The following is a 72,089-nucleotide window of genomic DNA, read 5'->3' on the forward strand; positions in this document are numbered from 1 at the left end:
AAGGACACTATGACCTGAAAAAAGTCAGCCAGGAAGGTTATGTATAGAAGGGGAAGATAAACGGCATGGTAACATACAATCGTGAAATGATATAACCTGTGATGTGAGCAAAAGTAAAACACAAAGCTTTAGAGAAATAAGCCAAACGAAGAAAGTTCAAAATAATCACTTTCAAGTAAGCTACAGAATAATAGAAGAATCTAACCAGAAACCAAAAGAAGCACCGTTTCCAGTAATGGCACAAGCAAATAGTGCAATTGCATTCAAGATGAACATGATAGTAACATACTTGTAGTATGCAGGCCTCGCTGCAAAAGGAAGAATAGAAATTATGCTTTCATAAAACTAATTCAAGACATAATATAACAATCCAGGCAAGTAACTTACCAGGTAACCTTTCTCTCCACCTAGAATGATAAATGGCCAATATGAAACCATAAACAAGGGTAAGCAACAGCTTGTGCATGACCCACAAGTTCCACTTCACGTGAGGAGTAGGGTAACCACTGTTGACGAAAATTGGAATCCCAAATGCAAACAGATATATAGCCTAAAAAGGAAAAGGTGAAACTGCAACAGTTAATACATTAAAACCCATACAAGGACAAGCAGCAAGCTTGCAAAAAAAACCACAGAATTACCTTCAACAAGATATCAAAACCGACAATAATCCCCGATATACCAAAAGTTCGAGTCAACGCTTCTAAGCCACTGGTACTATTTCCTTGAAACAAAAACGCAAGCAAACTCACTTCTAGAAACAACATTCCAGAAGTAGTAAAGAGGGACAACAAGTTCCACGCAAACTCTTTCCCGGGAGAGCACTCCCACGTCTGCATCAATCAAAGAATTAAACATTCACCATCGCCAGCAGATAACAAAAATAATTAACACCATTTACAAAAAATAAGGTTTACTTAACTTAATAATAATAATAATATTCAATTTGATCAAAAAATGTGACTGCTGGCTCTGTTTAGTTCCCATAATCAACATCTCTAGAGTATACAAATTACTAACATTCTATCCTACTAAGTATGTGATTTAGTAGACATTTGCAAATTGATTTTGTTTCAAATTGATCTTAAAGTGGTATGATTTATGTTTAGATGTTTTTATTTTAAAGCGATATGATATAAAATTAATGCAAAAAAACAACCTAACTTCATCTCAAAAGCAATTTTGTACCTAGAATCAATTCATTCTTCAAGCTGAAGCAGAAAGCAAACACGATAACATTCATTCAAAATCTAACTAGCTAGTATTTCAACCTGTCTTCGAATATTCTAAATCATCCAACAAAAAATCCAAACGCAACTAACTTAACAAGCTGTAAGCAATTCGAGGTACAAAACTACACAAGTTGAAAACATTTGGGAACCATACTGTAAATTTACTAAGTTTATTTTTTCCTTCGCTGGATTAAAGAAATTGCGGGAAAACATAAGTTGACCTGGGAAAAGCACCACACGAGATTGAGAATGCTGACAAGCCAGAGAGAAGCGTAATAGGATATAATGATATAAGAACGGCCATTTGAGAGTTTGAGGAAGCTTTGTCTAGCTTGCAGTGCTAAGTACAAGACAAAGAGAAAGGAAGCGATGATCAAAACCGCATTGTGCAAAAACCCATGGCACTCAAACACCCAATCGTGGATTCCTTCAGATACCACTGAATTTGGCCCTTGCTTCTCGAGTGTCAGCAACGATTGGTCTACCATATCTCCCAAAACTCTTTAATTTATATATTTCGTCTGAAAGAATGAAAACCCTAAACCTAATTTTGAGAACTGAAAGGGATAAGAGGATTTTGGAGAGTGGATATGTATTTTGGAGTTGAAGAGTTTGAGATGAATTGAAGAACACTAACAGTATCGTGAGAATTGTGGCTCCGACTGATAAAAAAAATACCTAAAGATGATCCAATTTCTGTAATTGTTTATCCCTATTTATTATTTACTATTTACCTCGATTATTATTATTTATTATCTATTTTTTTAAAATACCGAGACAAGAAGTGAATTTTGTTTTCCTAATAATAATAATGATTAGTCCATAATAATAACAGTAATATGATATTTTTTTAGTAGCACATGTTTTATTTTTTTAACACATGATTAATTGTGGGTACGTGTATTGAAGCATATTAATTAAACAGGTTATACATGGATATAAATACTATATACGTACATTTATTATAAAAGTGAGATTTGTTGGGTTTACTGCATTTATTATTATCAGATTATTTATAGATTATTTATAAATATATAGTAGCACATATAAGATATTAATGTTTTAATATGATTATAGTATGTTAGAGGTTATATATTAACTAAAAAATTAAATTATAATATATAAGTGTAGATATCTTTTTTTTAAATTGATTTTGTGATGATCATAATAACTTAAATATATTTTTTTAATAAATTTTTAAACTTTAATTTATCATTTGACTTTCATACTAACACTTTAACAATATTTAACAGTGCATAAAATGATAATAATTTGCCGCTTGGACTTTATTTAGTATTCTACGGCTTAAGCTATATGATATGAGCCCATAAAATATATTTAATAAATAATATATCATCTCATTTGTTAATCCAAGAATTAAATTATATATTCACAACATTTTCTCTTAACAAAACACTTAAAGAGAAGAAGAAAAATTTAAATTCTTTATTTAAAAAAAAAAACCTAATTATCCCTTAATTTTAAAAAGAGTTTAAAAATAATTGAGTTTAAAGAGATAAAACTTATACTAAAATAAATAATTTATGCCTATAACTTATTTATAAATTTTTTATTATTTATTCTTTTAAAATTTATCTCTAGTAAAATATTTAAGTAGTAAATGTATATCATAAGAAAATTTAAGAGGATAATATTTTAGAAGAAGAAAAATTAAGAATCAAATAAAAAAATTATTAAAAATCAATTTGAGAGGATTTTGAGTTATCCTGCATTAGGCGTTGGCTAAATGATCATAAATAGGAATAATCTTCTCCGCTTTCATGAAAATATTATTTTATGCCCCAAAATGATTTATTTTGTCGAGATTTATAAAAATAATAAAAATAATTAATTAATATATATATTAGTTTATAACAGAATTTAAATTTAGAATTTAAATTTAGAATTTAAATTTATTATATCTATCAAATCAAAATCGCTCACAAATTTTAATAAATATTCCAATCAATTTCCACGCATTTACCTTTAAACATTACCTTTTTTCATTTTTTCTCTTTATTTTCTCTTAAATTCATCTGTAATCCAAGCGAAGGATTAAAGATATAACAAACAAAAGAAGCTTAATCGTTAGTATTTTTAGAAATAAAAAATAAAATAATAAACAAATGTATTTTTTAATTAAAATTAAATTGTGTAAAATTCTTATTTTTTAACTTGTCCTAAGCTAAATTTAATTTATAATTTTTTTCTCTTATAGTATTATGGAGAAAATCTAAACTCAACCTTATTTTTGCTATAATAATACAGGTGAGACTCGGGGAGAAAAATGGTTAAAAAAATAAAATAAAAATAGGAGCCTTTGGAAGCTCTTTAATCAGAAAAAAAAATAGCCTATTCTGCAAAGCAATATAAAATTATGTGTCCTGTAAAACACCTAAATTATGTGAAAGGTTTGTTGGTAATCAGGTGCACTAAAAAATAGTTTTTCAAAGGCAGAAGCTGCAAACAATAAAAAAACTTGACAAATATTTAGATTTAGCTATTCAAACTTTAAATACAATACAATGATACAATGGTCAACGAATTCTAATAATCAAATATTACACTTTACGGAAGACACTGAGATGAGTTGAGATGACATATGCTGCACCTGCACCTGCACTGCATAGCCTTCTTAGTTCTCACTTCTCACTTCCACTACCCAAAGAGCTAACAAAATCTCAGTACGGGATTCTTATACACGCATTGCTTGACCTCCACAAAAATTTATGTAGTTTTACAACACAAATTACATATTTCTTGCCTTTTTCCTCAACGCCATTGTTGGCCATTACGTTCAGTTGGAGAGCCAGGTTCTACAGGAACAAAACCCCTTCCACCGAAAACAGGACGCATGAATGCATCATCGAACTTACGCCACAAACGATGAACAGTGTGTGTTGGAGTTCTAAGCAATGCGCGGATGCTGCTTGGACGATGGATTGAATCAATATCGACTTCTGAGTCCTGGGCACTCCCAAGAAGTGGGACAGTGGCTGATTTTGGAGTAGATGGATCGGTGGCTATCACGATGTTTAATTCTTTAGGATGTGGAGTATGAGGCAGTAAAAGCCTTATGAGTGGCTTAGTCATCAAACCAAACACCTGAGAATTGTAATTAACTGGTGTCAATACCATCTTAAAGAAATTTTATATAATACTTAACCATGTCAAATTTGATTAATTATGAGCATTACAAGGGACAGGTACAGTTAGCTATGCAGACTGGTAAAGCAGGCAAATGGAAAAATCAATTTTTTATTATCATAGAAAGCAAGTCGAATGGTTAATCTAATGGAATGAATAGCAGTGATACAGCAAAGGCAAAATAGTCTCTAATAAAAAGAAACCAATAACACTGGCTCTGGATGTCAGCAACTACAAAACAAATATCTTACCACTGTGCTGACGAGTACCACAGTGATGGTGCTGGTGATCATGATTGCATTGCTTTGCAGTGAAGTATGCCCCGACATGGTGAACTGCATTTGTTAAGAGTATTAGACTTGAAAGCATCAGGTTATAAGATCCTATCTTCAGAATCAGTGGCCAATAATTCAATTTTCCAAAAGCAAAACAAAACCACTAATAATAAGCATTGTTGCTCCTACCTGATTATATGCAAGTGCCATTGAAACAGCACCCCTCATAAGACCAGCCCACCAAATAATCACCTAGAATTGAGAAACAAGGAGAAACTTGTCAACAAAACTTAGTAGCACAAGAAATCTGGGAAAGAGCACTCAGTGACAGAAATTTAGCCATACTTGCTGTCTGAAGCTAATTTTCTCATTTGGTGATTTTTTAGCCAAGTTGGATATGAAGGATAAGGGGAAAACAAAAGCTGCTCTTCCAAGAAGAATTAGACCCAACAATACTGAACTAGCTGCTATAGATGTTCCAGGGCTGCAGAAAGAACCAAGTATAGAAAATTAACTGTTTTTCTAATATAATAAAAGGAAGTGTAGAGAAGATTGATGAATGCAGAATAAAAATTCGCTAAAGAAAAATAAAAGATAAAAACACCATAAAAGAACTCTCCAGTCACATCAAGTAATACAAGGACTGTTTCAGTAAAGAAGCAGACCATTTGTGGACATGAAAGAATGCCATTCAGCAATTTTTCATGAGTACAAAAAAGGTTAATGAATAAATTATTATTAATGAGTCTAAAAAATACCTATCACTGACGAATTTCCATTTTTCAATGTCCAAGGCATCCATACCAACATAAAGGAAGATAAAGATCTCAGCAACAAATGACAAGGTTGCAAAAGAATGCCTGCAAGAGTTAGATGAAAAATATGTCTTAGAATGCATAGACTTGAACAGTGTATATAAACATGAAGAAATAATATGTTTAGAAGACATACTTGGTAGTGATTCTTGAACTCTCAGTCACATTATGCCAGGTATAATGAGACATAACAATTCCACAAAAAAATACAGTGAGGATGCCACTTAGATAGAATAACTGCAGAAGATGTAGAAACATCAGCATCGTGTTAATGGAAAATGTTGACAGCACCCATAAAATGTTACTAAAATTTTTTAAAACTTACTTCAGCTAGCATGTAGGATAGGTACGCCATTAACATCACAAGTGCAACCTCACGATCTGTAGAGTGCCTGAAATTAAGGAGAAATGTGTTCAACATTAATAAAGAACTTTTTCAAACCATCCTGTGTCATGTCTCATAGTTACCAAAAAAGGGGTCTAAAACCTTGTACTCAAGATAGAAAGAACAAGCTAACAGATGCACAGAGACTGAGAGATATCAAGTTACTGACAGTCAACTGAACTAATGTGAATTTTTTTCCTAAAAAATAAAAATGAACACAATTTAAAATGACATATATTCACACCAAACAATAATTCAGGGATGCACAACGCTTTATAACTTGTAATAGAAATCAATGCCTAACAACAAGTCTTACATTTTTATTGATTTCTATTATTATTTTAGTGGTATGAAATAACTTATAATGGGCAACATAACATTTAGAATAAAAAAAACTCAAATGAACCAGTTAACATAGATGGCTACTTCAAAGTTCAAACAATCAAAATTAGTTCAGTGTAGTCTTCTTAAACTGTAAACTTTTGTTCAGTTAACAAACAATACAAAAAAAAAATTAGATTGGATGAAGCGGGAAATTCATTAATTATCATAGAACTGTCCGCAACTTTACTTCACTATGAATTAACTGCATACATACAATATAACAATGTAATACCATCAGAGTTACTGCTGAACAGACAATGGAAATGGGAAAATGTCAAGAAAATACCTTCCAATATACAGCTTTTTGATAATATAAGCACTGAGTAGACCTGTCTACAAGGTGATGAAGATACATTAGACCATAGCCACAAGTCCACATCAATATTTATGTGCACGTTCAGTGTTGATATAGATCTTGTCTATGATTCAATGTGATGCATGCATGAGAGAATTAGAGGGAGAGAAAAAATTACCAACACTCCAAGCATTGTGCTTGCAATAAATAAATACAAGAAATTGCCTAAAAAGTGCAAAGCTATTGAAGAGTCTATTTGGTTGAGGTCAAAGCTTTGGATCGCATTGAAAAGCACCACTGATGTAGCATCATTCACAACACCCTCCCCAAATACAAGACTGTACAGCAAAGGTGTCTCATCCTGATTTAGCACCTGCATAATCATTCATAAGTTCAGTAACTATAAGTGATACCTAAGTTGCAGGAAAAATGTAAGGAATATATTCTTCAAACCTGCAATGTGCAAACAGAATCTGTCGCAGCAAATATTGCACCAATTGCTGGAAATGATCATAAATTAGTAAGTCAAAAACCAAATGAGAGGTTGCCAAGTAGATGATATTGACAAGTAAAATACCTAGGTAATCCCCTAAATCCAGTGGACCGATATCCAACTTCTTAAAAATTTGTGTCGCACCTGAAATAATGTCTCAAATTTAAGTTAGAGGAACTAGGCACCTTTATTTTCTTACTGCTTCAAATCTTAAATAACAATCTAATAAATACATGTAAAGCAATAATGCATACCCAAAGTTATGACAGCACAAGATATTAATGTACCAATAGCACCAAACAACATGATGGTCATGAAGTTAACAAAAAACTGTTTCTTTTTCACCTGAAACCTGAAATGATTTACAGAGAAAAAAATCATAAGAAAACAATAATGGCAATGTATCATACACGCAAAGTTAAAAATAAAACATGGATTTCAGGACACGGAATAGGGATTTTAGGAGGGGAAAACACTATGATTCTGGAGTTTTTCATATGTCATTAATATAATTCATGATCATATCATGGATACATAAAATTGATGTTTTTAACTACATCATCATGTAAGCAATTATCACATACAAAACCATCAATAGTGTCTACAAGTAGAACTTGTTCAAGTCATAATTTTCAAATAATTGATGTAATGAATGAAATAGGAAACATAAACTTAGGAATCAGTTCTATATGTCCCTCGTATAAGTGCAAGTGCACAAGCAAGTGAACTGAGTACTAGTATCAGGTATATTTCAAACAGCCAGACTCTAGAGATTCAATAAGCTCCTAAAAGTTATCCACCACTATATAACGCTAATGTGACTAGTTTTTAAGTATACCAACCAGAATACTTTTCAGATTATCACATTGGGAAGTTCCGATGTCTGCAAGGAAATATTAATTTGTAAAGGGGCAAAACAAAACAACTTCCCTTTTTCTCTAACAAAAGAATGATAAATAGAGTCAAGCATCAATTTCTCGCTAAATAAGATAATGGTGCTGAAGACGGAAAATTACCCAGCATTGAATATTATAGGTGGCAGAAGGTATATGAAGAAAAGATCTTCACTGAAAACAAGAATATGTGAGCTTTTACCACCACTAAACAGCAAAATGACTACGCCAGTGGTAACACCCTGAGAAAAATCAATATGAAATTTAATCATTATCCAATAAAAACAAGAAAAAGAAAAGCTGCACACACCATTGTTCAAACTAAGCATCAATACACAGATATAATTGCCTCCTAAAGCATGGCAAAATATTTGGAGGAGTTGGACTCTTCAGGTTAAATTAAATGATCCTTTACACTTTGACACTATTTTCCAGTTAAGCTTCTACATGAAAAAATCCTACGTATTGATCTCTGAATGAATTTATTTTAGCAAATTATTCCCTAGCATCTGTTAACAATATAAAGGTGGTAGAATATTTTCCCTACAGGAACCAAATATAAGAAAATGTGTTTGATGCATGGACCATTCTCACGTTGGAACCCAATCCAAATGTAAATATTTTTCATAAGCAGACAAAAAAGCAAAAAAATTATAAGTACAGAGACTAAATCTATTGTTGTTGTAACATTCACAAACAACAAAGACCATTTTGTAGACATTTTTACACGTAGAGACCGAAATATATAATTTTCCACAAAGGGACTAAAAGGAAAAGCAATGTTTATGATAGGACTAACAAATTTAACAGATACTTTTAAATAACGTGGGGGCAAATAAGCTCCAGGATAGTGAAGACTTACAATCAAAAGGGCAGTGATAGACTCATTCATCCACCGATTCTCCTCGAGAAGATGGCCAAGGACAATACAACCACAAAGAAGGGCAACAAATAAGTTCATGGAGACAACGGAGGAATGATCCGAAGTGGATAACATTTGCAATTTTGAAACAACAGAACTGATTTCAAACACCATTTTGTCCACCCTCCACAATAAATAATTGCACAAGCAGATTTTACACAAATTCAGATTCCTGCTGAGTCGCCAAGTTCACACCCAATTTACAGTGCAAATCTATTTCTCCGAGGTGCCCATTTTAAGAACTTCACGATCTCGCCATGGAAAAAATCACTGCAATACAGCAACAAACACGCTTATAAGATTTTCCACAACAATAGAAAAAAAGAACTCACCCGTCACCTAACCTGATTTTATTTCATAAGCAAACACTTAAAAAGCAAAAAAAAATAAAAATTGGGCGAAAATTAATGCAACAAAATTAATCATTAATCCCAAAGCAAAAGCATAAAAAAAAGATTCCCATGACAGAATTAAAGTACACAATTCAAGAAGGAATATAGAAACATGCAGTAATGATCATCCCGTTTCTTCTTTCCCCGGTCTTCAACAACAGAAGATAAAACCCAGTTATAAAAAAAAAATCACTTAGCAGCTAAGTAAACACGGCAAAATGCTCACCAGAAAGCAAGATTGCAGCATTGCGGAGAGGGCACGATTTGGTGAGTGTTGCCGAAACCAAGGAATTCAACTTCGAAAGAACTCAAACAGAGAAAGAATTCAACTTCCAAAGAACTCGAACAGAGAAAGCCACGAACTAATCTCGTGTTCGAATTCCGGCGCAACTGAAACACGTGTTCGAATTCTGGCGTAACTGAAACACGTTTCAGAGCTCTTAAAGAGGCGATCAAGTTAGAATCCAAAGGAAAACTAAAAACTTAAAACTAAACAAAAAAAAAAACAGAATAAAGAATAAACTTACAGAAGAAGTAGGAGATTATAAGCGAAGTTGAAGGGACGTGGTTGCAGAATCGAAGAAGGAATTTTTATGGTATTGAAATCAAAGTGCGCAAAAAAAGAGGGGATTGCGAAGGCTCTAGAAATTACACACGATCGAAGGCGTGTGAAGTGTGGAGAGAGAGAGAGAGAGAGAGAGAGAGAGAGAGAGAGAGACAGGGACAAGAAAGAAAGAAGAGAAGCAGAATAATGAGTTTGATTTATAATTTGTTAACGTGTGTGGGGCTAAATAGAAGATTGCTGGGAGCTGCTGCTGTAGCTGTTGATGCTATGAGTAACAATCAGATTTGAGATTTTTAATCATGTGACCTTGTTCTTTTGCACTTCTGTGTTTTGTATTGTGCTGTGTCAAAACTTTTGTTCCAGGGGCATTAATTAATACTGTAAACCTAATCTCTGATGTAATCTATGCCCCTTTTTATCATAATTCCAATTAGATTATTATGTCAAAGAAAAGTTATAATCACAGTAGATATTAAATATTTAACAAAGGGTTCCTGATATAATTCAATTCAAATATCTTATCTCAAGATTATTTAAGTAATTTGAATTTCAAACTTACTCAAAATAATTTAGGTTGAATGCAAACATGTTAATAACTTGTTGATTTCTCAAAACAGAAAACTAAACTTACAATCAAGTATATTTAAAAATACTTTTCTTAATAAAGTTAAAGAACATTAGTTAATCCGTTAGTATTATTATAATATATTATGATAGATATCTTTTAACTTATTTTATCAAATTGTTATTTAATAAAAAACAACTCTCAGAGTATATATCTATATATAGAAAATTCTCCATTATATCTGTTTTTATTTTATTTTATTATTTCATATAAATTATTTAAAAAATAAAACTATTTTTAATTCAATATTAATGTACAATTTTTAAAGACAAACTGACTTCTTCACTTTTTTTTAATTTTTTATTTAAGAGAACAACAAGAAAAAATAAAGAAAACATACTCTCAGACGTATCAAATCTTGCATATCAAATAAAATAACATTCTTTTACAATCAGTCTCTTCATTTCATTTCAAGCAACTATATTCTTTGGTAAAAGTATTATTCTTTTGTATTTACCAGCAAGTTAATCCTAACTAACGTGAACATCATCACATTCTCTAATTTCAAAACTACCCATGGAAGAAAAGAAAAAACTTGAAAAAGAAAAGAAGAAGAGAGACTCTACCGAAGAAGAAAAAAAAAGTTGTTTAATCAATATATCATTTTTCTTTTACATGTTATTTTTTGTTTTTCATTTTGACTCATCTAAAATTATTTCTGCATGTATGTTAAATTTTTATCATCATGAAGTTTAGTAAAAGAGGAAATGCGGATACACAGGCGCAAGAGTTTATGTGTTTCCGCTAGTATGTATAATATAATAATAATAATAATTTAAAAAAACTTATTTAATTTTTTTATAATTATAACAAGCATAATAGTATAAATACAATATATTTGTGTATAACTTTTGAATACATTTGTAATTATTGATACAAAGTAGATGTAAATTGTATTAGTTGTTAAAATTAGATAACTATTATTTACATATTTTTATCATATAAATTATAATTTTAAAATCGCGTATATATGCTTTTATAATATAAAAAGTAGTTATATAAATAAAATATAATTTTATGTAGTTGAGTTAAAGTTATATATTTTTTTTTATAAAAACCGTAATTTGTTAAAATATAAATTAAAAGTCTATTTTCAGCTAATTACTTGTGATTTCAAGTAAAATTAACATAATTTACATTGAATTTTTTTATTTTTAGTTTATTAACCTAATTAGTTTTATTATATCTTATTATTTCTTTATCCAAGGTTGTAATGTTGATGGTTCATTATAAAAAAATTAATTAGTCAAATTAAAAAATTGTTTTTAATTTAACAATAAATTAAAAGGACACATGAAGCAAATAAGATGCAAGTTTCAATCTCTAAAATGAATTATGAACTTTTCTATAAAAAAAAATATGAAATAAAAACTAAAATAATAATTTTTTAATAAATTAAAATTAATTATATATAATTTGAAAGAAAATCATATAACTTTTCAAATTTTTTAAGATTATATATATTTTTTATGTACCTGAATTGGGAATTAAATTCGGAAGCAGAACCTTTTAAATTTATGCGCACATTCTTAGTGAGAGGATTAATATGACTAAGGAGGAGAAAAGACGTGTCGCCTTTATTAGTTTGGTGGGAACACATGAATCCTATTTAATACTATATGATAGTATCACATCAGAGAATAAACTTAATTGTACATGTTACATTTAAATAAAATATGAAATAATTTACCATACTAAGATATTTTGAAGGTATATTGTTTACAAATTATTCATAAGGATCTAAAATACTATAAATAATTTATTTAAAAAAATATTTCTATTATTATAGTGTTGTGTTTGAAAATATTATCCTTTATAATTATAAATTTTATTTATAATAATTGAAAACAAGAATAAATTTTATGTGTGTCTTTTCTCCTAATTTCCATGTAAAAATATATACCAATCTTACTGTATAATTTTAGGATAACTATTTACCTAATAACTTATAGAAAAAAATATCAAATTCTTATTAAGTTAAAACTAATTTATTCATGATTTAATTTAAATATATATATATATATTAAAAAAATTATTCTCAATTTGTACATAAGTTAATTTTAAAAATTTATGAAAGATTTTACTAATAGGTACGCTACTTGTGATGGAGGGATTGATGAGAGAGGAATATATGAAAGTTGATATGTATAGCTTTGAATATAATTATTGGAGTAATGTAAAATATGTATTTTTATCAATAAGAAAATAATGTAAAATATATATGATATTAGTGGTTAATGTAAAATTCTTAAGTATGTATTGGTTATCTTTAAATGATTTTTAACCATAAAATTTGTGTTAAATTTAAGAATGTATTGTTAATGGTAAATAAATTGTGTTCTCTAAGTTAATACGAGTAAAGTGGATGCTTATCACCTCATGTGATGTCCAAATGATGTTTAATGATTATAGATTCACAATTCATTATCGATCATACTCGCTTTAGTGTTAAGTATTACGAAGTGGACTTTAAGTCTAACTCAACCCCATAAAACCGGCTCATAGGGTTGCACCCACTTATATAGAATGAAAGGCTTTCATCTCTAGTCGATGTGGGATCTCCAACATTAAGGTATATATATATATATATATATATATATATATATATATATATATATATATATATATATATATATATATATATATATATATATATATATCAAGTGAAATCTTGTAGTTTGAGCAAGAGAGATGTAGACAATTTTCTCTCATTATGGAATAATTGTTACCTATTAAGGTCGCTGAAGCGTTGAGTCTTGATAATAATACATAAAATTATGGAACATGTGAAATCATGCTATTGTATGTCAGCACTCATGTACACGGTTACTCAAGTACTAGTAAAACAATGTATCTTGTATCTTATGCTTTTAGAACTTGTTGTACGTGACATGAGAAGTTCATCACTCAACAATTACAAAAATGTTAAGTAATGAATGTTCATGTGTGGAGTTTGCATTTGAATAAAGAATATACAAAAAAATATCTCTTTGGAGTTCTCGTAATCAAAGAGTGTGAGGCTACTCAAGTGCATGTAATTGGTTTATAAGATATATGTATACACTCATGTCCCTCATAAGTGTGTTACCCTTAAAATAGTATTGTGATTCTAAAAATTGTAATATTAAACACAAAACTCGTTAAAGATGGGATGTGTTCTATACTCAACCGATTGTTTGATTAAGTAGATTAAGACATAAGTGATGAGAAACTGAAAAAAAAATTTGTACATGTTGTTTACAAAGTATATACATGATTTGTCTTGAAAAAGAAAGTTAAGGATTTATTTTACTGAATTTTTATGAGACATACATTAATTTACGATAGATCACGGTTAGCTTCTAGTAGAACATGTTTAGTACGAGTTTCTTTAAAATATAATAATCAAACTGTTTGACGATAATATAGTTAAAGATTTCTATATTTTGATTGAAAATAATTTAATTGTAATTTATGATGTATATAGTATATTAACAATGCAATAAAATTGACATATACATCTTCTTATTATATGATAAATATTGTTTTTAATTAGTTTGTCTTTTATGTTTTTTACACTTTATTATCAATGAATATGATAAGAAAACAAATAATATTATAAATTGTAACAATACTTATAATACTATTATATTATCTTTATTTTGTTAAACTTGTAAATTTGTTTCGGTAACTTTGTGTTTAAAAATTGTCTAATGTATGATATAGAAGTGTAGTTAAATGTAATGTCTTTTATTTTCTACATGGAGGAAAAATCTGTTAAAAGTTGTTTGGGTGAGTTAATGAGTGTACTATGAGAAGGTATTCTGATTTATTAAGAAAAAAAAGTATAAAGTAACATTCATTATCATTGATAATAAAAAAGTTAGTAATATTTATCATATATAAAAAGGATATCTTCTCAAACAATTTTGTAAAAATATTTTTGGTGTTTATAATTTTTGTTCAATTTTATCAATATTATTATATCTTATTTTATTATTTTATCTTTTAAATTCTAAGATTATGAAAATAAGCACTTTCTCATTTATTGTAAAAGAGAAAAACAGATTATCACATATAATCACTTCAAAATAAAATTATTTTTAATTTTTTTTAAACTAATGTTACTATTATACGCAAACTTGTCAACATTTATTAATTCTAAGTCAAAAAAATATATATTTTTCATCTTCTTTCTCTTTTCTCTCTACGATTATAATACTAAATCACACTGTTAGGGTTTTATTTTCATAAGATGTCTCTTCTTTTTCGTTGTCAATCTAGATTCAATTTATTTACTTTCCTTTTTTTTTCAAGTTGATTTTTTTTCTTGCAACAAAGATTTGAATTTTCGTAGTTTTGTTCCAATTCTTCCATTTTCTAATATTATGTATAGTGTTTTTTTAAATAAGATTTTTGTTTATGTTATTATTACGTTATTTGTTTGAAAGATATTAAATAATATTGGAGTTTTTCAAAAGTCACATATAAAACATACAAGTCAAATTAAACTATTTATTACATTAAAGTATAATATTATATATTTACAGTTAGTTAACAAGTAAAACACGAGGATTTTTCATGAGGTCACTAATGCTAATACTATTCTTGCCCAAACATAACTAGGATTTTTTTATAAAAGTTAATTTTTAATAAAATTAGATTCACACAAATAAAAAAAAAGTCGAGTTTCAGCTTAATTTTAAATTTTTTTATCTATATATAGATTGATATCTTAACAAATTAATTCAGTCAAAATATATGTCTAAATATTTAATTTTATATTTTATATGATCAAATTTTGTTAAAATTTAAAAATAAAATACATAAAATTATAATTTATTAGAAAAATAGTTATTAAATAACACATAACTTTTTACTAAAAATATAATATATTAATTTATTTATTCAAAACTAAAATAAAATTTTATTTTAGAAAAAATAAATTAATATGAATTAAATCTAAACAATTTATTATATTAAACTAACAATCTAAACAATTCATATTTAAATAACTTGAAGACTTAACGGCTAAATATAAATTTTAAAATTATATTAAATTGAATGAATATTGTAAAAGATAACAAAGAGGATAAAAGTTTTGAAAAGGTAAGTATAATTATTATTAATTTTTATTTTGTGAATAATGTTTGGATGAACGTCTATCTATATAATAAAACTAACAAAAAGTACAATGTTAATTTGTTTCAATCATTTTTTAGAAATATTATTTTAATATATATTAATTTTTTAAAAATACGACTTATAGATATGTTCTTATATTAAAATTATCCACGGAGCCTAGTGTTTGTTTTCATTTTCAATACGAAACTTCAAATTCATTTCATCAAAATGAAACACCTCAATCAACTTATATAAGTGGGGCTATGTATCATTTGATCGTTAGCGTAGTACAATTGTTCTCTTCTATTGACTTTATTCATCATTATGACTTTGAAAACAAAGCACATATCACACCTTTCATTAGTTGAATTCTAAGTCCCACATGGATCTTTCTCACTTAATTCCCATTATTGTTTTTAAATTTTGTTTTGGTAAAAAGAAGGCAAAACTTTTGTTTTATAAGATTTGAGATTGTGACATTATTTTTTTTAGATTTACTTGATTCACATTTATGAAGTTATTTTTATTCATATTCCATTATGGATAAAAGTCTACCCATATAATAATGGTTAGAGATAATAAGTGTTTTGGCAAAAAAAAATTTGCACCTTCATATCTTTTCAATTTACTTTCATATTTTTTTTCCCTATGTTTCTATGTTTTTTTTTTAATTCCAACAATATCTTTTTGAGTATGATAGAAAGTATAGTGATTTCTTCTTCATTTTTAAGAGGTGGTGGTTGATGGTTAACGTTTGTGCTTGAGATAAGTTTTGTGGTGTTTTTAATGGTAGTGATTGTGTTTTCATTTGCTTATTTTTTTTTTGGAAGCCACAAAAAAATGTGTTAAAATGGCATACAAAAACTAAAAAAAAAATATATCTTTGCACTGAAAAATGTCAAATATAATGAATATTCTCGTCAACCATCTCACATACGCTTAAATGATGAAATTGTTCCTTCAAATACTACGGATAGAGGATAATGAAAGTATTCTAACTAGAAGAGAGATATCGAGGTGTGAGGGTATCGTTAATGTATTAAAAAAGGTGATGTTATGTTTTATTTAAGACTATTTAAAAAAATTAAAACTGATTTTTCAAAATATGAAGGTAAGGAGAAGGTATGGAAGTAGAGGAATAATTTACTTAAGTGTTTTTGTTTTCATGTAAATCCAATTGATTCCAATTTATTTAATTGATTCTTGATCTAAACATAAAACTTTTAAATAGTCTCTCATATAGCACTACAAGAAAATCATCAAATAGAAACCAATTTTTAGAAACCAAAATAATTAGTTGCAATAGTAACTAAATTAGAGACCATTTTAGAAACTAAAACAAAAATTGGTTTCTAAATTAGTTTCTATTATTTTCTATTATGGTTAAATAGTTTCTAAATTGGTATCTAATTAGCAACCAAGGTTTTATCTACCAATTATTTAGTTTCTAAATTTAGTCTCTAAAACCTTGGTTGCTAATTAGAGACCAATTTAGAAACTATTTAACATTAATAGAAAATAATAGAAACTAATTTAAAAACTAATTTTTGTTTTAGTTTCCAAAATGATCTCTAATTTAGTTACTATTACAACTAATTATTTTGATCTCTAAAAATTGGTTTCTATTTCATAATTTTCTTGTAGTGTAGTGCTTCCTTCACTTTCTTATTAACATGATTTTGATGACTTTTCAAATATCCAAATATGGTAGAGATGATAAAAGTTATGGAGCAACAAAAAATTTGGTATCAGAAAATTCTTTTATCTTTTACTTTTTCATTCTTACACAACGATGCTTTGATATTCTTTTTCTCTTTTTAAATGAGAGTCATCATGATATTATTATTCACTTGAAAGTAAAGCCTAGATTCCTAATATTAATTAAACCATTACATTAAATATAAATATAAAACATTAACAATTCAGTTTTATACTATTATGTAATTTAAAGATAATATATTATTATGTTGTTAAAATATTTTTTGAAAAAGTAGTAAGGTGAGGATCAAATGTTTATCACTTTTTTTTTTTTTTTATCTTGGATTTGATTTTGAAATCTTAACAAAAGGTTAAGTGGACATTAACTAAAATATCTTAAAAAATTAACTTAAGTTGTCATGTATTGGTTTGATTTTACATTCATGCATATTTAAAAAGCCTATAAATATAACCTTGAATAGTACTTATTTTGACTAAATATATTTTTACTCACTCTATCTTTTGTATATCTCGAAAAATCTTTTGTAGGTGAATTATCATTCGATTCTCACTATCAAAGCTCGACACCTTTTAAGGAAGAGGTCAATCAACTTGTACAACTCAGACATTCACCTCAGATGATAGTTATTATTGACAATAATAATAGTTTATTTAATTAGATATATATAAGATATCCTAAATGATATAGATATGCTAATGTTATATACAAATATGAGTGCATATAATATATTTTGTGTGTGTGTTGGTTATGTAAGTTAATGTAGTGATTAAGAGTGTATGTTATTGGATTTCATTATCAATTTGGAAGTATTAAGAGTTAATGTTAACATAAGGTGTGAAAACATAAGATTGTATGATTTGATATTAAATTTGTCAATGAACTATGTTCTCTTACGTGATATTTCTCAAGTGGTAACATATCGCTCAAACGGTGAGTCATGATTAGTTGCATTACTCATTAGCTTGAGTGAGAGAGACCATGATAACTCTCTCTCCTCAAGAACAATTGATGCTCAACTATGTGTTGACATCTAAGCAATAACACAATTGTTTAAGAGTTGGTGAAGTAGTGTATTTTATATACTTTTGGAACTTATTATCAGTGACATAACAAATGCATTGTTTAAGTGATGGACGCTCAAGCGCAGAGGGATAACTCTAAGCAAAGGAAAGACAAAACCTTCTCTATGGAGTTGTCTCGTTCAAGCGGTATAAGACCACTTAAGCAAGAAAGTCTTCCTCAATTATAGGAAGCAAGATCACTCAAATGAGAGAAAACCACTTAAATGACACTTAATTAATAGTGATGATGATGTTGATGACTTGTATATTAAATTAATTGTATATATTTATGAACATATTATTAATATATGTGATGTATGGTTGGTAATGTATTAAAATGAGATGTATCCATTAGTATTTTTGTATAACATGTTATCATTGGTGGTGGGTATGATTCTTTATTGGTGTGACCATTTATAGGTGTGTAATATATGTGGGTGTGTTACCCTTAATGAGTATATGGTGAACTTGTTTAGAATGATATTGGGTTTCAATAATAGTAGTATTAAGCATAAAATGCATTAAGAAAATGAAATATTTTATGTTTCACTAATGATCTAATCATATAAACAATGAGAAGTTAAATAATATATCACTGCTTCTAACTGTAGATGCAAGTAACCATCCTGACATAAGAAACTAAGGTTGATTTTTGCTAATGATATTTTCAATGAGTCAAGTGTTAACATACACTGAGGTATATTTAATACGAGTATTTTGAAAGATATTAAATATATGAAAAATTACATTGTTTCATTAAACTCTAATTGAAAATTTAGACATCCATCTTAATCGAGAGTAATTCAATTGTAATTTATTTTGTGTGTAACATTTATTTTGTGTGTAACATGTTGATAATATGATATAATTAATATTTGTATATATATGCATGTATAAATTGTTATAATTGTGATTTATATATAAGTAAACGAAGTTATAGATGTGGATGATGATTCTTAATGAATTATTTTTATTTCCTTTTTATTCTCTCTATATATAAAATATATATAAAAGTATGTGTATGCTTACATTATATTATTCTACACGTGGAGTAGTATACTAGATTAAATGAGTCATGATATTTAGATTAAGTTTCAAACTAATTTAAAATTTGAAATTTAAAATTTTTGTCTATTTCGATAAATGGTAAAAAAAGATATATAAATAAAATAAGTATTAAAAGGAAAGTGTTTATAAATTTGTTGATAATTAATTTTGCTATTTATAATATCTCAAGAAATATGATAACTTTAACATGTTGAACTAAATCAATTAGTTAATTTTAATCGAACAATTAAATTATTTGGTTGATTTTGTTTTCTGGTAGAATTAAAAAAATAATTTTTTTGAAAATTTCGTTAAAATTTTTCACTAACTGTCTTTTTTAAGATTTTCTTTCTTAATTACACTTTTTATTTAGAAAGTTCAAATCTGAAAATATTTATAAACATATATACTACTATATACTTATATAAAATTAAAATAATTGAAAAGCATATTAATATAAAAAGGTTGTTAAACCTAAACTTAACATGTGTGCATAACACGGGTATAGTAATCAAAATATAGAAGTTTTTTTTTTTCCTTTTTATGAAAAGACATTTGGTTAACGGAGATCTCATGAAAATTAATAGAAGTAACTAACCATGCACCTCCCTCTCAGATCACGGGGGATCCATCTTAAATTACTTTTTTAATGTTTTCTTTTGATAGAAAAGCATGAAAGAAGAAAGTAAAAAAAAAAATAAAGATTGAGGTAGGAGACTGATTTCGTTGAAAAAAAATAAAAAGTGAACCTCACATCTTGATTATTTTAGATTTTTTGTGTGACAGTGACTGAATAAAAATTATTAAAAATTACAGCATAATTAATTATTGTACCTGAACGGAGTAGGACCGTGTTCGCGGGTACACAATTTCTTAATGTATCGGTTGTTTTCAAGTTTTTTCAAGTTTTCTTCTTTCGCTGTAGATGTTTTTGGGTACCTGTGATTGCACTCTGACGATCAAGTTAGTGTTATGATTTAGGTGACTCCTTGTGGGATGTGAAAAACATATTTTATTCTTTTTTATCATAGTTCTATTTATAGTGTTGACTTATAGTCCTTTACCTGCGTGAGCTGGATAGTAAGTTAATAACAAACATGCGTAGTGGCTTTCTGATATCGTAGAAATGTATCTTTCGGTTTGATCTGTTTCTAATCGTTGTATTAACATATTTTTCGGATATTTCGCAGCGTGCATTTGACCCCTTCAATATTATTTGTAACTGCTTCTTCATTGCACATTTATTATGTTGTAAATGTTATTTGATTCGGATGGTCCGTTCCCGTCTCCGGAGTTCGACCGGTACAATTATGTTTAGGGTTTGTTTTATGGTAGGAAGATTATATAGTGTGTCATTTTATTTATAAAGAAGAGTTGAGTATTGTTTGTAACGTGTATTAACGCAATTTTTATAGTTAATCTCTTTGACACTTTTTATAATCTTATTTCTAATCTTCTTTCTAATTAATATTGAATTAAAATTTATTAATGACTTGTGGGATCGAGATATTTATGTTGAGGGAACTCGACACCGGAGGTACAAATAGTAAATAAATAAAATAGTATTATAGTAAAATATTTTCTTCATTTTTCTTCCATGAAATAGTTTTTCTACTTCATTTTTTCTCTTATTTTTTCCTCTTTATTAAATGGAGCATTGGTTTAAGAAGACCATGGACTTGAAATTTAAAAATAATAAGTTCAATTTAAATTAGACACTACTTCACGAAAACACAAAGATTCATTTAAAAATTATGAATAGTCTGTAATGAAATGATAATGAATATATATTCAAAGGGTGACTTTGTGATAACTAAAATAAATAGTGTGAAGTGGTATATATTTTTGAAATAAATATAAAGTAATGGGTAGAATGATAATTCTGAATTTGAAATTATACACAAAGAATTTAGGAAAAAGACACCCATTACTTAATGTATGGTTGATGGAGGAGGGTGACCACCGGCAACAATTGAAAGAAACTTCTGATAAACTTCTGATAACTGCAGAACATGTGAATCTATGGATTATAGTTTGTTTTGAGATTTTACGGGATTTATAGTGATAGATTATTTTTTATGATTTGGGAGATAGAGAAATTGGGTCCTATTATATAGATATGTTTAAGGGTTGAATCACCCCTTAAGTGATTCATGTTATTCAATTCTTATTGCTGATAAAAGAAAATGTTGATCGTACAGTGAAAAATCCAAACTTCTTAGGAGGATGTGTTTGGATATATGGTGGGTCAAAATAACTATATTTTTTTATCCAACATAGTATAATTTATATAATTTTTCTTTTCACATCGAATTAAGAGTTATAATAAATTACTTTTTTAAGTTTATCTCAAATTCTTGACAATTATTTAAACGTTTCGGTGTTAGAAAAATTGTGATTGATTTATGATTGTGAAACATTTATTAGTTTAGTAAAGTTGATTCTTAAAAAAACTAAAACTTAAAATTTTATTTTATGAGCATATAGATTAGATTTTTTATCATTTAGAGAATTTATGTAATCTTACTATTTTTTTTAATTTTTTTAAAGTGATTTTCAATCTTTTGTGATTCAAGTGTGTTAGTGAGATAGTGAAGAATGGAAAAACAAACCATTCTAATGAATCATAAGTTCAATTTGAATAAGTTTTTTTTTTTCTTCCGCACATTCCACATTTACTTTTTATGTTATGGTTGCATAGAGATTTTGTTACCACATCTAAGAGCAAACCTTAATACATAAATCTTTAGTAGATTAAGCCTTGACACTTATAGTATGTTGATGAGATTTTTGACACTCTTATGATAACAACTACATTTTAGTGATAATTGCAAAATTCAATTTGATTTAGAAGGAAATATAAAGTATTAATCAATTTTTAAGATAATTTTGAACAAATTAATATTTAAAATTGATTTTCCACTTTTATGATTATAATAATTAATTATCAATTATGTTAAGTTGATTATAATTGATTATCTATGTTGAATTAATCTTAGATTCACTAAATCTAAAAAATAATCAATTATATCACATAGTAATCGAATATCTTGATTAAACTTGGTTTTTCCATATAAGGACTTGGAAAAACAAAACTTAAGAGTATAAGTAATATAACTAAAATGAAGTATGAATATTTTATTATCAAAGTGTAAATCTTATAAATAGTAAAGTTTATTTATTTAAACTTCATTTCAAAATAATCATAATCTCTTTAAAATATTTTTTTTCTGACTTTTCTATAAATTTTTGGAGAAAATTCGTTTATCCTTTTGAAGATTTGTCATGGAAATCCTAATGGAGAATAGAACAAATATATTCAACCAGTTTTTGTTTTAGAATAAGTTTCTTTCTACAATTTTTTTTGGCCAGTTTTTAGAAATTTTGCATGTTTGGGGATGAGAGTTTTGCAAGTGGTGTTTGTAGAGATAAGATGGGTATTTGTTAGTCCAGGACCACATAAGTATGTTCATATCATTAATCAAAACTTTATGTACACATGTTTAACCTTTCTATGAGTTTTGTGGAGTTGGAAACGTTGGTTTTGTGTTGAGCAAATAAATAGACAAGAGAAACTAGTTTAGTTTTGGTTTAATTACCTTTTTGGTTCCTACATTTATGGTCAATATTCAATTTACTACAATGCTTTTAAAAAAACAATTTGATCCTAAGGTTTTAAAAAAATATGCAAATTGGTCTTTTGTGTTAAATTTCCACCAACAACGTTAACTGGTGATGATGTGACGAGTATGAGTTTCACTTTTACGCACACATGTCTCCACATGAGAGCTTCGTCATCACCCTCAATCCTAAAACCTCTCAACCCTAACCATCTTCCTCCGAAGGTCACTTTCGCAATAATGACTTATTTTTCATCATTTATCATATCTTACATCACAACCAAAAACATTTATCCATAGCCAAGGCTTATTCTCCCCTCGACAACAAACAACAAATGGGTCACCATAGTCCGCTTGCTCCATGGCAATCCGACAATGCAATCAAGAATCACTGGAACTCCACATTGAAGGGTGCGCCTCAATCATGATGGACGACCACCCTCCACCATTTAAAAGGTTTGTCAATGTCGACACGACCATCCTCGTCTCCACCGACCTCTGCATCAACCCTTTCACACATGTTTTTGTCCCGTGCCTAGGACTGTCGCAGTTCTAACTCCCGTAGAAACTACTTTCTCCTCCTCCAATGACCCTCCAACTTCCCTTTCTCTGTCAATCCCCAATGTGGACTCTTATAAGGTCTCCAATTGTGTAACCGAGCCAACCTATCCTGTACCACCACCACAATCCTCAAATACCATGCCTTTGCTGCAAATGATGGTTTCTCCGGTGGAAGTGGTGCCATAGTTTAAGCCACTGAGGTTGAATACTTTCAATTTAAGTGCAAATACTGGTAGCAAGAGGTGTTACAAAAGTTAACAACATCAAATATCAAACGATAGAGCATGCGAAAGTGGCCACTTGCGGAGGAAAATGGTTAGGGTTGAGAAAGATGGGAGAAAAAAAGGTTGAGGGTGATGGCGAGGCTCTGATGTGGAGACATGTGTGTATAATCGTGCCACTCACACTTGCCAAATCATCATCAGTTAACGCTGTTTATGTGAATTTAACAAAAATGATCAAATTATATACTTTTTAACAAACCTTGGGACCAAATTAATTTTTTTGAAATCAATGTAGTAAATTGAACATTGTCTCTAAATGTAGGGATCAAAAAGGTAATTAAACATGTAGTTTTAAATAGTATCTTAGGTTAGACGATCTGGATATGAAGGTGATATGGTCACACTGTTTTGAAATTTTTGCAAGAATTGATGTATTGGTTGATTCTTTTTTTTAAAGGAGTTTATCTTAAGTTTGCTTTGGTTGAGTATGATATGAATTATATTTATCTTTAGTTTGTTTTGATTGATTGTGATATTGAAGGAATCCACCTAGAATTTATGTATTGGTTGAATTGAAAAGAAAACCCTATTATTTTTTAATGCTTTGAAGTGGGCATGTGTATCAATATAGCTGTTAGAATATTACATCTATCATAAATTGATTGTAAATAGTTTGAGATAATATATTCAAATTTTAGTAGAAAGCATAAAGTTAAACTTTAGGTTACCCTATTTTGTATGATTGTATTATTTATCAACTTTGATCATTGTATGTTACATGAAACAAATGATGTTGTAGGACAATATCAACAAAGATGAATTGAGATTGTCTAATCTAATGAGAGATTGTCTAGACTATCTTATTTAATACTAGATTGTCTAGTCCGTCTTATTCAATACTAGACCTCTAGTCTATTCATTTTTACTAAATAATCTAATTTGTTGACAAACTTAAATTATCTTGTTTGGTGGTTAGTTTTTTTTTCTCATTATTTATATATATATATATATATATACACTTTATTTGTATGACTTTGACATTGCACAACAATTTGTTTTTCTTTACTTGTTATTCTCTAATTTTCCTCTCCCTCTACTATGTGCTGCTCTTTGGCTGTAATGTAGAATTCCATGAATTCAACAAACTAATTCTTAAAACTATGCACTGCATACCATACTATTAATATTCATGTATTTTTGGTTTCTTGATTGGAACCTTTTCCTTATAAGCGAGTTAGTATGTCCAATCTCTCTGTGTCGTATTCGTATTGATTGGTACTTTAATGAACCAATTAGTTGGAAAGTAACCTAATGTACATTTTCTTCTTCTTTAGATAATAGGTCAAAATGCTTTACATTTGGAGTGAAATGAAGTTGGTTTCTCCACAATTATCAAATTCAAATGTAAGATTTCTCATTTTCATTTTGAATTAGCTAATTATTATTACAAACTCACCTTGTAGAATACATTCTCCCACTTATTATTTTTAATAGCAGTCTTCATTCCTTCACCCAGCAAAACATTTCGACTTTCTTAACCATTAATAACTAATTGTTTGGTTTATAAAAAAAGTAAAAAGAAAGAAAGAAAAAGTAAAAATGAGATTTTATTTTTTTAATAATATATGAAATTAAAAATCGTTTATTTAGTTGGATAAAAGATTATATATATATATATATATATATATATATATAATGAAATAAAACAATTAATTTTTAAATAAAAAAATATAAAAAAATAGGATGACAATATAGATTATTAATATAAGATTTGTAGATTAATATATCTAGTCCGTTAAATATAACTAAGTTTATGAGTCGGCAAATTGACGCATATAAATTTTTTAAAAATTAAAAGGTCAACAATTTTTTTATAATTTTTTAGTTTAGAATTTGAATATTCTATAAAATAAAATTTACTATAATAAATAAAAAATTTTAAAGATTATTTATTTATTATAAATGAATAACAAAATATATTATAAAAAATATTAAAATAGTTCATGAAATGAAATCTAAAATTTTACTTATAAATATAAAATATTAAGGAAATAATAATAAAATATTTGATCATATTTAAAATACAAATAATTATATACAATAATGTTAATACAAAATAAACAAAACGAATCGACATGTGCTTTTAATCCGTATATATAACGTGACGAATTTAGATAAATAGCTCATTTCATATCCATTTCCAGCAAGCTTGGCCACACCAGTTACAACCAATAAGTCTATTATTTTTTTATACACCACAAACATATTTTATTGGAAGACTATTATATTCCAATAAAGTGAAGTTTTTATTTAACTTTGTATTAGTAGTTAAATAAAAATATTCTTAAATTGATTGACTTGGGTGATATAATGATCTATTGTTCATTTAAATTTTAATTTAGTTTCATAAGATCAATTTATAAAGTGGTGTTTGTATTTATTTATTTATATATTTTTTAAATATCATTAATTTTAGGTTATTTTTAGTTGAGGTAAAAATTTTAATACACTTTTTTAAGTTGAGATTCTTCGCCTTATGCATAAGATTATATGAGTGATTCGATAACAATTCGATGAATGTTTGATAAGATCATGAAACTCTTGATAAATTTTAGATGAAATCTAAAAAAATTAAGAAATAAATACCATTTTTAATGCATTTTAAAATGAATAACTATACAAGTATTTTCGCCTTTTAAGAAATTTTTTTTCTTTTTATCGCTCTCGTTCGTCCACAAAACTAAGAGGGAATATATTTTTATTATGAGACTAATTTTAATTTGTCACTCCTTCACAATTGAAAAAAATTCTAAACTATAAAATAAATTATTTAATTTTTAACTCGTTTTCCTTCCCTCCTCAATTATTCCTTTGAGATTCCATGATACACGAAACATAACACCAATTTCTTTATTCATTTTGGTAACATAGTACGAATTCAACGAAACGGAAAATGGTTTGGACCTTCACACTTACACACGTTCGATCGTTTTCTCAACAACACAAATAGGTACAAAAATAGTATAATAATGCAACCAACATGTGGCTGTGTGTCAGTGGTAAGGTGTCATCTCAGGTGCTAACAATAAATTATTATCATGATTCATGAGTTTACCAATAGTTTATTTTTTATTTGTGAGCTGTAAAGCGACATTTTTTTTCTCATCTAAATTAAATCTCTTGAACATGTAGTAAAGAAACTTGAAATGTGTCATTAACTGTTTTTTTTTATAAATTTATTAAAATACTTTAGACTGACTCATAATGACGTAAGTGTTATAAAAAAATATTAATAAAAAAATATTAATAAAAAAATATTTTAATAATTTTCTTATTATAGATCTATGAAGTCTAAATATTAGACTAATAAAAAAACCATTTTCACATTATAATAGATTGACAGAAAACATATTTAACATTTATAGTGTTAGTATAGAAAGGTATGATCCAAAAGAATACACTGAGAGATTAAATCGAGAAATATATATAATCACGGTAGTAAAATCTAATTTAATAAAGTCCAAATTAATGAGCGTGTTTAAAATAATAAATGGTGCAGAAAAAAAATCAAAATAAGTTATAAATTCAATAAGAGAGTCTTATAAATAGATGATTTATCCAAGAGGTAAGTATGAGTGAATTTTATATGATGAATACACAAATTATTTATGACTTTGACATCAGAGTGCCTTGTAGATACATACATCCAACTGTGAAAGGAAAAGCCGAAAACCCAACTGTGAGAGGAGAAGCTGAAAGCCTAGTCCGAGAAATCAACCTGTAAAGATTGTGTCATCAGCTTGAACAAAGATTCCTCGCCCTTTTTGCGTGTATATATATATATATATATATATATATATATATATATATATATATATATATATATATATATATATATATATATATATATATATATATATATATATATATATATATATATACTATACACTTCCTATAATATTGTTACAAAACATTTTTTTGCCTTTGTAATGATTCATTTGATCACTCCCAGCCTTTCTTTAATAGAATTCACATCAAATGATAGACTGAAAACAAAGAAAATGATAATGAAAATTAGGGGGAAGTAAAATCGGATGAATTATATGAAAGAGTAAAAGTAAGTAAAAAATGAGATGATTATTATTTATTCCTTATTATAATAAAAAACACAAATATTAATAAAATATTTATGACATAATTAAATACTAATAAAGTATTTATTATATAATTAGTTTTGTCACTTTCCATATTTTTTCAATTTTTGAGGAAAAACGTAATTTTTTTTCATAAATAAAATGTTTTACTTCAACAGTAGAAAGAACATATTTAATCATGATTTGTTACGACGGTTTAAATCTATATATTATAATAAGTTTAATATATTATAAGTTTTTTATTAATAAATTTAATGATTAATATATGTTTTTTAAATAGTTATGAGAGTTTACTTGAGGTAGTTGTTAAGAATAAACTATAATACGTTTTATTTATCGTAAGTTATTTTTATGGTAAATTATATAATATATTACTATTATTATTTGCATTTGCATTTAATATATATTATTATTATATAATAAACCACGATGTGCATATCCCAAGCATTCTTGACTTGTGAAAAAAATATATCAATTAACTCAAATAATTAAGTATATAAATATTAATTTTAACTTGTTTATTAAATAACTGTTTAATTATAAAGATATTCAATTATCCATCTCCATTATATTAGAAACTATTAAATGTGACTGAGTGTCACATTTTTTTACTTTAATATATTATTTACATTATAAATTTTCAATGAGTTAATCTTGATGTACAAATATGCTATCAAGTTTTTATTTGAAAATGTGTCCATGTAAATTTCATTTATTAGGCAGAAAATACTAGTATATAAGAAAAAAATTATTAAAAAATCTCTTCATATGTTGGTTAAGGTTAGAAGGAGCGAATGAAAAATAGTATAATATAATAACTTTGTAAAGTTTTTTATGATGGATTTTTTCATAGGAAGTGAATTTTATATGTTGGTTCATTATTAATCGACATAAAATTTATTATCTTGCATGTATTTGTGTCATTTTTAAAATACATACGGAAATTTCATTCTAATGGTCATCAAAAATATTTTTTATATATTACGACAGTGGTTAAAGTCCTTCTTCTAAAAATTTATAAATATAGTGTTTTTCTTTGTTTTTTAGAAATTGGTAAATTTTTAAAAAATTTACATAAATAGATAAGTTGTAAACGATTTTAGTCTTAAGAAATCGTGTTAATTAGATGCATGAAACGATGAAATTATTTTTTATTTCAAATCAGAAGTCGTATATCGAAAAATATTTTTTAATTTATTTTGTATAAAAGTCGTGCTCTAAAAGATGATTTACAATTTTTTTTTCTTTTCAACCTTGCAGTGAAGTCATGCTTGTGGAGACGATTTCTATTTTTCTTTTAACTCAAGTCGTGTTTCTTTTTTCAATTATTTTTTTTCATTGTTGTTGTTTTTTATTTTTTATTTGGTTTTTTTAATTTTATTGCTATATTATTAAATATATTTTTAAATTAAAACAATAAATTTTAATGAATTAAAAAAATTTAAAATCCAAACAAAATTATCACAAATATATTATAATATTTTTTAAAAATAAAATATATTTTTTTCTTATATTATAATACAAAATTAGTTTTTATTCATAGTTCAAACGGAAGACCAGTTGCATGCTTGTGAGAAAACTATTAAAATAAATTATTATTAATTTTTTACATGAAAAATTAATTTTTAGTAAAATATTTTAACATTATAGTATTATAGTTTGTATTGAAAATTTATTTGTCACGTAAAAATAAATTTGATAAATATTTATTTTAATAATTTTTTTAATATAAATATATTAAGGATATAAAATTTGGACTAAAGATAAAAATCAATTTTACATAAAAATACGGAAGTGATAACATATTTAACTTTTTTTAATAAATCATATAAGAGAATACAATAATAAAATTTATTCACTATCTTTAAATTACATAACTTGTTTAAATTTTAGAAAAAAAAATATTCAAGGTTTCTAACTCAATTAAACTTAACAATATACTCAACTCAATAATATTTAATTGAAAATATCTAAATTGAATAGTGAAACAACTACTTTGATTGGAGGAAGGGAATTTGAAGATAAGGCTCCTTGGTAACTAGACCTTGTCATATCATGAATAGTTCATGTTTTCTCTCACATTTTCTTTATTGGAGATTGGGGAATTGTAGATAAGCCTCTATCTTAACTTCTCATATTCCCACAGATCAATTATGCTTGTGAAACAGAAGAAACAAATAAAAAAATTAACATGTAAATGAAGTATACTAAATAATATAGGAAAATAAAACAAAATAATGATAATTAAAGTAATATTTTTGGATAATTACAAATGTGGAAACACACTAATAGTTGAAATATTAACAAATATATCCCATGTAACAAATTGTAATTGGACATAGATAACCACAGTGAGTTGTTTTGAACTCACCAAATTCAATGACAACCAGGCTGAATTTATCTGTAGGCCCAATTTCCATTAATGGGTTTGCATGTAACCTTCAGTTTCATATACTCAAACTTACATGATTCAGTATATGCAATTTCTCCCTTCACCTCCATTCTTTTAAAAAAATCCAATCTTATATTGGTAGTTGAGGTAAATTTTGCACTGTTTTTTAGTTCATTTTCTGTTTGCTTATCTTTTTCATTTTTTTTATACTAGATTGCACAATCCATAACACTCCTTAGTGTAATATGTATTCTGGATTGTACAATTTGGAAGGTAAATCTGGATAAAAAAATGTCTTCCAAATTGTTCAATTTGTAACATATTTTGAACTTACAATTTGAATTGTAGAATCTGAAAGACAAATTTGGATATGAATTAACCTTCCAAATTGTACAATTTGAAATACATATTATAGTAATGAGGTGTTATGAAATGTGCAATCCAGATTATACTTATGGATTCAAGAATACATTTTACATTTTGTAATTCAGAGTATACTTTATTAAAGAAAAAAATATTCTAAATTATAGAATTCTACAATTCAAGAGGTGTAAATAATAATAAAAAAAAACATTTTGAGATTGTAAAATCTGAAATATATTTTGTTAAGAAAAAAGTAATGCTTTTTATCTTACCTATGGAGGTGCCATAGAAGCTATGGATGTGGATGAAGAAACAACCTTCATCAGATTTAGGTTATGCATTGTTTTCTTTAGGCAAATTCTTCCTGCACCCTTTTATTAATCTGCACCCATACTTTTGAAAATACTGAAATTATTCTTCTGAAAATTAATGTAGGTATTGTGTAGTAGTTAGTTTGTTGTGAAAGTTGTAGTGTTACATCTATGGTGGTTGGTGGTGGAGTTTATTGGTAATTCATATCTCCAATAAGGAATCTTGAAATGCTCTCCAACATAAAAATGCAACCAGAAGCAAAGAAGAGGGGTTGCGGCTGCTATGGAGAAGAATGCTAAGATGAAGAAGTGTGGAAAAGAAAAGAAAAGGGTATTATTTATTTTTTCACTAAGGGTAAAAAGGTATTTTTACTCCATTGGGGGTGCAAGATGAAAACATGGGGTAGAGGAGGAATTTGACTTTTCTGTACAACTTCAAAACCAGCTTCAAAAGTTGGAGAAGGAACTTGACTTCTATGAAATTTTTCATTTGTTCTTTTGTAGTTCAAAGCAAAGATTTATCATAACAATGAACTTCCTCTATCTCACCATACACTATTTTTCACAATGAAGAAAAGAAGAACATAATAGGAGTTTTAAAAATTCGTCAAATACCAGTCATAATTCATCGGGTTGGGAATTACCTTATTTTTGTGCTACTTGTTTTGCCTTTTACAAATATGATTATCCCTCAAAGAAGAAAAATAGTATATGTATAACTATTATTAGATTCAATGCATGGAGATTGACACAAACATTAATAAAATATTTTTTCTTTGTACTATTAATTAGTAAATGTTTGTGCTTGGCACGCTAACTAAAGATTATTTCTTTTTCATAAAAAGGTAGGTGAAGTTCAATTAGGACTTTAATTTCTTATTTAAAAAAAAAAACATTTTCGTCATAGAGCATGACAAGAAGATTTAATTTTGTCTGACTTTTTAATTTTTCGAATCAAATATAATTTTATGCGAGATCTTTTTGAAAAAGAAAAAAAAAATCTAATTAAATTATTTTAATGCTTTTCTTGTGATATATATTTTTTAAAACCATTACAAAAATTGTGTAATGAAAACTCTTTTTATTTCTAAGTTAAACAATTGAGTAACTCCGTTTATGCTGATTCTTATATTTGTTATAACTTTGAAAAATTACATTTGTGTATTTTATTCTTATGTCTTAACACGTTTTCTTGTTTAAGATATTGTTCTTTTATTTTATGTATAAACCATACATAAAGTCATGCTATAAATAAATGATAAATATAAGTGTATTTCATTAAAGAAAAACCAATGTAAAGTATTTGAAAATAGTTAACATAATTTTTTTAAAACATTATTTGTCATTAACTAAAATTGATGACTGATATTTATAAACAATGATTACATTACATTAACAATGAATGTGACCTAATGTGTAGCTATGTCAAATATTCACACCTTGCCTTGTTTGTTAAACCATTTGTGTAGTGCCCTCTTGCATATATTATTATTATTCAATGAATAAGAACAAAGCCTTCCCATGTCATAGTTATTTTTGTTTATTAATTCAAGCTGTAATTACTATTTTATATCTAACCCATATTTTTATTTGATTGAAAGTTGCCTTATATGATACTATCCCCAATTTTAAATATAAATTAAAAATTACAACTACATCAATGCTGATTTCAAATATAAATAAAGACATATAAACTAATTATTGATTTCAAATATAAATAAAGACATATAAACTAATTTCACATAATTTTGTAGAGTGCTTGTTACGATATTAAATTATTTAGAAGTGTCTTCGGTATACGGGTTGAAACACCCCTAAAATATCGTCTTTTATTTCATTAATTCATTGTTGATATAAAAAAAAAATCTGTTTTAAAATATCCTTCATCTAATTGATGTTTTAATTTTTAACATCTCTTATTTATTGTTAATGTCAAGTTTTAATAAATGATAGTTTAAGAAAGAAGATTATTTTTTAAAATGAAATTAATACAACTAAATAGCACTAACTAAGTTTTTTAATTAACACACCATTTTGGTTTATATTCAAGATTTGGAAGGGGTAAATATTAACTTTTACAATAATTATGTGAAAAAAATCACATATAAGATGCTCTTCAATTGGTTGCCATTGCAAAAATCTTTACACTAACACTACATTAAAAAAAAACTTATCTTTAATAGTTTCTGTTGGAGAGTGAGGTATCTATATGAAAGTCAATTTAAGAGAAAAACAATATATATAAAGAGAAAGAAAATGCACATGAAATGTTACTCAATTTAATATGATGAATAATGATAATTTCATTGTGGTGATATCAACTAGGATGAGTTACTGTTGAAATGACTTCAATTCCTCTTCAAAATCAATACCAAAAACCAAAAACAAAATTAGATACAGAATACCCGAAAGCAATCTAGTTACTATAACTTAGGATTTGGTACAACAGGAGGGGCAAGCACCTAGATCTACAGGCAAGGACTTAAAGAACTAAAAATTTATTTGAATTCTCAACAAAGGTGTGAAATATAATTCAGATTTTGACAGGAGTATGAAAACAAAAAAATCACCATGTACATCACAGTAATTCTCTGTAATACCAACAGACTTAACAAGTCCCCCAGAAAAACCTCTATATAAATGAAATCTAAAAGATCAAAACTTTGAAAAAATGGAGGCTTAAAAATGGGGGGAAATGGTTATACTCCTTGATAAGAAGGAATTAACTTTAAGAAGAAAGCATGTAGCATGACACATTTAAGCAGTTGGACTCCAACACCAAAAAATGAGGCACCAGGGACAAGTTCTTTCTTAATTTGACTCTACAAGAATGTACTTAGTATCTAGGCTGTGATTTTCTTTCCTTTAACTTTATCCTTGAGGGTTCCCTTATATTGTTTTGATAAATCCAATGCATCACCTGCAGTTTGTTTCTTCCGCTTACTAATGCTGGCAGGATTACCAATGGGACCTGACCAAGCTTGGAATGGTTCCTTTGAAAAGGTGTAGGAGGTTGAACCCAAAGAGATGTCAGAAGGAACAATATCTGGATCAATGTGATTAGAAGATCCCAAAGGAAAGCCAAGTTGTCCATCTTCATGAGGTGGAGGGAACTTTTCACTCTTGCTCTTAGCATTTGCATGAGTGATTAAACGCCTTCTCTGTTGCACACATCACAGCAGCCAATAATCAGTGTTACTTTTATACTTCCAGTCATAATTGTACAGATTTTCAATTGCCAATTATTAAAAATGAAAATTATTAGAAGGAAAACAGCATAATAAGGCACCAAAACATAATCTACTATGATCAATAGATAGTAGTAATTTTCTTCAACATACATCAACGTTGGATTGAAGCTCAGCATTGGCTTCAAGAGCAGGAGCACCTTTGGCAGACCGATCACGCAACCGATGCTTCTTTGCACCATCAACATGAGCTTTGCCTGCAGCTCTTGATCTGGTCATCCATATTTGCAGGGAATATCGGTCAAATATAATAAGATCACCAAATTAAAACTAGCAGATGTTAATCAAAATGAACAAAGGAACACTCTGCTGGTCACTACATATGTATGTCATTGTGTGTGTTGGGGTCTGTAAGTTGAAGCAGAGTGTGGTTAATCTGCTCACCATCTCTAGTGTTGTTCAGTCATAACATTAAAGCATGGAAAGCTATAGTTTGGCACCTATTTAGCTAATATAAATAAAGAGAACATGTAAAAAGTTTTTCAGTCTCCACTTTTTGTCATAAAAGGTATTTATGATAAGTGTAGTTGAATAATTCAGATAAAATTAAATATTATTATTAACTACACCTTATATTTTTTAACCTGAATGTCAATACCTCCTCCAACCTTTTTGTCCCAACCCCCTGCTTTTTAAATATATATCTTTTTTAAATGTTCACACGTGCGTGCATCAAGCAAACTTCATAGAAAAGATACCTCCTTGCTTCATCATCCCGTCGTTTAGCATCCATTTCCTTTGTTGGGGGATATTTTGGAAGACTAAGAGGATCACAGGCATAAGGTTCTGTGGTAAAGAACTGCAAAATAATAGGAAGGTTGAACAAAATACCAAGGGTTTGATTTAAAAAAAATGGAAAAGATATCTAAATTCAACAAAAACAACATCTACTTAAGATTCAAGAGAAGTTTCAATTTATTAAGATTAATTTTGGAATAACATCCCTTATGGTGATTGTTTAAAACATGTCATCCAATCCATCATTTGGGATATTCATATACTTGTTACTCCAAGGAAAACACGACACATTGAATTAACTTCCAAGGTCATCCAAACAACACCATTTTACATCAAATCAAACTTGTAGATCTTATTCCAAGAAAGGCATATCATCCAAATGATACAAAAATTACAATGTTTTCCTCAGACAACATTCAAGATTTGAGGGACCAGTCTCCTAAAGCAGCAGTTCACAACAATCATGCGCATTTTTTGGCATAAGATATCAGAGGCAAAAAGCTGAAGAACCATGCCCCCAAAGTTTTTTGTTAATAATAGAAGAACCCACTGTCAATCTTGTAGTTTAGGATCATATAATAAAACTAGTGATTCATCACAAAGGTGCTCAAGAAGTTCAACATACGGCTTATTTTATGTTTCATGAAATAGTCCCGAATATGTGCTTTAGGCAATCTACGGACACTGAGAACAGATCAGGATCCAATAGATGTCTAAGTAGCATGAAATAATAATATAAAAAAACGAGTTTTCAAAATCCCACCTCACTTCTTAGAGCTTCTGAGGCACACTTTCGTTCTGCTGGATCAATTGCAAGAAGAGTCTCAATAAGGGGCAGAGCTGAAGGTGGAAAATCTTTAAATGTCTCTTTTATACACCTCTTGTATGGATCTCGAGGTTTAAACAAGGTAGCATTAGGCATCTTTGACTTCTTCCAGTACTCATCAGAAGGTGATCCACAAAGTTTGTATATCTTATGCAGTTGTTCCACCTGGGTAAGTTATCAGGAAAGGGTCAGAAAATATCCAATGAAGATTACAAATAACCAGCAAATATGGTGCAAGTAATATATTATTAATGCAAATTGCAATACAAACTCCTTCAAACTACATAAGAGATGGAAGAGCTAAACATAAGATCTTGTATATCACTTAAAAAGTGTGATTTGGGAAAACAGACAAGGGGGTGCATTTAAACAAACAGAAATCTTGTAAAGATAATGTTTCGTAGTTATTAGTCTGCATTGCATAATTTGATAACTGAACCAAAATTATTATATCTATCATCATAATCACTAGTAGTGCTGCAAGAGAAAGTCTGGCTGGAAGAGAAAATGCTGCAAGACACTAGTCCTAGCATGGTCGTAGCTATCAGAATTGTATTACTCACTTCAATACTCTTGTGTTGTGGTCAGTTAATCCTGTGACATGTTTGTTGGGCTCTGGATGATACATTAGAATCTTGGCATTTCCTTGCTGGTTACCTCTCAGGTTCTTAGGGGCAATGTATTTATGAGGCAGGGTATGTACTTGTGATTGTTGGGAGAGAGTGTTATGGGTACTTGGATTTTGTAAACAGACCACGGAACTGGTTACATTGCATTTATGTGTACAATAGGCAATTAAAAGTCATACAACCAACTGGTTATGCATAAGAGGAAAACATATTTGTAAATCGCTTTCTTCAGGTAATACTGGTACCAGCTTATACTAATATACCATTATCATTGCTGATAAAAAAAACTAGTGCTAAATCCTTAAAAATGCATGCCTTGATTTTTTTCTCTTCTTTTGAGGGAGCATTGCTTTGTACACCATTAACACACGGCCAAATAAAATGGACAAACTGACATTTTAACCAGTCAACCAAGAAAAATGTTTTAGTAATAACATTTTGAATTGGTAACAGGTATGCAGCTTCGGTGTGTGCAATTCTCTTGTTGAGAAACATCTGGTTATGCTCCAACACTTCATTCCTCCCTAGAAGAAGTTTCAAGTAAATATCTTATCGATCAACATTCAACTCATAAGAATCATGCTCCTTTATAGTATTCTAAAATTTGTATCTCCTTTTTACCAGTTTTTGTTTTCAATAATACGTGTATGTTAAAGAAGCTTGAACAAGGGATATAAAGGCAAAGGTACACATGCACAAATGAAAACCAAAGGTACAAGGGTTACATCAGACGGGAAGTAGCTAGTTACAATCTCTTCCACTAGATTTTACATCATCTACCCTATAATTTGATTTGTTCCACTTTCACCCATCATGTTTCATGAAAGATTTCCTAAAAACTAATTTAAATAAAAAATATTAAGCAAATATTCTCAACATTCCTCCTTGCCTTAATATTTGTTTATTTGAATTTCATATTTGATTCTCCTTCTTTTAATGCTTGATTTCCTCCTTTTTTTTTCTTGTAATTCTAATCTTTCTCTTTCTTTCATGAGATCAGTTGGAGATCCCACTTCGACTAGATATTAAAGTTGGGTGCAAACCTCACCTATAGGCCGGTTTTATAAAGTTAAGTTAGACTTAAAGTTCACTTCTTAATATGGTATCAGAGTCATTTAAAGTCTATCCTAGCGAGAGTTTATTGGGCCTATCGTGCCACCCGCTATCGGATCGCTATCGAACCACCAATAAATATATAGTCACACGCACGAGTTGGTAGCCTAGGTGTGAGGGGTGTATGTTGGAGATCCCACATCGACTGGAGATTAGAGTTGGGTGCAAACCTCACCTTATAAGTCGATTTTATGAGGTTGAGTTAAGCTTATAGTTCACTTCTTAATGGGATCATATCTTCATTTAATTTGACATTCTTCATGCATTTCTTCTTTTATCAACCTCATCATTTTGTCTATTATGAATTCCATGTAGTAACATTGAACCTTTGATGGATGTTAGAATATGGTTCTTCCTCTACTTTCTCCTCTTGGACATCAAACTTTTTCAAGAGACATCTATCTTCTTTTAATTTTGATCTTTCTTTTATATCTTCTTCATTTGTATTCAACTCCTCTTTAATCAAGTGTTCCACAACAAGTTGTTCTCCATTCTTAATTCTTAGTTTAGAAATATAAGATTTGTTGAGTTCTTTTAAAAGTTATCGATCACGCATCATATGGTTTAGTATCTATAAGCCAACCTTTTGTAAATTTGTTGGTTGTAAAATATGATGTTGGTTCCTCTTCTGATTCGTCCTCTACAATCTTTAAAACTTCTTGAGGGTTTTGAGTTTTGCATATCTTTTCTGCATGTCCCAATTGACCACATTTGTGACATTTTGCATCTCACATCCATCAATACTTGTTGTGTTAGTGATTATTTTTCTTGCAATAGGGACAAGATCGAAAAACATGTGTTGTTGTTTTGGTTGTATTTGCTCCTTTTGTAGTTCTTGACTTCGAAGTAAAGCACCATCACAATCTTCTCTCATCAACCTTCATTGCCCTTGTACTTGCAAGGCATGAATCACTTCTGTCAAGTTAAGATCCTTTGTGTTTCCTAACAAAATAATAGATGTTTTGTATCTCTCCGGTTACCTAAATTTTCTCAACTAGTATGGAATTCGGAAACTCCTTACCCAATAATTTTATCTTGTTAGCAGTACCCAACAATTTGTTCGAGTATTCCTTAATTGTCTAAAATTCTTTCATCCTTTGCAGCTCAAACTCCCTTATCAAATTTTGCACTTTCATGCCTCAAATATTCACGTTTCCTTCATATTCTCCTTTTAAAAAATCTCTAATGTATTTGGGTGACCTTAGGGTCATGATTCTGGTGAGAATCATTTGTGAAACACCAACAAACAAACATGACTTCACCTTAGCGTTCTCTGTCCTTTTTTTTTTCTTTTGCATCTTGATTTCAGCCATGATAGGATAGCGGATCAACAATGTAATCTTCTTACACAACTTCCGATAAATCTAGCCCCTCTAGATAAGTTTGCATACTTATAGCTCATAGATCATAACTTTCACTAAAAATGGAATACGACTTATGAGAAATTTCTTTCTCCTTCCATTCCATAGGTCTCGTGACAACTATTGCTCTAATATCACTATTGGGATTTTGGAAATATAAGAGATATGTTATATGGAGGAGCTTGTGATTTATTTTATCCATGTACTCTATATAGAATAAAATGTAACATAATATCAAATATTAACAATATCCCAATCTAAGCATCCTAAATCTAAATAATAAATAAATATTTTTATCTTCATGTAAAATATATTTTAAAAAAAACTTAAAGATTTCTTAAATATTGATTTAAGTAAAAGATGTTAAGCAAATATTCTCAACAAATGGTTTATTAAATCATGCAGTAACTCAGCAATTGGTTATTTCTCATACTTTTCAGTTTCTTAGTTTATTTCTCATTGATTACATGTTTTCATATTCATTGCAGATATGCATAATGCCAGCCTTCCAAATGGAAGTACAGTGTATAAGGATTGGATCATAGTACACAGGCTGACCCTGATGGTTGGGAGGCAGAAGGAGTTGCAATGCAAAAATTAAAAGGTTAATACATGCATATTTAGAAAGAAGAATGTTCCATTAGGATATATAGCTTCTTTTTACTATTTCAAAAACATAAAATTTGTTGGATTACCACACTAACTGTTAGGCAAAGATTTTAAATGAAAATTCCTATAAATCCAAATAAGACAATTTAAGATCTCACCTCTGTACGTCCAGGAAGAATAGGTTTCCCAGCCAATAACTCTCCTAAAATGCAACCAACACTCCAAAGATCGATGGCCACACCATATTCTGTGGCACCAAGAAGTAACTCAAGAGGGCGGTACCAAAGGGTAACTACACGATTAGTCATGGGATGGCTGCAGTTTGGATCAAAGAAAGACGCAAGGCCGAAGTCAGCAATTTTAAGTATCCCTTCATTGTTAATAAGAAGATTTGATCCTTTAATATCACGGTGAAGTATGTTTCGACTATGACAGTGCTCAAGTCCTGATAGCAGTTGATGCGTGTAACATTTAACCTGCAGTAGGAGACAGTATTTTGGAGACATCAAACACAGCAAATTGAAAAGAAGCCAAAGGGTATCTTCTATTTCTTAGATTATTAAGGCAAACCTGGTCTAACCTGGGGCTCTGTAAATTTTATGTCAGGGCTTGCAGCAAGTCCAGCTAAATCATGCACCATGTAATCAAACACCAGGTACAAACTCAAGGACATTCTGGATGTAACTAAACCTTCTAGCTTTATAACATTGGGATGATCCAATCTTCGTAAAATAAGAATCTCTCTGGCCATGAATTTTACACTCTCAGGTTCCAAATTGTCAAATCGAACCTTCTTCAGTGCAACAATCTTACCCGTCAAAGTGTCTTTAGCTTTGTATACATTACTATAAGTTCCTTGACCAATCTAATAAGGAAATTTAAAGAAAAATAAAACAAGAATGAGAAGAACAGAATTTGGATCTCAATATGCAGACTCAATTGGACTTCAAACCACATCCACACGTCCCTGATATGGCAAGACTCATCAAATGCATTTCCATTTAAGTTAAAAGTAACACAAGCATCTAAATAAAATTGAAGTTCAAAATTTTTGCCAATCAATACAAACCCACCTTATCAATTTTCTCAAATGTGTCAGCCTTTCGCGGAATCCACCCGCTAAGGGCTTCACCACACACTGCTGTTAGCCAAGGTGGCCACCCAGCTGCTACTTGCTCCCCCTGCAAATGCTTCGGTGGATTACTTAGCCTTGGATTTGGCTTTGATCTTCTTCTGTCACCTTTTGGCCCCCGGACTTCATCGGCACCACCACTCCCTTCCCTTCCCTTCTCTTTCTCCTTCTCCTTCTCACCATTCAGAGCCTCTACCACGTTCTCCTCAGCTCTGCTTGAGGACACATCATCAATTTTCTTGTTGGATTCAACACTCACACTCTTCTCCTCCTTCGCCTCGGAGATTATTCCCGATGACACTTCTCTCCCAATCACACACCCCATTAACTCTCCTCGAAGCCAAGCTTCATTCCCTTGACATGACTCGCTCTTGTAAGGGTTTCGGATCACCACACTAATCCAATAACAATAAAAAAAAAGGTAAAACACGAGCATGATTATATGATCACGATTATAACTATTACGAGTAAAAAACATTTTACCCTTGATCAACCTGGTCATCCTACAACAATCGGTAACATCATCCGGGGAAATAAAAACACTTAAGCATCAAGTGACGAATGAGAAGAATTTGGAATAAAAAGCAAAGCTTATTCCCGTCTAGGACGATCACTGGCCCAAAAGGTGCAGGAGTACAAACATACACACTGACCAATTATGAATTCAGTTGACCGTCAAAGTGATCTATCTACATACACAAAAGGAAAGTGAAAAAGTACAAATTTTTATTTTCATTTATAGCTTCCCAGATAGAGGAAGCACGTGATGGGTTGAGAAAAAAAAAAGGGCAAAGAAGAAAAACAGAAAAAAGAGCAGGGCGGTTGCAGAGCGTGATAGAGAAAGAGTAATTGGAACTGGGGTTTGTATTTGAATAAAGAGAAAGAGGTTGTTGTCTTGTCTGAGAAGTGTGGGCACTGTGTTACCTGCGTTTGTTTGTCTGGTGATGTTGTTTGGTCCTTTTGTAGCTCTCTCCGAGACGAGACGAGGAATATAGAGAGGATGAGATCTTCCAACTCTCATAAAGTCAAACCTCTACAAATCTCTTTCTTACAACACCCATTTCATTTCTTTTCTACTTCTTTCCTCTTTCCACCTTCCTAAATTCATGCCTCTTATTCTTAATTTCATTCTTGTGCCCAAATAAATTAGGGAATCACTGGAAAAAGAGACTCACAAACCAAGGACCCAAATGATTGCTAATTATTGTTATTATTTTTTCATTTTGAATTCTGTTCAAACTGATATATAACATGTTTGGTTGGAGGAAGGTGATGAAAATAAGGAGTGATGGAATTAAATTGATTTGTTTGACAAGACCAAAATTAAAAAAAAATAGTTAAACAGTGGTTTATTTTATTTTATTTTCGTTTGTTAATAAAACATTTTAAAATTTTATCTATTTATTTTATTCAAAATAGAAAAAAAGTAGGTAGGGGAAAAAAATAAAATAGAAAATAAAAATACGTGCACATAGTTTTTTTTTTTGTTAAATCAATATATTTTTTAGTGAGGACTGGTTTTTTTATATATTGAAATTTATGTAAGAATTTTACTTTTTTAAATGACTTATTTTTGTTTCTGAGGTTATAAAGTGCTGATTAGTGTTTGTTATTTTCTTTTTTGAAAGTAAAATAATTGAAATAATGGTACTTATAATTTTAGGACCGATTTAATGTTTTACTTTGGTGGAATGAAACACTAGTCAGGAATTTTGTTTTGTTTTGGAGAGAATGGACTTTTTTTTAAGAGAAGAAAATAATGAAACTAGTTCTTTCTTATAAATTGGTAAGTTACAAATTTAAATTGTACTGACTTAGTATAAGTGAAACATTCAAGAATTATGAAATGTAAGTTAAAACCAAGTAAACTCATCCTACTTTAAGTTTAGGTTAAATGAGTTTGAGTTCATTTATAGAGAGATTTACATATTTAAAAAAATACAATTGAAATATATATATATATATATATATATATATATATATAATAGATAAATAATGTATACAAAAAATACTCATATAGATGAGTTTTACAAAAACAATTATTATATATAATATTTTTTGAAAAAAACATGGGAGTAACATTTTCGAAGTTATAAAACAATTACATGTAAATCTAAATTAATCTTCACAGTTGCATTGTATCTACATCATTATTTACTCATTCATCAAAATACGATTATCGTAAAAAATGGAAACACAAATAGTATAGAAGGTAACTTAACAAAAAATTTGCAAAAATTCAATAAACCATTCACACTTAACATTGTCTCACCAAGTTTTTACAACATTAATCATTATTTCCCCAAAGAATTTTAACTTCAAATCTCATCTATTAAAGTCTTGGAACCTCCAATTCGTATCATTCATGGAAGATAAGTATCCAGCAAGTTTTCCCATAAACTATAATTCATGACCGAAGTCTCGCAAGTATGAACGATCATGCAAAATTCGTATGCAATTAGTAGTTCCTTGCACATATTCAACAAAGTACTATGCAAAAAAATTCAGTAGTTTATAATCACTTGATATATTTATCTACACAATCAAGACTACTAATAAAGTTTGAATAGTTAATTATTAGATACTAAATTATATTCAAACCAAGTTAGTTTATCACCTAACTAACATTCTCACCAATCATACAATTTATTTTTAAATACTAAAATATCTATTAGGACATAACCTTTAATGTTTTAATAATAAGAAAAAAAATATCGTATAACAATAATAATATTTGAAAGTATTTTTAAACAATGAAACATGTCATATAAAACACGGGAATATTTAAAAAAAAAAATCATTTGTGATAGTGATATAACCAAGAAAAACTGGTAATGTATATTATCGTTTTTTTACTTAAATGATAAGATGTTGTTTAAGAAAAACTTTGTTGCTTGAGTAAAAAAAATCTAGAAGACGAAAAGTTATATTTTTTTAAGTCATTTTTTCACATTTCTATCACCATCTTTTTTGTTATACCTATTTCCTTTCACACACAAAATAAAATAATTCCAAAAATCACATTTATAATAATTTATTTAAAACTACTTTTGATTTAGATAAGGAAATTCTATTTCAAGATTTCACCAATTTAACATGATTGTTTGTTATTGTGGTAAAACATGATTTTAAGATATTATGATGTTGATATAATACATTACTTTAATAATTCCGTGAGACAAACAATATAGTTTTGTTGAAATTTTTTTCTATGACGGAAGCACTGAGAATATTTTATACCAATTAGACATGAATAAAAATATAAAAGATTTTAATATCACCTTAAAAAAAACATCGGTTGATTTTTTTTTTTCACTCAACTTTTTTTTTTATAAACTTTCAACTCATACATAAATTCCTAATAAGTCTATGTAAAACTTTATATAACTCTTATTGATATTTTGTACATTAATTTATTTTTTACTAACTTAGATGTTTATTTTGTAATTGTAATGATTGTAGATCATGAGGGGATGATAGTGGAAATTTAATGTGGACCACAGGGCTGCAATAGTAATATATATATATATATATATATATATATATATATTATAATAATAATAATAAATGTTATTTATATAGCAGTATCACTATTTATAAGGATAGAAGTAGGAAAGGTACCGTCATAGAAATATAGAAATAACGTGTTTATAGCATTTTATATAGGATAAATGAATATTAGAAAAATATTAGATAAAAACTTTAACTTCATAATAGTCTATGTAATTAAATTTATTGGATTTAATTTTATTAAATGAACAAGTTAATTATTTATATTAATGCTAGTTATTATATTTTTAAAATTTTTGATAACTTGGACATTAAATTATAGCATTAAACATTGTATTATTGTTTAAGTTTAACGTTTTTAAGTTAATAACTTAAAAAATATATTTCATAACAATTTTGTTATAAGGTAAAATACAGAATGTTTTTTGTAATAGAAGAAGATACACAATTTGATTATTTAAATATCACTCCACATATTTTATTTAATTCTTACATCCTTACGTATATAATATATATAGTGTGTTTGGGATGTTTTTGGCACTAAAATCAGATACATATGTATAGCAACAGAAAAACAGAGATATAAAAAAAAAAAAGACACACTGAATACATATATTAGTAATTATTAATATTAGATTGTGATGCCTTTGAACTTTTTCTCAGCCTCCTTATGATCGATGACTCCATAATCAGGACGCCTCCCATCGGAGTTTGGCTTCATTTGCATTTGCAGAGAGGAAGCGGTTGGAGTCTGAGGCCCTTTGGTCACAATCTTTTTTAGCTTTTCACTTTCATTAACCAGATTCATGTTCTTCTCATTTTTTCTTGTTGCTGCTCTGGGCCCTCCATTCCCATTTTCCTCAGGCCCATCATAGTAGGGCTTGCTGTCATATTGTTTGGGCCCATTCCGCATTGCAGCTTCTTTCTTCAGCATCTCTATGGCCTCGTCAATATTATTCGTGGACTTACTCAGTGGAGTCCCTTTTCTTGGTGTTTCGCTCCAACCTGGAGTGTTTTTCGGCCCATCGAGCTTGTTCCCTTCTTTGTTGTTCGGGTAATTGCCATAGCCACCATAATCCTGTCGAGCTGGGCTTGCGCCTCCAATACCATATCCATTGTTATGAACAGGGATCTCAATGGACTTGGGTTTCGGCCCATCATTGCTGTAGTTACCGTAGTCACCTCCATGTCCATCATTGGGCTTGTACCCTTCTTTGTTGTTGTAGGTACCATAGTCATCACCATATCCATTATTACGAACAGGACTACCAGTGGGCTTGGGCTTGTACCCATCTTTGTTGTTGTAGTTACCATAGTCAGCACCAAATCCATCATTATAAACGGGGATCACAGTGGGCTTGTACCCCTGTTTGTTGTTGTGGTCTCCATAGTCAGCACCATAACCATCACTATAAACGGGAGAGCCACTGGGCTTGGGCTTGGGCTTGTACCCTTGTTTGTTACTGTAGTCTCCATAGTCAGCACCATGTCCATCATTATAAACCGGAGTGAAACTGGGCTTGGGCTTATAGTCTCCATAGTCAGCACCATATCCATCATTATAAACGGGAGAGCCGCTGGGCTTGGGTTTGGGCTTGTACCCTTGTTTGTTGTTATAGTCTCCATAGTCAGCACCATATCCATCATTATAAACCGGAGTGGTAGTGGGCTTGGGCTTATAGTCTCCATAGGCAGCACCATATCCATCATTATAAACCGGAGTGGAAGTGGGCTTGGGCTTATAGTCTCCATAGTCAGCACCATATCCATCTTTATAAACGGGAGAGCCAGTGGGCCTGGGCTTGTAACCTTCTTTGTTGTTGTAGTCTCCATAGTCAGCACCATGTCCATTATTATAAACGGGAGAGCCACTGGGTCTGGGCTTGTACCCTTCTTTGTTGTTGTAGTCTCCATATTCATCGTTATAAACAGGGGTGAAAGCGGGCTTGGGCTTATTCTTTTCTTTGTTGACGTAGTCTCCATAGTCAGCACCATATACATCATTATAAACCGGAATGGAAGTGGGCTTGGGCTTGTAGTCCCCATGGTCAGCATGATATCCATCATCATAAACAGGAGTAGCAGTGGGCTTGGGCCTGTAGCCTTCTTTATTGTTGTAACCATAAGGTTTGGGCTGGTAGGAGTGGCCCCAATGAGGTGAAGTAACGGGAATGGAGGTTGGAGGATGAGGTTTACGTGGGGAACGTTCATTTTTCCATTCATCATCATTCTCGTACTCATAAGGTCTCCTACCAATTGGAACCTGTTTCTTCTTCTCTACGTACTCATCATCACCACTGTTAAATTTAGGGACAAAAGGAGCAAATGGCTTTGTAACAGTTTCACTCCTCACACCATTACTGCTAGTATTGTAGGTGGATATGGTAGCGCTTTGGTACCTGAAACCATACAGAGCCATGCCTCTCTCTTTTTCTTTTTACCTTAAATCTCCTGCAACTTCCCCTTTTATATAAGAAAAAAAAGATGCTGAAACTTTGCGTTTCAACTAAGCCTGGCCCCTATTAAAATAGCATGCAGGAGATTCAAAGTTATCTTGATGCATTAGATAAGAGAATCATATGCTACTTTAGTCGCAATTAAGATTTTATTCATGTTCTTACATTCACCATATATTTAAATGCCGTGTGTGAAATCCATCAAGAATCCTATTCCGTCAATAAGCTAGTGGATGGAGGGTTGAATTAATTCCACTCATTTTTTAGTGACTATCATTGTTTTTCTACCATGCTCCTTCTTGTTGGACTCCAACATCAAGAGAATCAAGTAAAGCGGAAAAACCACTACAAAAAGAACTATGTGAATGGATTTCATTTTCAGAAAAGAATCTATGCAACTCTACACTTCAAAAACTATTATTCACACTGAGAATATATAAATTTAAGAGCTACGAAAAATTAATACATAATTATATTATAAATTTGAAAAACGAAAGAGTTTAATTCTTCACACTGAATTCAATCTAGGTCCCTCACTGTGCTCTGCCTAGTGGACATAATGATGGCTTCTCTCAATTAGTTAACAAATTTATGGTAGCCATATATTTAATAAACTACTAAGTAACCTACAACTTCATTAGTCTATCTATATATTGCACAATTTTAATGTACAAAGTTGTTGTGGTCGTCGTATCTCTAAATTTATAGTAACATCTCCATGATGAAGTGAAACAATGAAAGCAACCTTCATCAATGCCACAAAATTTGGTGATCAATGAGCTTAGAAGCCTCTTACAATGCCACTTATCAGAGGAAGCACGCAAGTCAATTACACAATCGCAAGAAAAGGTTGAACTATATATTAATAACATTTAAGCCTGCAATCATTAACTGATTTTTTTTTAATAGAAAAAAGCCTTCACAAATGGGAAGCAAATTTAGTATCAAGAAATATAGAATACATAGGATACAATACCTTAATATAACAATTCAGTTGGTGGAATAATTGCAATTAATGTTTTAACATGATTCAATATTAAATCAAAGAAAATTAGGAATAACAACGTGGGTTTGGCAGCTCAGAATAGGTTCATATGGCGTTTGACTCACAAAATGCGAGTTGGACTGGTGCGTTTGTCCTGCATAAAACATAATTTTAATAAAAAATATTTTTTTAAATATAAATTGTAAATAAATTTATTTTTTTATTTATTTATATGAATTAGGTAAATTGTCTAACAATATTATTCTCATGACATATGCATAGATGAATAAAATTTTCAGGATATGAAATTCAGAGGCTTATATGGTTATAGAATTTGAAAGTTAAAGGTTTGTGTTAAGGAGGGTACAATATTCTATATTACATAATCCAAAATGCAAATTTGTATTCTACTAGATTGTAGAATTTAGACGGAGTAATTTTAAAAAATTTTAAAATATGATATTGCGTGAAAAAAATATGGAGATGCAGAAACAAAATATCTAGATTTTTAAGTTATGCAGATTATGCAGGCCAACTCGCACCACACTTGACCCACAGATTATGCAGAGCCAGCCTAAGCGGGTCAGTTGGAATAAACACCCAACCCACATTTTTCTCAATAAGCCGTATGTTGCCCCGTCCCACTTTGCCATCTTTAAAAGACAATTATAGCAACACTCATCAAGATGAATATGTTTAACTAGATAAAACAATATCAAAGCAATCTTCAACTAATAAATCCAAGGTACTAATATATTGACACCTAATAATTCCAAGTTATAAATATACAACAAATTCCTAATATATAGCTATTATATGTGTTCAAATTCCCTAGTTCTCAACATATATGTCATGACATATGTATGGGAAAGGATTTTCCAAGCTTAAAACCTCATGTTGAAGTAACAACTTTCTCTCCTTCATTCTTGTTGTATTATGTGTGGGAGTGAATGTGTATTTTAGTTATAGCAATCAAAGCAAAGCAATAAATTAGAAAAACAGTTAGTTGCTGACATGCAAATCCCCTTTCCAACAAAACACTCCTGAGCACATGCTAATTGAGTTGTAGCTACTTATAAATTGGAGAAAATTGCAGTGATCAATAATAGCTGACAAAGTAGACAAAACTCAGATTGCAGGAAACTAATAGTAATCATAAGTATACTTAGAATACTCAGTATAGGATGAAACTAAGATGAAGAGCTCTAAACTATATGTGTTTAAGAATTCTTATTATATTGGGAGAGAATGGGTAGACTAACCTGTACAAACAAACTGCACCTGCAAAGCACATCTATATCAAGATAGACGTTATAAAGAGTTCCACAATTGTTAAAGAAATATTGATAGGTCATCATCATATTTTGTTTTTTTGAATTTCTTATTCTGAAAAGTTGAAATAACAACTTCAAATATCAAAACACACTCCTAGGAATCACCTAATTGAAGCAAATAGCAAATAATGCTATAGGTTTACAACATTGTTAAAAATTTGCATGCTCTAACCATGAATAAAAGCAAATTGGCATAATTTGCGATAGTTTTCTTCTTGCAGCTTGGTTCCAAACAACAGGAAGACACATAACGTTACTTGGCATTGGTATTGGTGTTGGTATTTTCGTTGGTATTGGTGTTTTCGGCAGAAGGTAACAAATTATTCAATATGCAGTCAAGAAACCATCCGGGAAAGTCTTTTTCATCTTCAGTTCCATCTAAATTAGTTATTTTTTTCTTCCATTGACCTCCATGATTTCCCTCAGTAACCAATGAAGGAGGGAAAATATTTGAGAATTGAAATGGAGGATAAATTACTGCATCAGTCTCATTATTTTCAGAACTTCCATCCATTATTGGAGTTGTATTACTTCTGATACCAATATCCTTTCCAGGTAATAGCTCCCCATTAGTAGAGGCTGCAGATCCCCTTCTTTGCTTTCTTTTTCTCAGCCAATTAGCAAATAGCCCTTTCAATGTCTCTTGAGCCATGTTAACCTGTTCAGTAAAAGTCACAAACTGCTAAACAAGCAACCACACAAACTTAGATTATATGCACACAACTACATGATACACAGTAAAAATGGAAGTTAGATTACATATGCACAATATTCATTTTACACTTTCCCATGCACTTCTTTTTCCTTATTCTTGCATTTAGGGTTTACATAAACTATTAATTCTTCTTTTTTCAAGAAAGAACTCTTCTTCCATTCACCTTTCTTATCTTCCTTCCAGTGCTCATAGGAAGGACTGAGTTGCACCCGAAGCACTTCCCAAGCAAACACAAAGGCAGACGCCCCGCAAACTATAACACACATCTCATCATAGTCAATGCCAAATTTGGTGACCACTACATAACTTCTAATTTAAATGTATATATTCATGTTCATGTCAATAGTAACATCAAATATCATTTTAGTTTTGAGCAAAAACTTATCATTACAAATAAAATGTAAAATGGTAAAAAGATGGATTACCTATATATGTCAATTAGGATAATTTATTAAATATATATGTATTTATGACTCCTATCTATGTTATGATGTATAATTTAAACAAAAAAATTCATCATATCTTCCTATTAAATTTTGTACTTATTTTTATTTAAATATTTATATTTTTATGATACGTCACATTTCCATTATATTTATGATTATGATAGGAACTAAAAAAAAGAGTTGAATGATGTATCATGTACTGAATTGACTATTGCCCCAAAATGTGACGAATAAGGTAATTATACCTAGGTTATATTATTATGTTATTATGTTATTGAGTATGTTATTATTCTCATTTATAAATAAAGACTCTTATGTGGGTATTTTACACAAGGGATATCAATTCTAAATACATTTTATTCATTTTTAACATGGTATCTAGAGCTTAAGGTTAGGATTCAATTTTTTGGGTGAACCCACTCTTCACCATCACCCGCCACCCGTCGCCGGAGCCACCACTGTCGAAATCTCACTAGAGCGTCATCGCCGAAAACTCGTCGAAGCGTCGTCGTCGGAATCTCGTCGATGCATTGTCACTGGAATCTCGCTGGAGTCGTCGTCACCAGAAAGATCGTTGCAAGAATTTCCATCAGAATCTCGTCGGAGCCGCAACTACTATTTAACCCATAGTTTATATTATTCTGTTATTGATTATGTTATTATTCTCATATATAAATAAAGACCCCTATGTGTGTATTTTACACAAGGGATATCAATCCTAAATACAATTTCTTCATTCTTAACAAAAGTTAACCAATATCAGTACTCATGTTAATCTATTGTCTCTTCAACACTGAATTCTTGAACATTTTGTTGAAGTTAGAGGCAAAATTATGTGTGCAATACATTGAATGGAGACCATCTACTTCCCATCCAACTATATGTTCGTTCATTTTTAAGGCTTGACATAGTGTTATAACAATTGGTTGGGAGAACCATATCAAAGCTTCATTTGTCCCACCTTTAACAATTGCAAATGCTAAAAATATATGTTCTGATTATCATCTTGAGCAATTGCAATCAACAAGGTGTCATGATATTTTTTGTTAAAAATGTGTCGTCAACTAGGAAAAAGGCTTGCAATAATTGAATATGTCTATGCAAGGCTTGAAAAAACCAAAATACTATGTTACATGGGGTTTGTTGAACACCATCTATAACATAAGGATAATCAATATATTGTGTAATTGTTTCTGGAACACTTTCTTGCACAACTTCCAAAAGATCATTATATGACTATTCCAATTCACCGAATTCCATAGCAAGAACCTTCTATTTAGCAATCCATGCTTTTTTATATGTCACTGAATAACTACAATAACTTTTTATTTCAGTAATTAAACTTCTTATGGGATGCAAAGATTAGCCTTGATCGTGTTCATCACAATTGAAGCAATTTGGATTGAGTCTAAGTTTACACGATCTTGAGAAAGAATGATTGACACACAAGTATGAGGTGGTTCAATTTTTTTTATCTCTCATTGATGTTGGATTTGGATAAAAGATGCTCACATTCACCATTGACAATGGTTACCATAATGTATGCAACACATTACATATTTCTCTGTCTTAAATTAATTAAGACGAATTTGTAGCCTTGGTCGATGTGATATTACTTAATGGTAGTCAATGTAACTTCTTTTGTCTGAAAACACATTTGTTCAGAAATGTCACATTGAATGTTAATCTCAAACTGACTATAGGATTGAATATTTTGGGTAGAGGCTCCCACAAAACCATCTTCCTCTATAAGGATATGAACTTGCCATTTTGGTCTCAAGGGCCTTAATGGAGTCAAAGGTGTCTTGCATGAATGAGACAATGATTTTAAATGACTCTGATACCATATTAAGAAGTGAATTTTAAGCCTAACTCAACCTTATAAAACATAATTATAAGGTGAGGTTTGCACCCACTTATATACTTTGAAATGCTCTAATCTCTAGTCGATGTAGGATCTCCAACATTTACAAGATTTTTTATTCATCTTTATGATTATTTTTTCAACAGTACGACACGCCACATGAGAGTGAGCAACCCTAATCATAATCTCCTTAACAACATGTTGGGTCTTCTTCATATGTTCAACAACTTTAACAACATTTTATTGGTCTGTCTAGTCTTCAACAAATTCTAATTTTTGAATACATAAATCATCACCACAACATGTTTTCCCACTCTCCATACCAACAAGTTCCTTATGTTTTCAACATTTTTTTCTCAACTAGATATTATTTTGGGTTCATCAATTATCTTTAGAACATTCACAATGATACTTCCATCTACATCCAATCTCATATAATCCAGTATTGTTATTGACTCACAATGCGTTCACAAGGGTCCTTAATTGCATAAAACGCAATAATGATGATAACGAGTTTTGTCTCCTTAGACATTTAATGAATATGACTCTTAAAGAAAACCTAGAAGACAAAGAAGAAAATCACATAATCACACAAGTTCTCATAAATAACTTTTTTTTCCTTTATGTAACAACGTTATTCATTTCCTTTTTTAATTAATCTTAAACTCTTATTTCTTAACGTTACTACTGTTGTTTTATATCGCAAAAAGTTATATATATTTTATTTTTTTCAACACTCCTACAAAATAATAAAATATAAATATAAATACATAAAACTTTAAACAAATTTAATCTTCAAATAACTTATTAAATAATTTTCATTCTAACTTTAAACCAAACAAAAATTATATACAAATTAAAAAGAGATAATAAATTTTCACACCCGCTCACTTATAACAAATAAAAAAAGAGTCTTGATTTAGAGACACACTTCTATTAAAAAAAAAAAACTCGTGCTATCCATGCACAAGAAGTTGTGTTACTCGTTCTACTTAAAAAAAAAAAAATTGTGTTATACACAACTTTTAGTAGTTTAAAGTTTAAAAAAAAATCCAATTTTTCGTATATATAGTTTTCCACGATTAACAAAAGTTTAAAATCAAAGTCGTGCAAGCACAACTTTCCACTAAATAAACACAACACCAAAGTTGTGATTCTCAATTAGGACTTAACAAATTCAAATATCAACTTAAAATCATATTTGCAAAAGACGACTTCATAATGAAGTTGTGCTTGTAGATCATGACTTATCTATTAGCATACAAATTTTAAAAACTACTCATTCTTATATTTTCTGGAAAAATATGCACACCTTTGATAAAGTTTTCGGATAAATTCATTTACCTTATCATCTTTAGGCTTGTCTGCAATGTTAAGATCTGCAAAAGACATCTCAACAACAAAGCATTGAGGAGAGTCCAAATGTATGGACAAACATCCAAGTCTGATATCAACCGTGAACCATACAGGAAGGTCCTCCTGTACCAGTATGGAAAAACAAACAAATCAAAAACTAGCCAAACTAAAACCAATATAACTAGAACAGGTAATAACTAGAGTCAAATTGACGATGATGAATATCAATACCTTCTCGAACAGTTCCTTTATTTTTTTCTCCATTGAAACCTGCGTTAGTTAAAATGTAAAGCATGAGTTATTTCGAACTAACCGATGAGCCCAATTAACTATAGTTGAACTTCGAAAATTATAATATGCTCATTCCTTACTCAACGCTGCTAGACAAATTACCAAATGAAAGCAAAACCGATTCTTTACCTTTCCATAGTCTTCAACTACAGCACCTTTTGTAATTTCCCACAACTTCACTAAACCAGAAGTATCCTATAAAGAGCCATTTATCATATCAGAAGATGGCAAAAAGATTAGAAGAATAAATGACAATATTAACATTTTTTGCATAACAAGACCAGGAAACACGTGGATTACCTTTGTCAGGACATGCCTCCTGTTATTCAAAACTTCAAGTTTCACTATTGCAGGGATACCAGGAATAGTTAATGTTGGTTGTTTATATACAGGATCCTATTGATGTTTTGTAATTTTGGCCACAAGAAGAAAACTATTAGTGCTCCAAACAGAGAACCAAGAGAACATTTATTTGCGAATAGAAATTTCTTTGGATGACAGTTCCTTCATATCCCAAAAAATAAAATACTAAAAAGGGATACATACACAAAATATATTTCACCTTTATATATATGTGTGTGAAACTAGCATAGTGTGTTCCCAGAGCAATTCAACAACCTTTAAATTTAGTACGTTGGACTTTTGAAAGAAACAAATATAACATACAAGGGTAGATTCTTCTGATGACACCTTTGCTCTCGAAAATGACAAATTTCCAGTTAATAGAGAATTGTCTCCTTCAAAAATCTTTTGAGGGTTGCGTCCTTCAGCATTCCATCTGTGAACTGAAGAGTCCGTTGATGCAACCCATATGTTATCATCATGCAAAGCCAATTGAAGGACAGGATTTTCCTCAGTGCAGAGCAAAGCACTCTCTCTTGTTTGCAAGTCTGTCACGTATACCTAGACAAATAAAAGAATTAGGAATCAACAAACGAGCTTCACTATTTAAGCACAATAAAAAGACATTACATAAATTCATCTAATTTTTAATGGAAAACTGCACTCACTGAAAAATCTCTACCACCACTATAAACATGACTAAATGTTGAAGTGCTGGCAAGAGCCCAAACAGAATCTGTATGAACTGCATAAGTATGAATACAACGTTGCTGACCAAGATCCCAAAGCCTATTAACAAAGAATAATGAGTTTAGTCAACCATATAATAAAAATAAATTATGATAACACCATACAGAGCCACTACCTTATCATAGAGTCTGAAGATCCTGATAAACAAAACCTGCAATAATAAATGATAAAAAAATCTCAACTCTTACAGGGGAAAATATTACTTAATCTTACCTAACAACTTATGCAATGGTAAGTTGCATGACTATATGGAATAATAAAGAAATCCAAACACATTATTTCTCCAAATTTAAACTAAATCAAGCGTGATACTTAAGTTTGTCAACAGTAACACATTCATAGTAGAAGAAATGCCTTACAATTTGAATTTAAGATCTAACTCAACTCAGGTGAGATTTTTTAAAACATTATAATCCTAGTTTAAGTCATTCTTTTAGTTGATGAGTTAAACCACCACTCTTTAGGATACAATTCAAACAATTTTTAGGAATAATTTCAATTAAGCCACTTTTCAATATTGTACCTTACACGAAATGGAGGACTTCTAGAGCATGACTCAACAATAGATCTAGCAAAAGTTATAATATCACCTTAAGATAAAATTTAGATATAATTTAATATATAAAATCCACTAATAAAATAACGATTATCAAGTTTTATGAGGTTTATTCAAGTCATATCTTCCTTGATATGAAAGTAAACTATCACCCTTGAAACTTCAGTTAAAACATCTCTCAAATATACCACAACATAAGGTGGAATAGGAGTGATTGCAATTAAAACATGTCATAAGAATTATTTTTGCGACCGGAAGGATGGAAAAAAGAGTAGAAAAACATGTTCAATCAACAAACCTGCCAGTACTATCCAAAAGTAAAGCCCTGATGTTATCTGTATGTCCTTTTAGCTTTAAAGTCTTTGATCCAGATCTCGCATCCCAAACACGCACAACCTGAAAAAAAAAGCATAAATAAGTAATGCTCGAGGTAGAGATAAAACCCACTATCTAGCTAATGAAATTAATTATAATATACTATAAAGTAAACATTCTTATATCCAAAGGTAAAAAGCAGAAGTCACAAGTGAGAATGTGAATAAGAATGTCATGCTTTACCTTTTCTGTACCACCAGATACAAGAAGTGTTCCTCCTTCATTCATTGCCAATGCATAAACAGATTCCTTATGCCCTTTGGCAACAATTGGAATGTATCCTTCAATTTGAGTTGTATTCATGGGTATATTGTTGCTTGATTTGGCGGTCTTCAATAGTGATGAGTTTCCAGAAGCATTAGTACCATTTGAATGATCTTCATCCATCGTATCATTGCATTTTGCAGCTGAAGCTAGTGCAACTTCAATATCCCATATGAAAACCTCTCCGCGAAGACCACCAGAGGCAACCACGGCGTTCTAAAATTCATGATACTACTAAAAGATCAGAAAATGGATTTGATAAGATTCAAAATCAAACTATAGATATCATATTTAAGCACATAAAACCAAGAATAGCCCTTTTCTTGGTTTGCAATTCATAAGAAGCATGAAAAGTTCATTGCACATTACATTTTTTTCGGTTGTAGCAAGGCAAGTAACATAATCTGCGTGTTTGCGGAGTGTTCTAGTACATGTTCCAGTGGACAAAGCATTCCATGTCTGGCACAAACATACGACAACCAAGTTAAACAAAAGTGGGGCGAAAAAATTAGTACTAATGTATTGTCATCATATGAGAAGAGCAAGGATAAATTACAACAAATAACAACTAAGAATCAGCAAACCTTAATGGTTGTATCTGAAGAACATGAAACAAGAACATTGTCACCGACAAGAACAACATCATTAACCTGCAAAAATAATAAAGCACTTTACACTTATTTAACGGTAACTTATGGTGTAATGCATGCCTTATAAATTGTGTCATATCGTGTTTGGCTGGTATTTGGAGCTCATTGTTTTTATTCCTAATTCGTGTAACATGTGAAACTCATTGGTCTTAGAATTAAACCAAAAGTTGAACAATGATTCCAAGCTCAAGAAAATTATGATGAAGGAAGGGCTAGATCTCAAGAACTACTAATTGGATTTTTTAGTAACTTAGAATCAGACCAAACTAGAAAAGGGCAAGCTGTCATTTCAAATTTGAAGAAAAAGATGATAAAACAACTGAGAGAAGTTCATAAATCGATGGGTTATATGAATATTGACCCTTTAACACAAAAAAAGAGGTACAAAAAGACAATTGAAAAGTACCTGTGTTATGAGGATGCTTAATGGAGCACTCTAAATATAACTAAATAAAATTTTGTCCTACATTCTTGAGAACTTTCCTATACATGAACCTTTTAGACTAAAAATTTGGTGTTTTCACTAAGTTCTTTGTTTCAGTAAGAAAATTACACACATAATACAAAATCCAAAAAAGTTAAAAACAAAAGGAAAAAAAAATCATAAAGATAGATAAAGATTACCCAATCCGCATGAGATTCAAAGGTAGCAGAGTATGATGGCTTATCGTCAACCAATGCCCATCGATTTATCTTGCTATCACGACTTCCAGTGAAGAGATAATCAAACCCATCAGATGGCGCAGACTTAAGCACAGACAGACAATTTATGCCTGCACAATGCTGTGGAAAAGAACCAACTTTGAAGATAGTATATCAAATTCATAAACCAAGAATATTTTCAATTTTTGAAGTTTTTTTTAAAAAAAATGCACGATTGATGCGAAGATAGTATCTATTACATGTACCTATTGAAATAAAAATCCAAGTACCTGATCACAGTTATAGAGACAGCATAGCGTACAACAAACTATTGATAAAGCTTTAATTGATTACGAGGTAAAATAATGGGTAAATGTTATGTTCAAAGATAGAGAACAATATCAATATCACCTTACTCACTTTAAAAATAACAAAACTAACTTATACAATTGACATGTTTAAGGAAACTGTTACAGAAACAATCTGCATGGATAAAGATGCAAGTTACAATAAACAAACATGGAACCTGCCCATTTTCCTGAACAAAAAAAAAACAGAACAAAGAAATTGAGTTCACCTTGTCATCGACATCATTCAACACGTACGATAATCTCTTCTCCTTCCGAGGTTTAGGTGCATTGTTTACGTTCCCCGCACTACCAACGCGGTGCATTGCTGAAAATTATGTCAGTGCACAAATGATAAGTCATATAGCAAATCAACAAGTAAATTACAAGATATGTTGATATCTTGAAGTAGGATTCTTTGAAATCCTACTTAGATAATCTTAAACTGCACTCTTCAGTCAAACCATACCTTCCCTATTGAATTCAAAAAACTCTAATGCAGATTAAAACTCAAACACACAGTTACGTAACAAATTAACTAAACAAAGCCATACAATAGAAAACAAAAGGAGTCAATAGAAAAAAAAAAACCCCAAATATGTCCTGAGTAGTGTACATAAAAATCAAATAACAAAAGTAACAAATTTTAGATCGTTACGCAGATTAACTAATAACCTGATCACAAGGCTAAGAAATCCTACTTGGTGTGCATATAAATTTTCACACTATGAATGCATTTCAAGAATGGAAGAAATATAAAATGGAAGAGTGGAATCAAAAAGGAGAAATAGGAAATCAAACCTCTGGCAGTAATTAATTATAAATGTGTGTTACACATTGTTTGGTGTTGTAAAGTTTAGAGAGTTTTGTCTGAGAGTAATTGGGGTTAGATTGGTTATTTGACTGGGTATATGCCTTTTAAAATTGAGAGTAAGATTCTCACTTGGTAAATGTTTTGGGCAAGATTTCTGCCTAATTTATCGTATTACCGTTTCATTTTATTAAATGTTCCACGTTCTTCAGTTTTACAATTCTACTTGCAAACTCTATTTTGTTTAAAACTAGTTTTTTAACCCATGGAAATGAAGCTGCATACGATAACTTATATTTATTAAGTTGTCATAAAAAGTGACTTAATCTAAAGCTGTGTTTTTAGTGTTTCTTTTATCGATTTTGAGTGTACATAATTTTTTTTTTCTATTTTATCTTTATCTTTATATTAATATTTTATTTTATTATTTTATTTTGATTATTTTATTATTTTATAATTATTTAAATTTAAAACTAAAGAAAAGTTAATATTAAATTTTTAAAAAATTATTTACTGTTGGTTCTTATGTGAAAGATTTCTTTTTTATATCTTTCTCCTAAAAATTATAACTTTTATCTCTTCTTATTATTTAGTTTCCTATTACTAAATTCACTAAATATTATGCAATATATTATAATTTTATTATTTGCATATAGTAGAGATTTAAATAAAATTTCATAAATATTTCATCAATGCAATTTATTTTTTTTATAAAATTAGTAAATTTAAAATTTGGTTTTATTGATATGAATAGTTAAATTGCACAATTTTTATTTCAAAATTTAGAAAATTTAAATCCTATATAATATTTATGATTTGTCAATAATTTGAATAAACGTCAAATTAGGTAAACTAATATTTAAAATCAAATAAAATATTATTATTTACATATTTATATTAAGAGTGTAAATTTATAATTTATTTTAATAAATACAAATATATTATACTCATATATAAATTGATTCCTTTTATTAAATAAATTTTAAGAATGATATTACAGTCTAGTTTCGTAGTTTCGTTTTGAAAGCTGTTTTTCTAAATCAAAATTATATAAATTATTAAGTTTTTCTGTTTCTCTTACTAAAAATGTGTGGCTCACTAAACAATTTTCTATTTTTTCTTCTTCCACTTTTATGCCTTTTTGTTACTTTTTATTTATTTCACGTTGTAATTTAATTTTTATTTTTCTTATGAAAATCAAATAAATCATAATAAATAAATAATCATTTTTTTTAATCTTATAAAAATATACATATAAAAAATAATAAATAAAAGTTGTAAATTTATAAAATTAAAAAAATTATGAATGATATGTTTGATATCATTTAATTATTGTTATAATTTAATTAATGAAATAATTTTATTTCTTTTAAATAATAAAAAAAAATATTTTAAATATCAATCTTTATTTTTATTTAATCTTTACTTTAAATAATAATTTAATATTTTTTTCTTTAAAACATATATATATATAATTTAATATTTAAAAATACGAATATAGCTTATATTTTATTCAAATAAATATAAATATAAATATACATATAGTAATATAATAATAATAATAATAAAAATACGGATAAACCGTATATGTTTCTGAGTATTAATAAAACGCTTAACTGTTTTCGAATGGAATATTTCATTTTTCTCACTATTTTTAAAAAAAATCTCCTCAATATTCTAAATACACTCTATAGCTATATTTCGTCCAAATATTGTCTAATGTTTAAAAAAGAGTATACGTGATTCAAATGTTTATCCGACCAAAACCACTTAAATTTCTTAAAGTAGAAAATATATTAATTTAGTGATATTTTTTGAATGAAGGTGATGTGAAGGGCTAAATAAAACTTTAATGTAGGAATTAATAGTTGTAAACACGTGTCTAGACATAGAGATGTAGCAGAATAAATTATATAAAATATAAAAAGGACAAGTTCCAAGGTGTGGAAACCAAAATCTGTCTGTCTCTCTGTCTTCTCACGGGATGTTTATCTCTCTCACCCTTATCTATTGCTTTTTATGAGGTTTCCAACAAGGGTAGTGCAGAGGAACAACACTTCATAACAGAAAGGAAAGAACGTTTAATAAACATTTTTAATTCATTAAATCTTATTATAGCTTCACTATATTTTTTAATAAATATAATTGAAAATAGCTTCAGCAGAGTACCTTCTCATTTTAAAAAACAAAAAAACCTTAAATAAATTTAAATAAAAGTTAGGTTTTATTATTATTTTTTCAAAATGTTTGAGAAGTAAACGTGGTGGTCACTTTAAAAATATTCTGGACCATATTACAACAGATGGTTGGTACATAAAATGTAGCGTAGACATAAAATAAATAAAAGAGCACAATGACATCTCATAAGATGTAGCAGCATCTGAACCCCATTTATTTATTATCTTCATATAGAAATTAAAATGTGATGAATAAATAGAATATAAAATGTAGCACCTGAATAGTGATTTTCTTTATTTCTTAATATAGGGAGCAAATATATTACGTGGAGTGGTACGTAATTATTATGCAATAAATAGAGTATAGAAAAATGTGTGTCTTCAATAAATTTATTGAATGTTGATACGTTACAGAAATTAAGAATTTGTCTGAAACAATGCCAGAACGGATGAACCAACCACGTTCTCCATTGCTTGCTTCTGGTCAAAGTTTAACTCAAAAGCACTGACACTGAGTAGTGAGTTTCGTAACCAAAAGGAACATCTTTTTCGCTTTAATTTCAACTCTGCCACTCCGCTCCTCACGCTCCCATCAAACCCAACCTTTGTTACAGTTCATAATTCAACTTCAAGATCTCATCTCGACCAACCAAAAAGATTCTTACTCCACCACTGTTATTATTATTATTATTATTGTTTGTTTTTCTTATTATTGCAGTACTACAAAAAAACACCTTTTTTCACTCCCAATCACTAATCAGGATTCTCCAGAGTGTTCAATCATTGAAAATAACCAACTTCCTCTCTACTTCTTTTACTTTGTTGTGTGTGTTGAAAATCCGAGTTTTGTTGGAGCTTTTGAATTTTTATCCTACTAGTTCTTCAAACAGTTCTCTCTTTCTATTTTTTTTTTTTAATTTCTTTTTGGGTTTATGGTTTACGTTACATGAATCATGGGAAATGTTTCTTCTATATTACAGTTTCATTATAACGCGTGTTTCACTTGCTCCATTGCGTGTTTCGAGGTTAAGGAGTTCAAGTTCAGCCTATAGTGGCTGTCTAGAAGCTTCGTTTCGTTGATCCTTGTTGCTCATGAGTCAGTTAAATTGACTTTTAGCTAATAGGAGCGAAAAAAGGAAAAGAACAGATCTTTGAGTAGTACTAGGAAGCAGTGATAATTTCTATTACTTTCATAATCGTGTCTTCTATAGGGTTCTTTATTTAGGGGGGCGTGTTTCATTTCATGTTCTTGGGTAGTGATAATGCCTGTTCCTAACGGAGAAGAGCAGGTTCTGTCTGCTTCAGAAAATGCAAGTGAGGTTGCAAAGTCACCCTCGTTGGATTTGAACCCAGATTCAGATTCAGTTGATGGGTCCCCACCTGTTTCCACCTTTTACACTGATGTGGGTGTCGTGCCAGAACACCAAAAGAACGAGCTTGAGCACTTGATATCCAATTTAGAAAGTATGAATGATTGAAGTCACATTCCGTGTCTCTATTCCTTTGTATTATGGCTTATGGGTTTAAATTTGTGAAACAAATGTTGCTGATTCATTTTTCTGGGTCGGGCTCAATTGCTTGTGTAGGAGAAATTGAGGAGTTGAGGGTCAAGCAGAAGAAATTGGATAAAAAGCGGAGAGAAGCACTGAGCAAGATATTGGACATCAAAGGTAATAGAGTAATTCTATATTGACTAAATAAGGTTATTGTTAATTGTTTGCAAAGTGTTGAAGAATTGTGTTTTGATATCCAGGGAGCATTCGCGTGTTTTGTAGAATTCGACCAAATCTGGTAACGGAGAAGAGAAGAATTTCTGAACCGGTATCAGCTGGACCAGAGAAAATTCGGGTTAAGTTGGGGGGAACAAGGAAAGATTTTGAGTTTGATAAAGTTTTTACTCAAGAAACAAGCCAAGGCTAGTATTAAGTGTCGCTGTGCTTCCGATTTTTTATTATCTTACTGTAGTTCCAAGTTGTACTAAAGAGGGGGTTATTATGCCTTGTTTGAACTCTGCAGAAAGTGTTTTTGTTGAGGTTGAGCCAATTCTGAGATCTGCAATGGACGGGCACAATGTATGTGTGTTTGCTTACGGTCAAACAGGCACAGGCAAGACATTCACCATGGTTAGTCAATTCAACGTTGTCTTGCTATTATTTGTGTGGTTGTGCTAAACACGTTTGTTACCTAGTATATGGGGCAGCATTGCTATTGTGTGATGATGACATGCAATAATTGTTTTTAGGATGGTACAAACGAGCAGCCTGGAATTATTCCGCGTGCTCTTGAAGAGCTCTTTCATCAAGCCTCTTTGGATAGCTCATCTGCTTTCACCTTTTCAATGAGCATGTTGGAAGTTTATATGGGCAATCTCAGGGATTTGCTAGCTCCAAGACCGTCTGGTAGACCACATGAACAACCTGTGACGAAGTGGTAACATATTTTTGTTCCTTTTCTCTATTCACTCAATACTTCAAAGATTGAATTCCATTGGATAGTATGTATGAAACTCTGGCTCACTAACCCCTTTTTATAGCAATCTCAACATCCAGACCGATCCAAAGGGGTTGATTGAGATTGAGGGTCTCTCTGAAGTGCAAATAAGTGATTATGCTAAAGCCAAATGGTGGTACAACAAGGGCAGAAGGTTCAGATCCACCTCGTGGACTAATGTGAATGAAGCATCAAGCAGGTCACACTGGTGGGTTATAGGTCTAGTTAGATACTTAAAAGTATTTTAAAGGTTTTCTCAGCTTGATAGTTACTTTATCTGTTTAGCTTCATATATCTAGCTTAACGAGGATAGGCATATTTCGACGTGGGGATGCTTTGGAAGCTAAAAGTGAAGTAAGTAAACTGTGGATGGTTGATCTTGGAGGCAGCGAACGGTTGCTTAAAACTGGAGCCAAAGGACTGACACTGGATGAGGGCAGAGCCATTAATCTTTCTCTTTCAGCTTTAGCTGATGTTGTTGCAGCTTTGAAGAGGAAGAGGTGTCATGTGCCTTATAGGTAAGTACTATGCCGATGTTGATTTTGTCATTTTTAATTATGTTCTAGCTGCTAGATTTTGTCATTGCTAGTACTACAGAGATGAGTCCTTTTTTACTGGGCTAGTTTTTTATACTATCATTGTTTCTTTCTAGACAATCAAAGTACACATGGTTACTGATTCATGCTACTTTGCTTGCAGGAATAGCAAGCTGACTCAATTACTGAAAGATTCTCTTGGTATGATACTATTGATTTCTAAACTAAATTGTACACTACCAGCTTTTGTGCACGAAAACTTGTACACAAATATAAATTCAGAGTTTGAAATATTTACATTTTGTTAGTTTTTAGCTCATTTAGACTATATAAATTAAGAACAGGGAGACAGATACATTCAGGGAGAACAGGACTACTTCATTGATGAAATTGATAGTTTATTTGATATTGATGCTCATGATTTACGTATATACTATTTTGTTGTTTTATATCTAAAATATAAAAGGTCTAATCTTTATAATCACATGCTCAAAGGGTATGGCTCAAAGGTCTTGATGCTGGTGCATATAAGCCCTTCTGAAGAAGATGTGTGTGAGACGATTTGCTCCTTGAACTTTGCAAAGAGAGCGAGAGCAATAGAGTCCAATAAAGAAGTGCCCGTGGTAATTTTCTTAATTTTTTTCTCAAGCAAGTTCCTCAGTAGACAGTGTTTGAAGATTGCTGACTGCATGCATACACTGTAGGAAGTGAAGAAGCAAAGGGAGAAGAAGATTACGGAGCTAGAGGAAGACATCAAGGAAGCTGAAAAACAAAGCCAGAATTTAAGGGAACAAAGAGAGAAGATTGAGTTGAAGTTAAAGGATAGTAAAAAGCTCTTATCAAGCACAGATAGTCTTGTGGAAAGTGATGACATGAGAGCCTCAATTAGTCCTCCCAAAGATGATGTGAAAGAGGTGATTGAAACCCCTAAAGCGTCTAAGAAGTCCACTAAAAGAAATTTCTCCAACTCAATGCCTCGATTCATGACTTCGACAGTTGCAAGTCGCCAAAGGAAAAGTGCTGCAGAGCGAGACATTGGCACTGTGAAATTCAAAAGCTATAGATCAACACAGTCTAGAAGTTCCATCCATTTTTCGTATTCCCAATCGTTGAGTTATTCAGATATCCGCATCAAAGCATTACTGCGAAGTTCAAACGGAAAATCTGGGCATGCCGAAGCAGACAGTGTTCCAATTCCAGACCCTGTTCTCACAGAAAGGCCTAAAGGCAATGATTTGGAATCAAAAGTCACAACCCCTCGAAGCAGGATGGTTACATCTTCAGACCAAAACTTGAGAGTTTCACTGGGTCGTCACAGAAGAAGGATGTCTGATCTGATCTAAGGGTTAAATGACATAATGGTTGCAGATTTTTTTAAGGGATTTCATGTTTAACTTTTTGCAATTCATATTTGTCTATAACAAAAAGTAGTGAGTGGTATACTTTATAGGTGTGTTTTCTTGGTGTTTTGTGGGTTGGGATCTGTTAATTACTTCATTAACATGATCGTTCTCTATTTTGGAGCTTGTTGGGTCGTGTTAGACCTTTGCTTATGTGATTGTGTAACTATTTGGGACTAACTTTGAAGTTTGACATCATGACCTTTAACATGAATACATTTGTTTTTAGCCTTCGCTAGGGACACTATTTTTTTACTATTTCTGTTGTTTCTTCTAGACAACTTGCACGTTTATGATAGAATGGTGGTATCCTTTGTAGTTTATTTTTATTCTGATGTCTTTATAAGCTTCCTTCAGCTTTAGATTTTTTATAATAATCCTAGCTAGTGTGTATCATAAGCTCTTGAGTGGTCTAAGGGAACTTGATGGTAGCTTTGGTTATTATTATAGGACCTCAACAATTGTAGTGTAAAAAAATTGACAATCAGTGATCAAGTATGTCAATGACGTCACTTTGCCATGTCAATAGAAGGGTTCTTTCTTCATTTATCTGATGATTTCTTTATATAAAATATTGGTGTTAGATAACTCTAAATTGCCTATAGTTTAGATTTTTTAATTACCAAATTTGTAAATATATTTTGAATTGCAGAATGTATAATAGCTTTTTAGGTTATGCGGAGAAAAATAAATAGAAATACGTGTGAAATAATAAAAAATAGTTAAATCAATTAGTTTAGAAGTACGTAAATTGTCTTAACATATAATTCCAAGCTATGATGAAGAAAATATACGTAGTGGAGCTCATATTTTTTAAACTTATTTCTTCTATTTTCTCTTTCCACCAAATAAACTATATTATTTTCCCCTCCCTCTCTATCCTTCTTCCTCTACTCTACCAAATAAAGATTAAATTTAAATAAGTTTATTTTAGTCTTCTAAATTAAAAATTAAGTCTTATAATTCTTTTTAAGTCTGTCTACATACGATACTTTTCTTGCAGGGTGTAGTTCATTTTGGTTTTATATTTTTAGTATCAAAACCTGTATTATATGTATACGCGTTTTTCTTTTAAAATATTTATTTGTTCGAACAACATTTAAGCAATTAAGAGATATTAATTATTTTCAAATTACACAAATTAATTATTTTCAAATTACAGAAATTAATTATTTTTAAATTTAGAAAATCATCAATAAATGTATTCCAAATTTAAAAGAATAAAAACATATTTAAGAGAAAAAAATTGCTGGAAATGCTCATTATGAATACGGATACTGCAAATACTTTGAAAACATTGTATTTTTAAATATTCTAGCAGCTACATTCATACTGATACAAAAATACACTGAAGTTTATGAATAATGAATTTATATATACATACAGAATTAATATTTATATAAGCATGAACTCTAAAAAAACTAAAAATACAGTTTTGGTAAATTGATTGTTCATGATTGCGATAATTTCTACAATTCTAGTCCTACATTTTAAAAAATATATAATTTTAGCTTATTTTAGAATAATTTTGCAGTTTTATTTTGATCCATTAACGTACTCATTAAAAAGTAGCCGCATATAAAATTAAAATTAGACAAAATTACAAACCTATTAAATTTTAATAATTGAAATGGATGAAAACCAAAATTATAATTCAACCAAAAAAAATTGGACAGTTTCCCTCGCATGATATGATATGGATTTTTTTAATATCCAAACTTAACGGCAAACAAATAGCAGAATTAGAAGCTTAAGGTCATTGAAAGGGGTGGGTGGAATCCTTTAGAGAAGAAAACACGTGAGGTTAAGCATATGAATAATTAATTATTCTAAGTTGCTAACAAAATGACTCCTCATGAAAATACGTAATTCTTTCATGCTAACCTAACCTTGATACTTGGTCAAATTCTAGACACTCCCGAAAAACGTACCTTTTGCAAAAGTATAGATATTTCCTGCTTGTGAAGTACAGTAATTTACAGATTACCGAGTTTTAGTTCCTCGGACAAGCTATCATAACAATACAAAATACAAAATGGCTCTCTGCAGTTGTTTGGCTGCAGTGCAGTTGCAGTTGATATTTCCCTCAACACAAACATTTGCCTTTCCATATTTTTTTTCCATTTTATTTTGTATTCTTGTTACCTTTATACGCACATTACTATGCAGAATGCCTACTTATTCACACTTGAAGCGAGACTTTTCATGGGGTTGAATTTACAGAAATCTCCTGCGGCACATATGGAGCTACCTGGTCTTGATGAGATGGGATAACCAGACGCTGCAGAGGCTTAAGAGCCACTGTGAGTTGTGCAAACGAGGGCCGCAAATTTGGATCCCTGACACAGGGAGAGGGAAAGATGTCATAAACTGAAAAATAAGTCTAACTGCAAAATTTCCTGAAATCATTTAATGGTGTGTGGAAGGAAAAGAAAAAAAAATCAAATTTAAAGCTAAAACATGCTTACTGTTGCCAACACTCCCAGATTATTCTTCCAACTAAAGGATCGACTTCCTTAGGAATTTCAAGTCTACGATTTTGGAAACCAACAGCACCAACAACTTGCATAGGATTCATTCCAGTCCACGGCAACCTTAAAGTGGCAAGCTCCCATAGGATGACTCCAAAACTATAAACATCGCATCTGTATTCGATATGATGATTAATAGAGATGCATTCAATAGACAGCTATAGTTGCAAAAAAAGAAGCAAGAAAATATTTGAATTTAAATACATGTTCAAAATGTTAAATTGCTAAAACTGCTATAGATTTCCGGACTTTTGCTCCTAAAACTGCTATAGCCATGTCTAGCAGGCGTTAATTTTTTAATTACAGATAAAAGTAAAAATACGCTTTTTATTATTGGAGAAAACAATTCAGTAATTGAACACAACAACAAAATAGGGGTTAAGAAAAATGTTTTTCGTCAAGCCAAAATATGTAAATAGGGCCTAGCAGATAGGGGTGTGGTGTTCATTGGTTTGGATCAACCTGATAATCCAAACCAAACCAATTAAACTAGTTCAGATTTTTTTCTTAATCAAATTCAATCCGAACCATACCAATCAAATCCAATGTTGATTAGTTTAGGTATTGGATTTATGATTCACAAATCCAATAGACCTGAACCAAACCAATTATATATGTTTCTTATTATATATATTTTTTTAATTTTTGCTATTATTTTGCTGATGTAAGTCAATTACAATACAAAAATGTCGTTTATCTCTTTTAATGATAGAGTTGTGATAATTTTTCATAAAATTATGTATTTTTCCTATTTCTAAAAATAAAATTTTGCATATTTGTGTATAATTGGATCCAATTGATCTAAACCAAACCAATTCATTCTTTATCAGCTTGGTTTGGTTTGAATTTTGAATTTTCTTTTAAAATCCAAAATGAAAATTGATTGGTTTGGACTTTATTTCCTCCCGAATCCAATCCAAACCGACCTAAGAACACACCTCCAGCAGAACCTATCTTACTAGTGAGGTATAAATTGCTAACAGTGTTGTTTTAATAGAACCAGGTTGTCAAATGCTATAACCGGCCAAATACTGTTTAGATTTTTAGAGACTCTCAGACCCAGTAGAGTGAAGCAACTATGGCCAAGCATTGATTACACACATTCGATATGAAATGACAACGAAAATCAAGAATAAAAAAAGAAACCTTCATCTCAAATTAATAACAACTCACTTTTCATTTGAGGGTTCATTGCGGAGAACTTCAGGAGCCATCCACTCCGGCTAATATATTGAAAAAAATGTCAGTGAAATGTACAAGGCAGAAAAGACACACTGCATGTGTCTAAAAAGAGGGCTACACATAATGCAGATTTTCCCAAATGCTCACCGTTCCAGCAGTTGACTTGGATGACAAAAAAGTGTTGTGCTTCAACCTTGACAACCCAAAATCGCATACCTGTAAAAAAATGGCTTACTTACAACATAGCAAAGAGGATCATATAAAATACACATAACTCAGAAATTGATGTATACATAATTCACGGAACATGTTTGGAAAAAAATAATACCCACAAAATTATCCTTCCATTGTAAACACGCATTTGCCATGTGATTACAACTGTTCAAAATCTAAGCAAGCCTGACCAAACCCAAGCAACCCAACTAAAACACTTGTCTGGTTTTGTTTTCAGTATCAGGTTGGTTTGATTCAAAATCTAAATTTCAGTTTGAGTTGGCTAAGACTAATAAATTTAAAAACTGTTGTAACCCAAAAATCTGTTTTTTACTCGTAAGATAAGACTACATAATTTCAACAAGACATTATCATCATCATGCTGTTGTTATTATTATATTTTTCCTGTTTTAATGGCACTAGTTAATTATGTTATGCAATGATAAAGAATAAGCAAATATTGTAACCAGCTTGATAAATATATACTGTTATAGGCAAACAAATCATCCAAAATTCGGTTCACATGATTTCTTCATGCGTCTTACTGCATTGAACTAGAAAAGGTAACCATGATACTTTGCTTTTCTTTTAGAAAATGATCGTGTGAAAAAGGTAAAAACAGAAAAACCAACCCAGCCCAGTCAAAATTATCATTTCCTGGATTGGTCACTTTGAGGAATTTATCAGCATGGCTTCGAGTTTGGCTTTGATACCAACCTGCTGGGCTCATGTATACCATTAGATGTTGTATAAAATGCAGATGTTTCATTTACAAGTTACCATAAATGGTACCTCTCCTACATACAACTAACTAGGCTTATATACTCACCAATTTATTAAGTTGACCAAACACAAGTTTAACATGACACGATCGACAATTTAGGTGAATGTCAACTTCTGCATGTGTATCTCTCCAAATTCAGAAAGTGATAGTCGACAGAAACAACACATTGTATTTAGAAGCACGTGTATGTACACATCACCATTTGTTTGATATACCAAGACCAGGCTTACAAAATATCATAAAAATAAAAAGCATTTTAAGTAAAATGAAGATCAGAGATGAAATCCACACAATCATGCAGGTTGCACAAAAAATCAGACAACTATAGTCAAACACCATGTTTTTCAAACCAATCTTGTTGACTTCCCTAAACTAATGAACCAAGAATTCAGGAGCCTATACAAACGAAAAAAAAAGACAAACAAGGCAAAAGGACAGTATGAGTTGTCAATCATATACCTTAACATTCCAGTTCTTATCAACTAAAAGATTTGGAGACTTTAAATCTCGGTGAACAATTATAGGTGTGCTGGTGTGTAAGCAATTCATGCCCCTAGCCTGTAAATTGGAGTGTTAAAAATGTGAAAGCTTATTGATATAAATAATGGTTGAAAACGAAGAAGTGTAATTATTTCATACCACGTCCAAAGCCATTTTTATTCTTCGTTTCTCATCAATCTGACAATAAGGGCGATGAAGTAATCGGTACAAGCTTCCTCTGCAAAGTGGACATCAGTAACACCAGTAAGACATGTAAATATGGAAGAGTAACATGGAAAACATCTAAGGTTGCAAAGGACAAATAATATGGTACACAGTTATTATTTCGTAAAAATAAAGGCTATATACCTCGGTAGATACTCTGAAATGATTGAGAGGTTAGGAGGACGAGTAACAGCACCCATAAACAGAACAATATTTGGATGCCGTAACCTACGCATTATCCGTACCTTGCATCAAAAGGATGGAAAACAGATTAATTTTGGCCTTTAAAAAGGTATTGATAGTGTACCCTTTCCCATGAAACCACTGCCTGCCAAGTTAACTTGTTCTTTTTCCCTATTGGTATTTATGCTCAGATCTTCTATGTAGTTTTAAATTGAAAGTAAAAAATTTATTTTCTTTAAACTCACAAGTTTACTCTATTTCTTTGAATTTCTCTTATACAAATAAAAATAAGAATAATAATTCTAAGCAAAACATAAAACAAAATTAGTACTTACTTCTCTTTTGAATTCAGACAATGCAGCGCCTGAAAAATCCTGATCCAAAAATTTCTTTACAGCAACCTCCTGATATTTCAACAGCGGATCATCAGTAAGAAAATCAGAGACAAGAAATCATTATATTTTGGTTAAAAGCTCTGAAATTAAGAAACTGAGTTATGACTTTGAGACTTCAGTAGCCTAAAAGAGATTATCAGCTTTTTCATCTTTTTCCTTTTCTTTCCTTCAGATTTTTAGGGAATTTACCAAGGGTCTAGTATATAAACTCCCCAAACTCTTTAATTAGTAGAATTGGTACAAATTGAATCAACTATTATAATGTCATATCGGCCCATAACAAGGGTAGCTATCCAGTAATATAGAAGGGTTCAATAATAGCTACACAAGATAAAAAGGTCTTCAAGACCTTCAACAGGTTACAGATTCTTGGGTGTTGATCTTATGCTTCCGTTTTAACAGAAGTTAAATTGAGTCATTACCAAATCACCAATTACAGTTAGTAACACTAAAAACACAATCCCAACTATGTAATACTTCTATTTTCGTTTTTTAATCCATTTACTGTATTAAGCATCCATCTCACTTCACTAGAATGAAGAGTTACTAGGCATATAGAACTACGATGAATACATCCATAACATCTAACCATTCTCGAAGAAGGTTATCTAAATGATCTGATCAGGGAATATCTTTATATTATCATTATTGAGATCACTTTTACGTTTGAACCATGCAGATAGAAGTACAGAACCATCAGTCAGAATATGACAATACAGAGATTTTTCCAATTCTATCTATAACAATAATATTCCAGAAAGTATGAATAGGAATTAAAGAACTCACTGTGCCATTCATGTCGGCTTGGTATACCTCACCGTATGAACCTATTAGAAAGAAAGTATGAACATATATATTAAAAAAAAACTCAAGAAACAAGTGCAATACTTAAAACACACAACCAGCCTCCCAAACTATCACATGTAAAAATGGTATAGTGCATGTAAAAATATAAAATATTGAAAAGTTAAATGAGCTTGACACAACCTTGGGACCATGCTAGCGCAAACAGAAATAAAAATTAAATAACCAATTGAAAAATAGGGTGGAAATTTATGCTAGATTATTGATTCATTTGCATCAATTGGGAGCTCCGCTAAATTAAATAGTAAATCAGAGCAATGTCAAATTTTCAGTAAATATTAATGATGTTTCAAGAAAATG

The 72,089-nt window shown here is 30.0% G+C and overlaps 6 protein-coding genes across 8 annotated transcripts in view; 1 reads left to right on the forward strand and 5 right to left on the reverse strand.

The window, feature by feature from the left end:
* LOC137829872 (protein CANDIDATE G-PROTEIN COUPLED RECEPTOR 2-like) overlaps nt 1-1,923 on the reverse strand; it is a 2,320-nt gene extending 397 nt beyond the window's left edge. Inside the window, exons 1-5 of the mRNA XM_068636847.1 lie at nt 1,454-1,923; nt 642-833; nt 388-550; nt 206-308; nt 15-96 (exon numbers count right to left, since the gene is read on the reverse strand). Coding sequence (XP_068492948.1) covers nt 15-96; nt 206-308; nt 388-550; nt 642-833; nt 1,454-1,720 — 807 coding nt within the window. The 5' untranslated portion in view covers nt 1,721-1,923. The remainder of the gene's footprint in view (nt 1-14; nt 97-205; nt 309-387; nt 551-641; nt 834-1,453) is intronic.
* Nucleotides 1,924-3,702: 1,779 nt separating this feature from the next.
* On the reverse strand, nt 3,703-10,145 carry LOC137829873 (sodium/hydrogen exchanger 2-like). 2 transcript variants are annotated; one of them, XM_068636849.1, is made up of 16 exons: nt 9,761-10,145; nt 9,460-9,652; nt 8,782-9,111; nt 8,043-8,161; nt 7,281-7,378; nt 7,111-7,170; nt 6,987-7,033; nt 6,712-6,906; nt 6,525-6,571; nt 5,795-5,861; nt 5,606-5,706; nt 5,413-5,514; nt 5,000-5,138; nt 4,844-4,906; nt 4,631-4,714; nt 3,703-4,337 (listed from the first exon to the last, which is right to left on the reverse strand). In XM_068636849.1, exons 3-16 carry the CDS (start codon nt 8,953-8,955, stop codon nt 4,005-4,007), a joined length of 1,629 nt encoding a protein of 542 aa, XP_068492950.1. In that variant the 5' UTR covers nt 8,956-9,111; nt 9,460-9,652; nt 9,761-10,145; the 3' UTR covers nt 3,703-4,004. The 2 variants fall into 2 exon arrangements, with proteins under 2 accessions (XP_068492950.1, XP_068492949.1); XM_068636848.1 differs by having other exon boundaries at nt 9,460-9,672; nt 9,761-10,101.
* Nucleotides 10,146-33,461: 23,316 nt separating this feature from the next.
* On the reverse strand, nt 33,462-41,925 carry LOC137829876 (probable serine/threonine-protein kinase At1g54610). 2 transcript variants are annotated; one of them, XM_068636852.1, is made up of 9 exons: nt 41,560-41,855; nt 41,119-41,324; nt 40,577-41,030; nt 40,084-40,368; nt 39,662-39,979; nt 35,729-35,956; nt 34,926-35,026; nt 34,321-34,438; nt 33,462-34,140 (listed from the first exon to the last, which is right to left on the reverse strand). In XM_068636852.1, the coding sequence occupies exons 3-9, from the start codon at nt 40,958-40,960 to the stop codon at nt 33,823-33,825; spliced, it is 1,752 nt and encodes a 583-aa protein (XP_068492953.1). In that variant the 5' UTR covers nt 40,961-41,030; nt 41,119-41,324; nt 41,560-41,855; the 3' UTR covers nt 33,462-33,822. The 2 variants fall into 2 exon arrangements, with proteins under 2 accessions (XP_068492953.1, XP_068492952.1); XM_068636851.1 differs by lacking the exon at nt 41,119-41,324 and having other exon boundaries at nt 41,560-41,925.
* Nucleotides 41,926-48,937: 7,012 nt separating this feature from the next.
* On the reverse strand, nt 48,938-57,844 carry LOC137829386 (uncharacterized). Its single transcript, XM_068636191.1, has 15 exons — nt 57,749-57,844; nt 57,619-57,654; nt 57,154-57,312; nt 56,464-56,529; nt 56,249-56,338; nt 55,799-56,095; nt 55,539-55,636; nt 54,800-54,835; nt 54,603-54,723; nt 54,259-54,495; nt 53,893-53,988; nt 53,722-53,787; nt 53,533-53,571; nt 53,290-53,424; nt 48,938-49,578 (listed from the first exon to the last, which is right to left on the reverse strand). Exons 1-15 carry the CDS (start codon nt 57,842-57,844, stop codon nt 49,174-49,176), a joined length of 1,977 nt encoding a protein of 658 aa, XP_068492292.1. The 3' UTR covers nt 48,938-49,173.
* Nucleotides 57,845-60,898: 3,054 nt separating this feature from the next.
* On the forward strand, nt 60,899-65,190 carry LOC137829879 (kinesin-like protein KIN-14U). Its single transcript, XM_068636857.1, has 10 exons — nt 60,899-61,970; nt 62,093-62,176; nt 62,260-62,421; nt 62,523-62,629; nt 62,749-62,936; nt 63,040-63,204; nt 63,296-63,514; nt 63,696-63,733; nt 64,028-64,155; nt 64,237-65,190. Exons 1-10 carry the CDS (start codon nt 61,769-61,771, stop codon nt 64,873-64,875), a joined length of 1,932 nt encoding a protein of 643 aa, XP_068492958.1. The 5' UTR covers nt 60,899-61,768; the 3' UTR covers nt 64,876-65,190.
* A 1,674-nt stretch (nt 65,191-66,864) lies between these two features.
* The window catches only part of LOC137829877 (serine/threonine-protein kinase EDR1), a 9,346-nt gene continuing 4,121 nt past the window's right edge, over nt 66,865-72,089 (reverse strand). The window contains exons 5-13 of the mRNA XM_068636853.1: nt 71,712-71,752; nt 70,866-70,934; nt 70,492-70,592; nt 70,282-70,360; nt 70,102-70,200; nt 68,793-68,861; nt 68,637-68,686; nt 67,401-67,577; nt 66,865-67,271 (exon numbers count right to left, since the gene is read on the reverse strand). Of these exons, the coding sequence (XP_068492954.1) occupies nt 67,136-67,271; nt 67,401-67,577; nt 68,637-68,686; nt 68,793-68,861; nt 70,102-70,200; nt 70,282-70,360; nt 70,492-70,592; nt 70,866-70,934; nt 71,712-71,752 (821 nt within the window). The 3' untranslated portion in view covers nt 66,865-67,135. The remainder of the gene's footprint in view (nt 67,272-67,400; nt 67,578-68,636; nt 68,687-68,792; nt 68,862-70,101; nt 70,201-70,281; nt 70,361-70,491; nt 70,593-70,865; nt 70,935-71,711; nt 71,753-72,089) is intronic.

This window comes from Phaseolus vulgaris, chromosome 7 (genome assembly GCF_000499845.2).
Source record: "Phaseolus vulgaris cultivar G19833 chromosome 7, P. vulgaris v2.0, whole genome shotgun sequence".
Classification (NCBI taxonomy): Eukaryota; Viridiplantae; Streptophyta; class Magnoliopsida; order Fabales; family Fabaceae; genus Phaseolus; species Phaseolus vulgaris.

Bases quoted from the DNA above. Each gene is read 5' to 3' on its own strand.
- LOC137829873 (XM_068636849.1), bottom strand. From the start codon at position 8,955: ATGGTGTTTGAAATCAGTTCTGTTGTTTCAAAATTGCAAATGTTATCC. The intron at 5,707-5,794 runs GTAAGTTTTAAA...CATCTTCTGCAG, and splicing joins TATCCTACATGCTAGCTGAA to TTATTCTATCTAAGTGGCAT. The intron at 5,515-5,605 runs GTATGTCTTCTA...TAACTCTTGCAG, and splicing joins AGTTCAAGAATCACTACCAA to GCATTCTTTTGCAACCTTGT.
- LOC137829876 (XM_068636851.1), bottom strand. From the start codon at position 40,960: ATGGGGTGTGTGATTGGGAGAGAAGTGTCATCGGGAATAATCTCCGAG. The intron at 39,980-40,083 runs GTTAGACCAGGT...CTCCTACTGCAG, and splicing joins TAAAATTTACAGAGCCCCAG to GTTAAATGTTACACGCATCA. The intron at 34,439-34,925 runs GTATCTTTTCTA...ATGGATGACCAG, and splicing joins CGGGATGATGAAGCAAGGAG to ATCAAGAGCTGCAGGCAAAG.
- LOC137829386 (XM_068636191.1), bottom strand. From the start codon at position 57,844: ATGCACCGCGTTGGTAGTGCGGGGAACGTAAACAATGCACCTAAACCT. The intron at 55,637-55,798 runs GTAAAGCATGAC...TTTTTTTTTCAG, and splicing joins TATCTGGTGGTACAGAAAAG to GTTGTGCGTGTTTGGGATGC. The intron at 54,496-54,602 runs GTGAGTGCAGTT...TTATTTGTCTAG, and splicing joins GTGGTGGTAGAGATTTTTCA to GTATACGTGACAGACTTGCA.
- LOC137829879 (XM_068636857.1), top strand. From the start codon at position 61,769: ATGCCTGTTCCTAACGGAGAAGAGCAGGTTCTGTCTGCTTCAGAAAAT. The intron at 62,422-62,522 runs GCTAGTATTAAG...TGAACTCTGCAG, and splicing joins TACTCAAGAAACAAGCCAAG to AAAGTGTTTTTGTTGAGGTT. The intron at 63,734-64,027 runs GTATGATACTAT...ACATGCTCAAAG, and splicing joins ATTACTGAAAGATTCTCTTG to GGTATGGCTCAAAGGTCTTG.